At 44.7% G+C, this 72089-nt stretch overlaps 1 long non-coding RNA gene across 1 annotated transcript; it reads right to left on the minus strand.

Annotated features, from left to right (window-relative positions):
* Positions 1 to 19220: 19220 nt before the first annotated feature.
* On the minus strand, positions 19221 to 25232 carry LOC144824517 (uncharacterized). Its single transcript, XR_013608994.1, has 3 exons — positions 25105 to 25232; positions 24914 to 25006; positions 19221 to 19356 (listed from the first exon to the last, which is right to left on the minus strand). It is a non-coding gene; the product is annotated as an uncharacterized LOC144824517 (long non-coding RNA).
* Between the last annotated feature and the right edge of the window lie 46857 nt (positions 25233 to 72089).

Here is a 72089-nt window from a genome sequence, read left to right on the forward strand (position 1 = left end):
TGAAGTAAGGTTATCAGCCGTCCATGATGAGGGATGGAGTTGAAATGGGGATGAATCTTGGCTTCAAGTTAGGAAATGGGTATTTCTTTGATGTTTATGGTCAAGAGTTTCGGTTTGACAACACAAATAGGTTGGAGGCTGGCAAGTGTGTCGATCCTGAACAGAATGAGGTGGTGGTCGGTCCAGTCAATGGGAGTAATCTCTCTCAGGGAGATCAGATCGTTGTTGGTTATGATCGCATCTAGTGTTGCACATTTGATGTGAGTCGGTTTATTGCAGATTTGCTTGAGGTTATATATTTCCAGAAGGTTGGAAAGGTTCAGGACAGTGGAGTCTTCTGGGTCGTTTCAGTGGATATTGAGGTCTCCCAAGAACATGTCTTTAGTGTGTGTCAAGGAGAATCGTGTTATTAGGTCTATTAGTTATTCGAGGAAAAGGGTACGCTTTCCAGGAGGATGGTAGATGGTGTGGAATTTGATGGGTGGCGTGCCCTTGGTAGTGAGTTTGACGCCTACGTATTCAAACGATAGGTATTCTGCAGGTTTGAGTTTGGTAATCTGTATTCCATCTCTATGAATGATGGCTAGTCCCCCCCAGTTTTGTTCGGCCTGTCTTGTCTGATGATGTTGTACCCTGGAGGGGTGAGAATGTCAAGAATGGGGGTGGAGTGGTGAGGTGCGGGTCAGTGGCCTGTATGAGAATGGTTCCAGTTCTGTAGATGGAAATGGTGAGTTCCCCTTTGAAGGTCGGGGAGATGGTAGTGGAGATTTTTTCACCATAGGGAATTGTTACTGACTTTGCGACTTGAAGGTGAAGAGAGAAGGTGTTATTCCATTGACCTGGGCGATTAGTGTAGAAAATTAAGTTTGTTTTCGTGCTGCCGTTAGTCGCTGAGTGATAGTTATCTACAATGAGTGTTTCCGGGTGTTGTTTTAGAGTCCTGTGCTTGAAGTTCTTTTTTGCATTACTGGTCATTTTGTTAGGGTAATTAATGTACCAGGAGTTGGGTCCGTAACGCACGAGATTAGAGTTTCGGGTGGGGTTAGATGGGCGCATGATTGAATGTTAAGAATGTCGAGACGTAAATAAACTAAAATCACTTCAAATAGAAATTATGCCATCTAATTGTACAGTGGGGATTATCGGGTCTCCTTCAGCTGAATAGTTTGAGAGGGTTGTTGGTCAATTGCCCATTCCAAGATGGCCACTGCTGAGGTTCGGTCAGTCCTCTTTTTATTACTATGAGGCTCTTTGATCAGTCCTTTTTCAGTTTCTGTGTGGAGGGGTTTGTGAAGACATATTCTGTCTCTCAAGATTTTTTTATTTTTTTTCTTCAGTGCCAGTAGCTATAAAAATGTCTGAGAAGGGACAGACAAAGGAAAATGGGCGCCTATTTCGAAAGTTCTATCTCACATTCATTTATCTGCCTCAAAGAAAGTTCAGCCACACAAATTGCACAGTGTTCAAAGAGGTGTTCAACAAGGAGTCAGGCCAAAGCCCTCGGACCAGACTGCTAGCAGATTAGACGTCCGAAGGGGCAGGAACTGCAGGTGATACACAACCAAACTTTGTTCGCTAACAAGCAGTGTGGGCATAAAAATGAGGCATGTTGCACCAATTGTCATTCGGCTCATGATAGACGCCCTGTGGTGCGCACTGTGGGCGCTCTCTATCTGATCGTAACAACAATAAAAATAAAAAAGAAGAAAAAGAAGTGAGACTGGGGTGATTGGCACATCACTTACCCATCCCTCTGTGTCTCATAGCGCCATCGACGGGAGCCTTTTTGTCATGGAGGACAGCTGCTTCCATTGGAAGTGAGCAAATTATTGCCAGCGGGAGTCTCATTGGGAAAGGCTTTTGCATCCGGAACTAACGATAGGACCTGTGTAACTAGGCTTCCGAGGCTCTCGTATCTCACCACTGGCCCCAGTACGTCTCGCTTCCTATCTGGAGGGAAGGACTCATTGCCTGTTAGCAGGGGGCCCTCGACCCGAGGATCTCCTGTTTCTCGGCAACCACTGTTCTCTGACTCGTCTCCTTGAGGGGGCGACGGCTACAGCCCCAGCTAGCAGGGGGGCCTCGCCAGCTGTCAGACTGCATCGGACCAGTCAAAACAAAACTCCTCTGGGTAGACGATGGCAGGCAGAGGCTCTCGACTGCCCCACGGCCTCAGGGGCAAGAGAATCCATCATCGGCATACCGCTGATCCTCGCCTCACTGAGCTCTCCAGAGCCCAGCCCAGCCCAGGTCCTCCATCCGCTTGCTATGAGGCCCCTACTCAGCCCACCCAGGTCGAGCCGCCATGTTTCCTCCCTCCGGGCTGCAGCAGCGGGCTTGTCAATGATGTCGGACCTCAAGCGATGTTGCCCGATCCTCGAGGGAAAGGTATTTCAGGCTTGTTGAAGTTGCGGCAAAGTTGAGTGATTACAGAAAGGTGACAACTGGAAGTGGCAGTCTGTATTTTCAAAGAATATATCTGTATTTCAATGAATATATGAGCATATCGGTCAGTTTTCAATTAAACTGGGCAGCTTATTTATTTTTTAAATAATTTATTTGCAGGTTTTTAAAATCCACAGCGTGGTACATAGGAAAGTAAACAGAGGAAAATAGCAGAGAGTTTTAAACACCAGATCAAATAAAATGTAGCATAGGAACAGCCCTGCCAAGTGTCACACATCAGGCATTAAACTAACGCATTTTAGTGCGGGGATCCGCATCACCGCACTAAAATACAAAGTCACGCATCATAGCGCTGCCGCTTCTTCCTCATGATCACCGGGCTATAGTACATTATGTTAAAATAGCAGTCATTTGAGCAAGCAGCGTGAGTGCAGGACACGAGCTGGCCAGGGTGACGCATCTGTGGCAGAGCTGGCTCAAATAAAGCACTGGATAGACATGGGCTGAACTGTACCACTCTACACACTGCGCAGAAGTCATGATGCGCTGCCGAGTGTTAGCAGGCTGTTGGATTCACTACTGCGGTGGCTGCGTTTACGTGACATGGCGTCAGGACTGCAACAGTGTATCTATCTCTTGAGGGGGAGACAGGAAGTTAAGTTACTCCAGAGGCGGGAGGGGACGCAGTGCGAGCGGGCGGCAGTTATGAATTGTTTGTGTAGGATAAGTGGCAGCCACTGCTCGCGCAGCTGCCTGTGCCGAATTAGTCACGGTGCCTCATCATGCCGTCCTGCGACCGGACCTGTTCTGAGAAGTGAGGTCACAGACTGTCATCACGGAGAGGCGGCTGCGTGGCTCAATGAGGTATGTAAAACTAACAGCCCGACAAATTCCGAGCCTGTAGCTCTGCTCACTGCTCTCCAGGCTCAGGTTGGTGCCGCTGTGGGTTAGGGTCCATTCAGATGTCCCATGATTGATTTATTCACTGATTTAAGGCACTGACTGAGGGCCTCCAGTCCATGCGCAACCTCTCAGTGCTGCTCTGCAGGAGTTTGCGCTCACACTGGCACCAGGCAGGAGTGTTTTTAGGTCCTGCTGTGCCCCCTGCTGTCTCATCAGCTCTGGCCCCTAGGCAGAGATTACATCTTTGCGGGCCTTTGCTGTAAATAAAATAAATCATTCTTCATGTGTGTTGTGGGAATGGTGGGGTCCTTGTTTCCATCCAGATGAGATCTGTGCTGTATTATTTTCAAAAAGTTCTTATGCTATCTGTTGGCACAAAATGAGAAACGCCACTCCAAATACGCTGAACCAACTGCTGTGGCATGAAATCCAGCACAGGGATACTTGCCAAGCCAAGCAAGGAGATATCTGCAGACATCGCTGGAAAGTACCAAGCTGAAGGATCCCTGGAACACTCAACTTGGACATTAAGCTTTCAAGAAGTTGGCATGGAAATGTGTAAAACAAAGTGCGGTGGGAGAAGACAAGTTAACCTTTGCAGACAGAGCCCATGCCTGGATGACCTTGAACGCTTAAAATGACTTGCACTACAAAAGTACTTTAATCAGGGCTTCTCCAAAGAGATGAAAATGAAATTCTTAAAGCACGGGCTGGGTATCCTCCCGTGCATCCAGCATCTTCCGCCATGGCTGAGGGCCACAACCCAAAGCACGTGTAGGCTGTGCAACTCCACGCTAGGAGACATCTTACACCTAATCTGCCCCTGTAAGGATCTACATCAATGGTTACTGCTATTAAAAGATTGCCTTAAGCCGCTGGGTATCCGCACCAGGAGACAAGCGGTGTTGGCTTGCTTTAATCTGGGAAATACGCAGTTGAACTATAGACTAGTAAACTTCTTAAAACTAGCTGAACGAAAAACACTTAATATTGTAATACCCATATAAATAAGCCACACAAGTAAGAAGCCCTGGTGGTGCAACTAAGTTATAATCCGGGACTGGCTTCCCTCAAAGGATAGAGCATCAGCACTTTTCTAGATCAACAATTTTTGGGTACGAACAACAAGAACAATACATTGTGGCGGTACCGGCCCCGAACGAGAAGCCGGTGGCCATTCTCCACAATCAGCCCACGTACCACGCAGGGGTTTCCAGGCTCATGCGGCCCACAAAAAGACAGAGGCTGCTGATAACTAGTAGCAGTGCCAGGGCGCGTTTAGATCCCAGCCTCACAAGCTAGAGGGGGGGAGACGTGAGGGGAGGACTCACTCCAGCCTTAAAGACAGCTAGGAAAAGAGAACCGCGCGCTCAACGACTGCGCACAATCACATCAACGAGAGGACTCCAAGAACAGTGCACGCGCGCTCAACGACTGCGCACAGAGAAGGGGTTGGAGCCCAAGTCTGGCATGTGACACGTGTCACTCTGTCATGTGGCATATGCCACATCTGATGTGACATATGCCATAGATTTTCTACTTGGTCTTTCATTATTATCAGTGGAGCATTTCCAAAGGACTATGTTTGACTCTGCTAAAATAAATAAATTGTTTAAAAAAATAAAAATAATATTAAAAAGTAATTTCCCGAGGTGGGGTTTGAACCCTGGTCAAAACTCACTCAAAGCACCTCTGAACTAACAGTGAGCCATCTATTCTGCTGAAATTTACCCAGCCAAAGGCATGTATGTCATAGAATAATGATGTCGGTCCTTCCTCTATTTCTATTGTCTTTGGACTTTAGATACCAGAAATCTTCTCTCGATTTACATTCTTTAAATACAAATAGCCCTTCCTTTCATACAGTCTGCCACTAGCCCCATGCATTTATTATTGTTACACAATCATCCACAAATTCTCATTCCACTAAATAAGTCATTTCTTTCATAGCAAACCTGTCCCCCCTATCCACATGCCACCCAGCATGCCATCAATGCCTCACATGCACTATGACTAAGGAGGCCATAGTTCTCCCAGATACTGCTAGGGGGTGATTTACAAAGGCACAGCTTTCATTTGTGGAATTTAGAAATAAAATAAAAAAAATAAAAAAAATGATTTTCCCCTGCTGGAGTTTGAACCCTGGTCAAAACTCACTCAAAGCCCCTGTGAACTAACAGTGAGCCATCTATTCTGCTGGAATTTGCCTCCAGCCACAGGAGTATTACACATGGAAAAATGATGTTGGTCCCTCCTGTATTTCCATGGTGTTTGGACTTTAGCTGGTACAAACACTCGTTCTATTTATATGCCATTAAGGAGAGAGACGCGGGCGTATTGGCTACAAGGACGCGGTCCAGTCTACTATGTGTGTCGTGCGTCGGGGTGTAACAAGTAAAGAGCCTCTGAGTGGGATGGCTGTACGCCACACATCCACAGCTCCCAAATTATGCATCACTTCCCCTAGGCGTGCCGTCATACGTGGTTTCGTGCCAGAGCGAGGAGGATGCCGATCTAGATCCGGGTCCAACACACAATTAAAATCCCCAAACCAAACAAAGGGGGTGTCCAAGTCCGAGACAATAAGGTCCTGGAGATGGGAAAAGAAACCCGGATCATCAACGTTAGGTGCATAGGAATTTAAGAGCAGGAAATCCCTACCATCCAGCTTGATTCGCAGCAGCAAGTACCTGCCTTCGACATCTGCCTCAACATACTGAACGGCACAGGGAACCCCAGGTGCCACCCAGATTAGGACCCCCCTGGCATAGGTAGAATAGGAGGAATGAAACATCTGGCCCCGCCATTTTTTGGACAGCTTCTGGGCACCCTCTTCGTTCAAGTGGGTCTCCTGGAGGCACGCAATGGAGACACCATGGCGTCGGAGGAATGAAAGGACCCTGTTTTTTTTAGTGCAAGTGCCCAATCCACGCATGTTCCAAGTTAAGAATTTAAACCCCATGACAGGAGATCACACCCAACCTGGCCATATATTACAAACAGCGTGTTCCGCCACCCACGGGCCCAACCAGCATCCAGGCCTGGGGACCTAGCCCATCTGATCAGCCATTCAAAAACCAGAAACACAGTACTCTCGATGCCAGCAACAACTTCCCCTCCCAACCCCACCAACCCCCCAAACACCCCCAACCCCACAACCCCACAACCCCCCCATAACATCTACCCCCACCCCCACCCACGAGCAAGATGACAGCAACACCAAAACACGCTATCCTGCCCTTCCCCTGCTGGTGCCAGGATGTACACAGCCACCCTATTCGTCCCATCCAACACACACACACACACCCAACCAAACACCACCCACCTCCCTTCTAGCTACCCATGGGACCCAGACGTACAGGAATGAACCTGGGCTTGGCCGCCGGCATCAGTCCCGAAGCAGGGCCCTCCCCAGCCAAAATAAAGACAGACACCGCCACATAAGGTCGTTCCAACGGGATACAGGTCCTACGCTCCACTCCGTCATTCAAGCTCGAACAGCACGGCTCCCAGGTACCTCATACAAACTCAAGGCCCAGCACTAAAGCCCCCAAAGCAGAGCACAACACTCTTCACTCCAACAGTACCTTATGACAGAGCCGTCCCCGGCAGCAGTTCAGACATTCCAGTCTCTGGGATCACCGGAGCCGTAGAGTCTGTACCTGGCACAATGTCCTGCAGGGTATCTGGAACCAACACGTCCACAGGGGCGGATGCGCCCGAGGACTCTGGACCATCCCTCGCCAAGGAAGGTCCCAACGTCTCCGCCTTCCGCATCGTCGTCTCTGGGGATGGTTCCCCCAGGTCTCACGGGGCCCCCCTCGCTCTCCCGGGGGCATGTCGTCACCCCTGTATCTCCTGCCACTCCCACACCTCAGCGGGCTATTCGAAGAAATGCGCCCGGCCCTGAGATATCACCTTGACCTTGGCCGGATATAACAGCATATATTGTAGCTTCATCTCCCGGAGCTTCTGCTTGACTCCCAGGTAGGACTTCCGCTGCTCTTGTACCTGTTGGGTGTAATCAGGATAGATGCATATGCGGCTGTTCTCAATGGTGAGAGACTCCGTCTCCCTCGCCGCCTTCAGAATGCAATCCCGGACTTTATAGTTCAGGATCTTCGCAATCAATGCCCTCGGGGGCTCCCCCGGGCGCGGGGGGGGGGACCATGGCCCTATGCGCCTGTTCGATGACAAATACATTTGATAGCCCATGCGGGCACAGTTGAGTCCGAATCCAGTCCTCCAGGAAGCGCTCGGCATTCCCCGCCTCCAATCGCTCCGGCACACCCAGGACTCTAATGTTGCTGCGGCCGCCCTACCCTCCGCGTCCTCAGCTCTTCGTTCCAATGCGTGCGTCGTAGAGTTGAGTTGCGTGACTGTCTTCTGGAGGGAAGCCACCTGCCCTTGTAACTTGGTAATGTTACCCTCCGCATCCGATACCTTATCCGCCACTTTGCGAAGATCCGTTCGCAGGAGGTTGACATCAAGCGATACAGTCTCTATCTGCCGCTCCAGCGCAGAATGGGAGCCCTGTATGGCCTTCAGCAACTCCGCCCGGGAAGGCTCCACCGGCACATCCGCGCACTCCTCTAGACCTGTCTACCGCGTAATCCAATGCGACGGCAGACGCTGGGTTGTATACTGTGTGATACTATTAGGCTGAGTGGATTTCGACATCCTGTCCTTACGCAGAGCCAGCAGACCAGGCACTCAGCGACCACCGCAGGGGAGCACCAAGGATCGTATACGGGTACCTCCGCTCAGAAGCGCGCCTCCTGGTCGCTCTTCAGGTCACTGCCATTCCGCTGCCGATCTCCCATCCAGCAGGACCAGGCTGTAGCAATGGGGTGGCGCACACAAGGATCAAGCACTACCTCAGTACGTCCCCAGCGAAATTCAAGATTAACAATACTATGTCCACACCAGTTCCTGTAACACTTGGTGTCCCTCAAGGATCCTCCCTCTCCCCTACTCTGTTCAATCTACTCATGGAACCACTTACCACACTACTTCAAGCATCTAATGTTCAATTTCACATGTACGCAGACAATACCCAGCTCTACCTTAAAATACACACCCTTGATGACATCAAAATACTCAACACAACGCTTAGGAACATATAGACTTTGCTGGCAGAGAATCACCTCAAACTTAACGCTCAAAAAACGGAATTCCTCCTAATAGTGCCTCCCACCAAAGTCCCCCTCACTCAGTCCTGGCTTAACCATCTCATTGCACTCAACGTTCAACCTACTATTGTGGACTCAGCGAAATCTTTAGGCATAACCCTTGACTGCAATCTCAATATGCATCATCACATCAGCAATGCAACGAAGGGAGCTAATTTCCAAATCAACACACTGCGGAAATTGAACACTTTCCTTCCTCCCAATGACTTCAGAACTGCTGTCCAAGCCCTAGTCATCCCTCCAGTGGATTATGGAAGTGTTGCCCTCTGTGGTCTCCCCATATCGACAACCGCACAATTAAAAGCCTCTATTAATGCTGCAGCCAGACTAATCACGGGCTCAAAAAAACTTTCACACATTTCTCCTGATCTAAAATCTTTCAACTGGCTGCCTTACGAAGCTAGAATACATCTGAAAATCGCCTGCATGACCCACAAGGCTATACACCACAACTCCCCCAGCTACCTCGCTCAGAAACTGACAATCTCGGGTGGCTCAAGAGTGACAAGAAGTGCAGACAATCTTCTTTTGAAACCTCAGATATTTCACAAGAAAAAAACCTATAAACGCTCCTTCTCAGGGATGGCGCCCAGGATCTGCAATGCCCTCCCTCCAGAAATCAGACTTATCTCATCCTCGGCATCCTTCAAAAAAGAAGTAAAATCTCTCCTATTAGCTACATTTACCTGAACTTTGACTAATGTAATCTCGTAACTCAGTACTCTTCCTCCTATGACTATGTATATTGACCACCTATGCACCGTTGCTACCTTACCTTGTTTCTTTTTTTGTAACCATTTGCTCATCTTTGCACAAAATGTTTTCTTTAATTATTACTCCTTGCCTTTTTATCCCATTCTGTATGTAAAGAGCTATGATATCCGTAAGGATCTTGTTCGCGCTCTATAAAACTTTTAAAATAAATAAAAATAAATTAAATTCACTATCAGGACATGCCACACACACCAGCGCATGTCCTACCTTTCACATACAGTGCACCCTGCCCATGGGGTACATTGGACCTACCTCAGGGTCAACTTACATGTAGAAAAGGGAAGGTTTAGGGACTTGCAAGTGTGTGCACTTGCCAATTCGACATGGCAGCCCTAGGCTGTGGACAGGCTACGCAATGGCAGGCCAGAGTTACACTTTACAGGCTGTTTGCGTGGGTGGCACAATCCAGTGCTGCAGCCCACCAACAGCATTTGATTTATATGCCCTGGCACTCGCAGTGCACTTTACTAGGGACTGACACATGAATCAAATAGCCAATCATGAAAAAACCAATCCATAACACAGTTTACACAGAGAGCATATGCACTTTAGCACTGATTTGGAGTGGTTAAGTGCCCATAGTCCTAAAACCAATGCACACAGGTCAGGAAATAATAGGAAGAAAAATCAAAATATTTGGGGATAACCCTGCAAAAAGGGCCATTTCCAACAAGCAGTCACACACATGCAAGCACAAACTCCACTCAATAGCAGTCACACACATGCACACTCGACTCACGAGCAGTCGCACACACTCCACTCACAAGCAGTTACACAAATTCAAGCGCAAACTCCACTCACGAGCAGTCGCACACATGCACACTCCACTCACGAGCAGTCACACTTATGCATGTGCACACTCTACTCACAAGCAGTCGCACATAGGAGCACTCGAGCTCTTCCACTAATGTTATGTGAATGTGATGACATGCAAACAGCTCCTTCATTCTGCAGGCAGAATGCGTGGTGAGCACAGTGCGGGGGAGACACTCAGAGTGTTAAACTCTCTGATGGATCCTGTCTGGATTGATACTGAAGGGCTCAGGAAACAGAGGAAAACTATGAAACAATGAAAACAGCAGTGTGGGGACGCCATTTTTTATTCCATATATAAACACAAGCCTGCAAAGTTTCAAATGGTCCTGGATAGCTTAGTCGGTAGAGCATCAGGCTTTTGATCTGAGGGCCCAGGGTTCAAGTCCCTGTTCGGGCCGTTCGTTTATATAACTTTTTTTTAAATCTATGATTTCTATTTTTGTTCTGAAAGGCCAACGCTCCTAGTATAAATAATCTTTGCAAGCTCTTTAAGGTTGGAATTCGCTAATTGCTCTCCTTTTCGATATTCAATGTTGTCTCCGTAGCGCCACCTCCTGTCTGTCTGTCACGGTGCACCGGTTTCAACCAGTGATAATCGGAAGTGCAGTCTGTGTGCAGCCGGATCCCACTCGGGCTTCCGCTCGTTGACATCTCTGCTCATTATCAGATACTTCTGTTTTGCATCTTATAAATGTAACAAACTTACTATATTCTATTCACAAATTTGAAACAACCTCGTGCAAGGGAAATGAGTGTAATCCATTTTTTTTTACATTAATGTCTTCTTGTAAATCGTTTGAAATAAAAGGATGTGAACATTTTCTAAAAGAAGTCACTGTGTGTGCCTTAAACCATCTTCCCTCAACAAGGTCTAATTTTTGTCACTTCCAGTGCAATGTGCAGAACTGCTGCAAAAATATAGAGCACGAGCTCTACGTGTACCCACATGTAAACCCTATTGGTTAATAAACTTCTCAGTGGCATGTTGGTTTAGGGGTATGATTCTTGCTTTGGTTGCGAGAGGTCCCGGGTTCAAATCCTGGACGAGCCATCTTTTGATTTTAATATTTTTGTTTTAAAATAGGGGCACTGAAAAACACATCAGAAAGATAAAAAAAAAACCTTTTTCCTTATTTAAAACGCATTAAATAAAAATTAAAAAATTTGAATATGAGAAAAATAAGAAAGATAATGGGGCTCGTCCGGGACCTCTCGCACCCTAAGCAAGAATAATACCCCTAGACCAACAAGCCACGTTGTATGTTATTGCATCTTTCTCATATTTCAATTCTCAGTGCTCAGAGCTGCCACCAGAGCAGCATAGGGCTTTCAAGTAGACTTTTAAAGGGACCGCTCCATTAAAACCCACTCACTGAACAGCAGAGAAGGAATTAACAGCAGAACCAGAAGGACCCATAAGAACACTTCTTACCTCCCACGTCTGTGAGACTCACCAGCAATAGAGCAGGGGCCCCACATGCACAGAGAGCGCTGTATCAGGACGTGCGTTATTTATACTTTGATAAACCTATTTTGTGCAGTCATTTTAAGGGCCATTTTCATCTCTCAGTAATTCTGACCAATATACTCGAATATGCTTCTACGCCAGTGCATTAAATGGAACTATAGAAGTGAAGGTGCTCGCTATTTACAGTATCTGTTATTCTGCTTGCTCCTGAGAAGTGCACTGGCAGCACTGCGGAGAAGTGCACCTACTCACCCTTTCAAATGGAAGAAGTGCAGGTACTCAGTACCGGACAGAGTACTTGTCCATTTAAAGCAATGCCCAATGCCATAAATAGCAAATAAAACCATATATATGATGAAATTAGTGGACACACGTACAAGCTCCGTCATCAGATTTTCTCTACACCCCTACTCATCACTCCCACGTTCACCAGTAACTAGACGTAAAAGAATGAGTGAGTGAAAGTGTGTGAGGGTGTATTCTAGGTTGCACTCCCCCATCCCATGAACATAGAGTGGGATTATGCACCCACTACTTCTTTCTCCTGAGTACAAGAAGAGCAGTCCAGTCCTTCATGGCTCCTCTCAGGTCAAAGACAGCAGGTCCAGTCCTCTTCAGTTCGTCCTCAGGTCCAGAAAGTGTTCTGAAGTTGCTGCCTGGAGATCAGGGCATAGCTTCAAGGGGGTTGTTTGGGGGTGTGACACCCTCCCAAATTAATGCATTAATTACTTGGCATTTGGGCTCGGGGCCCTGTGTCGGGTCTGCTATCTATGTGTTTTTCTGATTTTGACCCGAGAATAAAAGACAAAAGATTAACCTTTTATGTGAATTGGCGCCAGAGATATGCAACTGGAGACTGAATTTCAAAATGTGAAACCAGATACACTTAAATCAATACCTGCTTCCCTGCTTCTTCAAATTGTGTGATCCTAAACAAATCTTTTATTTTGGAGCCATCTTTTTTCTTTATTATCCTACATAGGCACAATTCTAACTACTTCAAGTTGTGCGCTGTAAAACCACCTCTTATGCTTGATTTAATAATCTATAATGTTGTGCCTTCTATAATAAGAATCTAGGACACGTTTAGCATTTAAATGACTACTTTAACAATTGCGATACAAAAGGGGATGATGGACGGAGCGTTTGAGCGAATCAAACACTCACCCCCAGTCAACTGATCTGGGTTTAATCCATCACCATTCTTTAGCCCACTCTCCCAACCCAGTTCAGACATGGCCATATGCAAATCAGTCTGACCCTGTGCCTCATGGGAACAGTCCAGCCCGAACTGCCAAGCCAATGCCTTCCCTGGACCGGAAACAAACTTCCGAGGACCGGTTTCTGGCATTCCAGCCGTCTTCAGCCCGGCTTGCTTGAATCCAGTGGTAAAGTGAGCAAGGGACTCACGTCTGAGCATACCCTGCCACACTTATGGCGGCCAAAAGCGGTACAAAAGGGGGTGGTAATGGACGGAGCATCTGAACCAATCAAACACTCACACCCAGTCAAAAGATCTGGGTTTAATCCATCACCGTTCTTTAGCCCACTCTGCCACGTCCAGCTGTGTTGAGCTGACACCTTGAGCCGACACACGTACACGCAGGCGGCCTTCATCAGTGAGGTCAGCGCCCCCTCGGGTGTCCCGTGGACCGCTCTCCTCCAGTCTAAATAGCCTCATTTATCACGACAAGGCCCAGTTCTCTTCCAGAGTGAGCCAGTCCAGCACTTACAGTATTCACATCAATTTATACAACGTATGCTTGGCACACAGCGGGGAACCGCGGGAGCCATACCAGTCAAAGCATTTGCAATGCAATAGGTCTCACATTTACACGAGTTTAAGCTAGTGGCATTGTAAATGACAATGCATTTTATTTATGTTTTAAAAAAGAAAACATAAATAAAAGTCATTTATTTGCAATGTCAATTGCTTAAACTTGCGTAAATGCCAGACCTATTGAATTGCAAAGGCTTGTTTAAAATGCCATTGTACTCCAAAGTACGGGGCAATCCTGTCATGTGTACGTATACTTCTGGTGCCTCAAAGAATAGCATACGGGATTGGTACACCACCCTCAGCTTGGCTAGATACAGCAATGCATAGGGAAGTTTCTGCTCACCTAGTTGGGCCTTGTCTGCCATAAATTACTGTTGCTTCTGCTGGACTAGTCTTGTGTACTCATGACATTTGAGGATGCAAGTGTTTTTGAACATCAGGTGTTCTTTGTCTGGATTGCTTTCAAATCATGTCTCTGTTGTGCTTATTCAAAATCTTTGCAATGAAAGGACTTGGTCTGGCTTCCCGGGGCGACTTCTGCCTCATGGCCCTGTGTGCCCTTTCTACAACAAAATAATAGGACAACAACTATGGAAGTAGCCAGCCGGTGAGCCACTTAGTCAGGAACTCTTCCATGCTCCCCATTCATTTTGAATAAGCTTTATTCGATAGCAATTATCATAAAAGCATTTCACAGTCACATAAAAGTATATAAAATTAATATTTCATATAGTAAAAACAAGATTTAAAAACCTGGCTATACCGTCCACTCTAAATCTATGCTTAATATCTTAATTGGCATTTGCTCATTAGGTTTAAAATTACAGATTAGCTAAAACACATGTCCCATACAAAACAGTTAATCTTCAGTACTTTGCAAATAATTCCTATGTGTAAATTATCTCTCAGATCCACAGATTAGATGGTATTTATTTGCACATTACTCCTTAATTGTGCCCTTATACGGATAATCCACGCACACCCCAGGTACTTTGTAACACCACATAGTAGCGAGGACCTACTTGAGTCACTTCTCATGATTCGTAGAGCATCAAGGAGGTTTCTAGTGCCCAAATATAATACATATAGGCTTGATCCATTTGGCCCTTGCTTGCTTGTAGGCTGGGCAAGCAAAGACTACATGGTCTACAGTTTCTTGTTGTGCATCACAGCAGGGGCAGTTATATAGGTTGGAGGTTGTTGGGTCCCATTTTGCCAGTTTGGTATTTAGCCTTACTGACCCTAATGTAAACTGCATATATAGTGCCCTGTCTCTGTGTTTCCTTATACAATCTAGATAAGGTTCCAGGGATCAAACTGATTTATGCTGGATGAACTCTTCAAATAGTCAGACAAGCATTGGTTTATGTAAGACCTGGTGATTTACCCAGTTCCAGTAATTCTTTTTTAACTCTCTCTTAGTCGGAGTGACCTGCTTGGCCCAAGCTTTGGCTAAGCCCCGCTTGGTCAGTAATTCCTTTAGATTTTTAAGCCACTTAACACCTTTGTTGTTATCAAGGGTAATTAGCTCAGAAAGGACCGTCGCATAGCTATGGAGTTCTGGGGTGCGTCTTAGTCTTATCCAGTATAGAATAGGGCAAAGTATATCCACCTTGCTAAAAGTGTGTCTGCCCATGTCAGAGACTATGGGCTTGAGTGGTGTATTGGTAGGGACGGATACCAGATCTCTAAAGAATTTACTCTTTGATCGTCCAATCTCATTCGTTTTTTCGAAGCCCCAAAGTTCAGCGCCATAAATTCTTGACCTCACAGCTTTACCTTTATAGACTACTAGTGAAGGAGCTACCAGTCTAATTGACGTTAACCTTTGATCCCTACCAATGGCATCCACCACCCGCTTATGGTTCAGTAACATTTTGTTCATGTGAGTCCCCCATTGCATTTTATGCGATAACCTAATACCCAGATAATCAAAGGAATGGACTCTCTCTAAGGGGTAAACCATTGTTAGTGAGAGTGTTATTAAAATGTTTGCCCAGATTGAAAGCCATAAACTTAGTCTTTGTGATGTTTATCATTAGGCCCCTTTGTGTACAGAAAAAATTGAAAGCGGGTGAGGAGTTCCCGGAGGCCCATTGGGGTTTTCGATATTAAAATAGTGTCGTCGGCCAACAGTAGGGTATTTTCTTTTCTCCTTCAAAAATTGGAGCAATTTTTTTTTTTAAATTGGCTCAAAAAACTAACCACTCCATTTACATAAAGTGAAAAGAGGGTAGGAGCCATCACACAGCCCTGGCAAACCCCCTGTTGAACTGTATCTTGTCTTTACTTTGCCCATGAGCCCCCATCTAACTCGGGCATAGGTTTCATCATGGAGGCATATTAAAATATTTAAAAGGTATGAGGGTAAGCCCATTTCCTGGAGCACTGACCATAGCTTCTCTCGCGGCTCTCAATCATAATTGGTTTTAAGCTCAATGAACGCAAGTAAAGACTTCCCATGACAATTATGACTACTTTCCAATATAAAATAAGTAATGTAAACACTCCTGTACTGGCACCTTTACTAAAACCTGTTTGATAGGTGGAAAGATTATCTTCCTCCTCCATCCAATTTTGAATCCTATTTACAAGGGCTCTGCCAACCACTTTCTGCATGGTATCTATTAGGGTGATAGCCCTGTATTTGTTAGTGTCCTGGCCGTCTCATTTTTTATATATAGTTATGACCTCTGCTCCTTTCCTAGATATAGCGACTTCTGCTCCTTTCATTATATTGTTAATTAAAAGCAGGATATATTGGGCCCACTTCTGTAGTTCTAATTAGAGCAAGTCACCCAGTATACCATCTGGAGCTGCCGCCTTTGCAGGAATAGTACAGTTAATTGCATTCTCAATCTCTTTCATTTGGAAGAGATTGGTATCTTCAATTGTAAGTGGAACCTGAATTCTCTTCAACTGAGAGGTAGGTAGGGCCTCTAGTTCATCCGTGTGCAGTTGGGAAAAGTCATCCCACCAGGCCTCATCACCAATATGGTTCGTGATTGGAATGTTGTCCCTCCTATTTCTCATCTTGATTAGAGGCCAAAAGTAGGCGTAATCCCTCTTGGAACAGTAAACTTTCATGTCCTCCTAATGTACCTCTTCCCAATCACGTTTTGCTTGCTTTAGTGATATGTTGTACTCCATCCTCGCTATTTTTACTATTGTGTTTTTTTTCACCCTTTCCGCAGATATTAGTACTTGCGCCTTTTCTCCCTGCAAGACTCAGTGTACCATGAAATGGAGCTTTTTGTTCGGCTCCTAGTGGGGCCACTGCGTCGTCTTTCAAGGAAGTGTGCACCAATCTGAGCAATTGTCTCGTGGCGTATTATGTGGATCTTCCCCCCCCCCCGGACATTATCTCAAGCTGCCTTGAGTTCGGCTGTTTTTGACACTAATATTGAGGTAATGTTCTTTTGTTTTTTGTCCTCTCCTGCGACCTTGGGCCATCTTAGACGCCTACCACAATTAGATAGAATTAACTCCTTTGTGGATACGAGGTAATTCCCAATGGTATTAGAATTTTTGTTGGGAGGGGCCCATTGATTTTTTTCATTTTAATATTAGATTGTTGTGGTTACTGTCAATAGTTAGGTCCACTTCCATGTTCATGACATCGGGCCAGAGGCGTAAGTCGACCAAGATATAATCAATGCTGGAAGGGCAAGCAAGTTTATTGTAAGTATTTTTCCCCCTGATGTTGGATAGGGTTCTGCCATTTGTGTCTCTTATGCCATATTCTAGTATTATAGTATTACCTTGTATTACAATCTCAGACCATCTTTTAACCGGTGGTAAGACTAGGGGGGGGGGGGGCACTGACCATTTGCTATCCTCTTCAATTATCCCTAGGAGATCTTCACTGCTTAGTGGCTCGAATGTGCAGTTAAAGTCACCGGCCGCAATGATTTTATCAAACTAGGGGCACTTGTTTATTTGATTTTCTAGCTGTCTTTCGATGGTCGAGTAATTGCCATTTGCTTTCCCTCTTATATAGACTTTAAAGAGCTACAATACATCACCACCCTTCGGACATTTTATTTTAAGCCACATAATGTCGGGACTTCTGGTCTCATGTAGGAGGGATGAGCAGCCCAGATTTAATCTGATCCAAGCTGTTATTCCTCTAGAAGGCCTGCACTTTCCCGTAGACACTGCTGGGATATGCAATGTACTTTAGACAGATTTTTACAGTGCAGTTACACTCCAACCTCTTCTCGTCTTGTCTTCTTGGCTTCATGGAACAGAAGCACACAGGCTCACACACTCCCCTAAGCCAATCACAACTCTTCTGTCACCAGCAATACAGCAGTTTCGAGATTAGTCTGAGCGCCCTGTTTGGCTGCTCAGGCAGTGCATGGAAGCCTAGGACAGTTCTTCACCTGGCTGGCAGGCTAAACTGACATGTGCAGTAATGTTATACATATTTTCTCCTCCCACTGGCTCATATAGCCCAGCCCCGCACCACCCTAACCTGGCTCTGAGTTCACACTGAAAAATATCTGATAATAACATTGAGTTTTTAGTTATTTATTTTTTGCGCTGCTCAAACAGCAGTGTGGTCACTCTGTTTCACTCTGCTGGAGGAGCCGCTGCAGTCTCGACCTGCAAGTGACCTATTGTCACTAGTGGATTTTGCAATTGACTTCAATGCTATTTTGTCAATTTCTTTTTCAGCATGGATTTTTTATTCCTTTAAAAATCTATAACTCTTATTATAAATATGCTATTCTGTTATTTTTGGTCGCTACATTAAGATAACATTAACCTTACTGTATATAGATTGATGCTGGATTTCTTGGAAATTGTGTTAATTACATGTTCCTCTAGTTAAGCCTTATTTCTTCTAGCCACTCACTTCATAGGACCGAGAAAAATAAGTATTACTGTGAATTCAAGGACCATCTTTGGGATATAAATATAACATGATTTGGTAAGGCTCCCCAGCCATAATATTTTCTAATGCACTTTTCTACAGGTAGTCACACATTTTCTTTTTTATACCATAAGGTTAGTGGATGGGACACACGGTGCTGCAGTCCAACAGTGACATTTAACTTGAAGACCTTGTGTACAATTTGTGCACAACACAAGGGGCTTAGAAGTAAGGTTAAATATGCCAAAATAAAATCAATCAATTTCATCATATTGAAAATAGGAGCACAGGCTCATCTTAACTGTGAGGCATGTTTAACGTATAGAGTAGTACACCCAACAGTAACCGATATGGTAAGACTTTGGGTATATGTAAAGCAAAAGATGTAAAACTCCTGAAGATAAATCACAGGTTCTTTTTTTACACTGAACTGTTTATTTCCATAAAGTCCACTACATTTGTTGTTCTTTTTAATTTTGACAGACATTAGGTTTATTTGCCAGCTTTTTTGAACAAATATACACAGCAATTCAGTGCATTCTAGATTAATAGCATTTTCAATTAGTAATAACATGAAATTGTAGTTGATGTAGAATCCTAATGATAACATTGCACAATCTGGTATTCATTTTAATTTCTATGTTCATCAAATCAAAAATGTTGTACAACACAATTCTTATTGTTTATGATTACAAGTTCTTTGTTTCAATTGTTTATAAATATTCTATTTTGAAATGAAGCATAATCACAATAGGCATCACAGACAATATCTTCATAGTATTTTTATCTCATTACTAAAAAAAACTCAACTTTTTAAGCTTTTATTTATAATTGAACCTCAGTAAACAGTTATACATATTTTATTTTAGTAAATAAATATTTTTAAAAAAAAATTTTTATGAAAGTTACATGTAATACTTTACTCCATTTGACAAAAACATACAATTAAAATGTTCAATTTAATAAACAAGACAATCATTCAAAAAATGTATTTCAGTGCGCCCATTTTCAATTTTTTCAATGTCTCAACATCATCTACTTCATCCTCATTGGAGTCTAGGAAGTCCCCTCTCATCAGTACAAGTTCTGCTTCATATCTATTTAAATCTTCATGTTTTTGTAGAATTTTGATTGTCATCTGCAAAGAGAAAAAATTGACTTTTAAAGCAACATACTTTTAGCTTTAAAGCTTACATGGAAAGTAATCGTACCATATAAACATTCAATACAATAATTACATTCCTATTTTATTTTATTTTTTAGTACTATACATTTTTAAGATGTATTAATTAGCAGGTGTTAAGTGTGTACACTTATTTTCTCTTTTCAAAACTTTGATGCAAAATAAATGTTGTAAATTAGCTTTTTCTAATAAGATAAGCTTCTTAATTTTTATTCTTTTCTTGCAAACATTTTTATTTCATGTTATACGAAAAGACACATTTAAATGTACAACTATTTCAGATTTTAAATATTGCTTATCTTTTGTTGTCTTTCATCATTTCTATATTTAGTATTACCCTTCCTACCTAAAGTTTTGAACATGTTACAAGTTGTCTGATTACACCCAATTTAAACATACAAGGATATCTGTTTGCCTATTGTGTTTGTGAATGGAAAATGCCTGGTTATTTTAATTTTCAATGTTTTACCATCTTTGGCTAAATAGTCAAACCCTACATACTTTCAGGTTAATGTGCATACACTGTTAAATAGCACATTTTAATTTATATTATTTTATGCAATGATATATGTTTTAGATGAAATGTTATTTAGGTGACATGTAATGAATTATTGGCAGTTTTCATAATAATCACAAATTCTAAGGTATGTCTTGTAAAGAGAAGGGTTTACTAATTTGTGTCCATTTATGTTTTTGGAAACTTTCCCAATATCCTCATAAGTGTATAACCACATTTTCATGCACCACGTGCCCAAATATTCATTTTGGCCACTTGATCACAGAAGATGGCTAAACACCAACTCATAGTTTCATCCCTTTCAATAACAATGCATTATATTTCTTTTTTAATATGAACATCTTATAACGGTTAAACACACTCAAATTAAATAATGTTTTGGCATAAAAGTAAACTACATTTTTAATTCAAAAACATTTTTCAAGTATAACCCCTATTTGCCCGCTTGTGATTCTCATAATGCGAACTAATCTCATTAAAACTTTCTGCTTGGCCTGACCAGGTTTAGTTTTTCACATGCCAGATTTTTATTCAATAATGCTCAAGATGACTACTTTATTCAAGGAAGCCCACTGTTTTGTCAGGTACACAACTTTTCAATGGATGTCCATCATAATGATAAGATCCTTCACAACATGTCAGTCATAGACATTATTATTCCAAGAATAGTCATAAATATGATAGAAATGGCCACAGATATAGCATGATTACTAACAATGTGGCATTTAAAGCTTCCATTATCCAATAATTACTTTTGGGAAGCCTTTATTTAAGCTGTATTAAACTTTATTATGCCATTGTAAACATAATACCAACAAAAATGTCATTAATCACAAAAGGTCATGAAAGTCCGTTTTTTCTGCACTGTGGGAAGTTTTCACACTTTTTAAAGTCAAAGGAGTGGCTTGGCATTTGCCGTATAGCTAATGCAAATTAGTATCCCTGGGATTTAGGGTGGGAACAGGTAAGTTAACCTTATAAAAATTGGTTTAAATAAATATTTGCAAAATATTACATATCAATGTAACCTCTTTGCATCAATTTAGTACTAATTACCTGTCAATACAAATGAAAGTATATAATCTTTACTTTGACATTTTTCAGAAAGATGCTTGTGCCTTTTTAGTAGAGAAAAACTTTTTTGTACAAAATATATACAATAAAGAATGCCTTGGACTATAGACACAACTACTTTTTTGAACATACCAGTTTTCGGAAACTTAAGTATTTGTAGGTTATTGTGCTCAACCTGCAGGTGCAATGGTCTTACATACCTCGTTGGTTGTGAAAAGCTAATGATCTCCTTCCCTTACGCGCAAACTTAATTTGAGGAACATCCAGTAACAGGGCATCAGCAGATATTAAAGATCGGTTTGGATTTTATCTTAGTTAATGCTAGACAGTGTAAACTGTGGACTATGTCTGGGTGACCGTGTTGTGTCAATTTACAGCAAGTGGAATCTTAACTGCCCTTTTCTGAACATGTTGCAAACAGGGCCAAACATTTAAGAAAGAAGCCAAAAATATAGTGCATTGCATTACTTTACCCGAGAAAGAATGGTAGCACTATGTTTCATACCCAGGTTTGCAACCCAAAAAGAAAAAACAGGACACTAAATTTAAATTTACTTGCTTTTAGAAAGTCAACTAAAATTTAATGAAGAAAGACAGTGCTATATCAGATTAAGTGCCAGTGTACAAGCCCATTTCAAATTAGAAGCACATCAATTACTATTTTCAGTTATTGACAAAGGTTCTAAGTCAGAAGATGTGTTTTATCCCTCTTAAATTTCAAGGCATTTTTTCACAGCCCCATGCTCAATGACAGCATACATGCATAAAAAGTAATCTCAGATGTAGATTCACCTCTCAGATGTCTTGTCACCTCTCCTGTGGGCTGCTTAATGTCCGGTCCCTTTGTAAGCACCACACGGTGATCGCCTTCCTCATCGAGTCCGCGGGGCTCGATGTTCTGGTTCTAACTGAAACCTGGACGCGGGAGGACTGTGAGGCTGAACTGGGTTTTTGGCCTACCCTCCAGGGTTTAAAATCAACCATACCCCTCGTGTGAAGAACCGGGGTGGTGGGATTGGATTAATTTATAGAGACACGCTAGCTCTCTCCCAGTTTAAGATTAGAGAGGTGTCGGGCTTTGAATTGATGGGGTTTTCTCTTAAAAATCACGAGAAGACTTTTTGCTCGGGCGTTTTGTGCTACCGTCCGCCTGGCAATGTACCTTCCCTCCCTGACTTCATTGACCTGATTTACGACCTCTCTAACACCCACTCTAAGCTAGTGGTCTTAGGGGATTTTAACCTGTGGTCGGGTGGCCCGCTGGACAGTGCGCTTTCCACTCTGTGCCAAGCCTGCAATGACATCCAGCTGCAACAGCTGGTCCGGTCAGCCACACATCGGAAGGGCCACGTTCTGGACCTAGTTTTCGCAGACACCCAACTTGTGTCTGTGGATGACATCTTGTGTCAATACTGGACGGATCACTCGCTGGTTGGTTTCTCCCTCTATTTGGGGGATCACTCCTCGGTGGAGGCTGGATCTAGACAGGCTAAGTTGGGCAGACCTTTGTCTCGACTCCTAAAAGCCTCGCCTCTGCCCAGACTACTACCGGGCAACTTCAGTTTGAGTGACTCGGTGGAAGAGAGCTATACCACCTTGTGTCAGTCCATCTCAAACTCTTTGGGCAAGGTAGCGCCACTCCGTAGGTCAAGGGGCAGGCTGAATCGGGCGAGCCCCTGGTATACGGACGCCCTGCGGCAGTTAAACCTTAGCTGCAAATGCGCCGAAAGGGCGTGGAGGAAGCAGTATTCTGACTCGGCGAAGGCTATCTTTAGGCAGTCCCTGCAGGAATATAAGACACAGATTAAGGTGGCTAAGGCGTCCTATCTGGAAGCCACCTTGAATCAGGCTTCCAACAAGTCGCAGGCACTGTTTAAAATCGTTAGGGACCTGACTCATCCTTCATGCGCGGTCAATAATGTTCCTGCGTCGCAGGTCTTGTGCGACTCCCTGGCCTGTGCCTTCGAGGAGAAGATCGTTAAGATCTTGGAAGGTTTACAGAGCCCAGTACCTTCCTCCCCCGGTTCGGAGGCTCCAGACGGCTCGCCCAGTCGACCCCAGCTGTGTGGTCCTGCTCTCAGTTTGGGAGCTCCGGACTTGTCTCCCAGTCGACCCCAGCCGGGTAGCCCTGCCCTCAGTTTGGGAGCTCCGGACGTACCACCCAGTCGACCCCGGCTGAGTGGCCCTGCCCTCAGTTTGGGAGTTCCGGATGTGTCGTCCAGTCGACCCTAGCTGAGGGGTCTTGCTCTCAGCTTGGGAGCTCCGGACGTTGTGTCCAGTCGACCCCAGCTGAGCTGCTTTCCCATCCCCTCCTTTGAGGAGTTCTGTAGTCTGGCACAGACGGTGTCATCTGGCTTGATCCACTCCCTCCTAAATTTTGGAAGGTGTTTCAGGACGAACTTTTCCAGCCCTTGTACTCCATCTGTCTCCAGTCGTTTGATACTGCAACGGTCCCGGAGTGCTGGAAACTGGCAGTGGTATCACCTCTCCTTAAGAAATCCACCTTGGACCCCGCCTGCTTGTCTAATTACCGACCCATTTCCTTGCTTCCCTTCCCCATTAAGATCATGGAGAAGTTAGTGACCCGCTCCTTGTCTGGCTTCCTGGAAGAAAACATCTGGTTTGATGAGGCACAGTTTGGCTTTCGCCCAGCACATGGGACGGAATCCGCGCTGGTGACCGTGCTTGACAACTTGCGGTCGCGGGTCGACAGTGGTCGGGCAGCCTTTTTGGTGCTGCTCGACATGTCGTCCGCGTTCGACACGGTCAGCCATCCTACCCTTATCAGGAGGCTGGAGGAGTGTAGGGTCACGGCAAGTGCAAGGGACTGGTTGGTCTCTTACTTGGACAACCGGCAGCAGGTGGTGGCGTTACCACCTTTCAGCTTGGAGGTGCGGAGAGTGGGGCAGGGGGTGCCACAGGGCTCGGCCATCAGCCCTATACTCTTTAACCTTTACCTCCGCCCTCTGGTCCAACTAATTAAATCATTTGGTATCTCTGCATTTAATTATGTGATTGATATCCAGTTGGTCTTTTCGCTGGAAGGGAAGAACGCGGTCCCACTGGAGACTTTCCATCGATGCATGTCAGCCACAGCTGACTGGCTCAGTTCTAACTCGTTGCAGTTTAACAGTACCAAGACTGAGGTACTGTACTGCTCCTCGGACCGGGTTCCTCGTGTTCTCCCGGCGAACTTCTGGCCCCCGTTGTTCCCCGAGACTGTGTCAGCCGCCGAGTCGGCTCGCAACCTGGGGGTTATATTCGGCCCCAATTTGCAGCTGGACATGCACGTGAACAAGACCACGTCCACGTGCATGATGCTGCTTTGCATGTTGCGTAAAGTTCTGCCCCTTCTTCCCGAGCAGGCTAGGCCTTCCGCCACAATGCTAAAATTGAAGGGTGTGCCCGCCACTGTGGCGGGCACAATTGAAGGGTGTGCCCGCCACTGCGGCGGGCACATCCTAATTCCCCCAACTGGACCCCCGCCCTTATGGCGGGCGGTCCCGTTCTCCATTATATCATCTTCAGTCATTCATATCTTCTCGTTGTATTAATCTTACTTTCTTATGTAGATTTTATGACATTTCTGTCAGTAAATAAAAATATACACAATTTGAACAATGCTTATGAAGGTGCAATTCAATCCACATGTTAATGTGTTATTTAATTCACACGTCTGCATTTCATAAGGTGCTATAAAATCTAACGTTTCCCATCTTAAAATCAACTTCTTCACCTCAGATTTGTCATTTGTGTGGGCTAACAATGTAACTACTTTTTATTTGCATTTTAGATGCATTTAATGATATTTCCTATACTTAACAACAAATAAGTTTTAAACACAGTTTTAAATTATTTGTTTCTTTTATTAAAAACACAATTTAGAAAAGCAGTGATCATTTCATTACCGAAAACTCTCACCTCTGGTAATAACACATCAATCATGAGTGATGTTTTTCGGCTAATTAGTGAAAAATGTAGAACTTTCTTAATTTGTTCCGTTAGACTTCTTGCCTGCAATACAAAATAGTTATAGTATTGGTATTAGCGACGTCGTTTCATATAATAATTCAATTACAAAGTGTGGTTGATAAAGATAATATTTTACTCACATCATTTTCATTGAATATTGTCATCCTCCTATTTAATTCTTGTTTTAATTTCGGCATAAATGTAGGGTTTGAGAAAAGGAACATTCGATTTGATTTCTTTTTACCCTTTATAATATTGTTTGCATGTTCCTATTAACGATAAAACACAAATCAACAATTAGACAAATCAATGTTTCTCAAATTTGACCGTATTATCATTTGGCAAGTAGCTGCGAATGTCCAAAAGTTTTGTTGTCAGCTGTCTTTAACTAACCAACTATACATTATAAATACAGTCAGCTCTACTTCATTGTACTTATTGAAAAGACTTGTAAAGAATCAACTTTCTTTAATATGAGCACAAGCTCAAAAAATAAAGAACTAAGTTACTCTTGACTTTCACACACATGGAGTACGTTAGGAGTAAGACAACTTATACATGTAACTAAAGAGTAAACCAGGTATTTTGCAGAAACATTTTACATATAATCATATCAAAGGTTTTGTGTATCAGTCCTGATGAAAATGTATGCTTACTTTAACAGAGGGAGCTCCTCTTCCTCTACTAGGGAGGAGTAGTGTTGCCTTACTGCTTTCACACAGTTCTAGAAGCAGAAACATAAAATGGTAATAGCTTTGTTTTATTATCAATTTATGTTTTTTTGCCTGCGGGTGGGTGGGCGGAGCGGGCTCTGCAAAAGGAAGGGGAGGAGAGGTGTGCCTGAGCACTACTTAATGTGCAAAGACTGTTTTTTCAGCCCCCTGGGGCTACCCAAACTAGTCATGCACACTCTGTCCTGCTCCATGCATGCTGCAAGGCAGCATGTAGAACATGGCCTCCCCATAAGCCGCTGGCTTGGCGGCATCTGCAACAATCAAAATGCTGCTTGGAGTACTATGATTGCTTTATTGAAGGGACTCTGACTGCCTGCTTTTGGTTCATGTTACTGCCAGGGTCAGGAGCAGAGAATATGCTGGACCCGGACGGTGGAAATGTAAGTTTAATTTTACCCCACCCACTCCTCAGCCAAGGAGGTCGCAACTATATTCCAATTGTCTCCTTTATATTTTCTGTTAAGTAGGAGTCACTTTTATGTTTAATATATACATATTAAATTTGTTGTAACTCAATCTAAGTTAGTAACTGCTTATATAAGCTGTGTTGAAGGAATATCAATGAAATTTCACCAGGCACCCAGATACTAATTACAATTTAAAAATGTTGCTATTTGTAGACATCCTGCATGGTATGTTACTATATTAATGATTACATAACGTAATAGAATCATTTAGTAATATCTCAAATTTCTCATACATTTACACTGTATGACAGTTGATGCACCCTACAATTTCATATGTCCAACTTGTGGAATAAAATTCAAAATCAGTGGACCTACAAATGTTACATTTTTAACACTATTATTTTTGATTAAAAATGCATATTTTATTCAAAATTTCATTAATGTTCCGTTTACCATATAGTAATATCATAAACTTGCAGTACAAATTCACAAAATTAATGTAATATAAAAATTGTATTATAAACAAATAATCAAAGTCTTCTAGGAGAAATGTACACCAAAGATGTAAAGCTTTTAGCTAACCATCACCGATATGGATTAAGAATAGGCTCCTAATAATATTTTTTTGGGGTACACCAGCTTAGTTGAATTTATTTAATATCTTAAGTTACTTTTTTCCTAGCTACTGCTTTCCCCCCAGCTATTGCTTTCTAAAATTATGCATAAATTATCTTGTTGACCTCTTGTCCCAGTTTGAGTTTCTGAGTGAGTAACTTTCATTCTCATATCTTCTGACTAACCCTATTTCATGGGTCATACCTTCTTATTCTATCACTATACTGATGGCTTAACAAGTCTTATCAAAACTCTGCGGGTATTAACGACCAGTACTGAAATGTATTCATGATCATTCTCTTTTTTGTCTTACAAATGCTACCTACATAGTGCCTCAAATATGTTTAGGTCATTTATCCACCTCATTATCATATACTTATACATTGATCGGTTAGTATCTATCTTATTCCCTTATCTCTCATAATGATGATGGTGACTGCTCTGCTATCTGCTCTTTTAACAACTTCACCTAATGAGTATCATTTATACCCTGATTCAGCCATGGGCTCCACATTCCAAAACTGCCTATGCAATACTTACAAGGTAACATACTAGCTTGTGTCTGTTCTCAACATACCTGTCTCTCCCATCTTTGCTGAACGACTTTCAGCTTTATCTAGCCCTAGCCATATTATAACTTCTACCTTTGTTGTTTGCTCTTCCTTTCTAGGCTTACCCTAGTACCTGTCCTAGCTCCACCAACTATTTATTATGAGCTTTTAATTTCTGTTCCACTTGCTCCAAATATCTAATTCTAACATGTCTTGAATGGTTATACACATTTGCCACTGAAATAGTGGCTGCATTAATTACATTCAATTATATATAAGCTTAGAAAGAAATTTTTGTAACACACTAGTTAAATTATGACTTGCTTGACAAAAGGTTACAATTGCATCTCCTTTGCTTTTAAGCTTGTCTTTGTGCAGAGGTAAACAAGGTGTCTTCACATAAACCACCCATAAACCTATCCTGACGTATAAAGCAATAAATATTTATATAAGAAATCTGTTTAAATGTGGCACAAAAAGTCTATGTGTCTGTTATGGGTGGTTCACTTTATGTTAAGACTAACATCTCAATGTCAAGCCATCTGAGCTTAAGTACAGGTTAATTCAACAGTGTGTTATTGACTTACCTTGCTTATGAATGTGGTTACTCCATGTACATTTCACATACCATTACCATGCCATAAACCAACTTGTAAACCAACTTCTAAAATACACCAAATTAACTACTCCTAGAGAGCCATGTTCAATTCTCACATCAGATTTGACCATTAATATATCTCTATAATAATATTTTAATCATAAATATATTGAAATAATTGTATGGAAATTTAAATGAAAAAAAAATTCTCACCTAATGTTGAAGAATTTTTTTTGTGTTTTAATAGTTAGTAAAGAGAATGTATAGAATTAACATAATTAATTTAATTTGACTTTAATAATATTTACTGTCACATTAATTTGTACATGAAATTAAATAATACCATATTTTATAATTATATACGAAAGAACAATTTTTACATGACGAACTTCAAAATAAATCTAAATTATTTACATTTGCAACTGTTTATTGTAGTTTATCCTAATGCAAGTTATTTTTAAAGGTAGTTTAATCTATGTTCATTTCACCTTTCTTTTGTGTGAGAGGGAGTTGCATTATCCTTATCCTTGAACATGGGCGGTTCTAGGCTTATTTCATCTCTTATATTGACTGATTCTCTACTGTTTTGGAGTTTATTTTTGCCTTACTAACTACATAAATGATTATTTTAATAGAAATAGTCTTACTGTTTTGTGGGTTCCTAACCACATGACTCACATTCTTTAATCCCAGTAAATCAAGAATAATTCCCCAAACCCATTTACTTTAATCAAAAGTTTTCACTATTGTCCTGCCCCTACCCTCAAAATCCAACATATTTACTATAATTAACTTAAACCAATGTATGCAGATACTCCGCAGTTGGACAGAGACCTTCCCAGAGGAAAAAATAGGTTAGGTTACAGTCGACAATTATGTTTGTAAATAACATTTTATAGATTGTTATTAGTACGATAGTAATATTACTAAATATTGTTTTTAAATAGACGTGTAATTTGTGACCATGGGCTTGCATCAAACCTTTAAAACTCTGGGTCTTGTAGTACATTTTTTTTATTACTTCATGAGTCAAAAACATGCTCTTTTATGATATTCACCAAAGTACTTCACATTTTTTCCTTATTTAGTTACTAATTTTTTCTTCAATTATCTCAGGCCTCGATTTATTTTAATAATCAATTACATTGCTCTATACTTACCCTTATCCACATGTTCTGCTAATAATTATCGCCAGGGTCTCATTTTGAAGCCTGACCATGAGTTTTAGTATATTAAATTCAGAGAACACAGTCAACTAATTTAAAAATGCATATGACCAAACTATGTCATTAAGTAAACATTTTTTTTTTTTAAAGTTGCTATATCACTAGAAGGTACATAAATACTTAATAAAGTAAGTAATAAAAACATTTTTTTCAGAGAAGATAGAAATGAATAAAGATAAGTTTTTTCAACCTTTTTACAAATTTTCAAACAACATGCCACCTTCCTTTCTGTCATGGCTCTTGAACATAATACATTTAGTTGCTGAAGGTATTTCCCTTCAGTACATTGGTGTTAATGAATACATGTTTTCAACGCACAAAATGTAAAAATCATAGAAATACTCATTATTTTATACGAGCCTTTATCTCATCATCAGTAAGTAAATTCACGATGCTTCTGTCTTCCAAGGTTTTTTTAAGCCTACAAATTAATAATTTCATATTAATCGATTGTCTGACAATTTAACCTTTTATTTTGAAAAACATAACCATTGAATATAATTAATGTCTATGTATGAGTCTTTTTACAGTAATACTTATTCAGTATTATTTTTAAAACAATAATGCCTATCCCATAAAATCTTTTTTTAATATTTTCAATTATGACCATATTTTAAAAATTCAACATCATTACAATCAATGCCTTCAACAGATTCAGAATTTTTGAATTTCTTCTTGTGCATTTCTTAACCACAAATTCAATAATTATGTGACAAAATTTAAATATAATATTTTCTTGTGAATTACATAGTGCTCTGTTTTTTATAAAAGGAAAATAAATCATCTCATAAAGACTTGTTTATTGTGAAGTCTTGACTAACGTTTCTAAAAGCTAAGAAGATTTCTAAGAATACACAATACAAATGATGTCACTTATAGATTCATGTGAGTAATTCTCGAATGCTGCTGAATGTCAAATAATTTATGTGCAAACATTTAAGTTTGTTTAAATGTAGCAATTGTCCTACCTAACAGGTTTTAACCTCAACTTCTTGCATGTTTTACTTTTAGCAGAACATCGTACCTCTAAACCTCAACTATTAATCATAATGTTTCTTCTTTAACCTCAACTGGTGACTTCGATTGTACTTCAAATGTGGGAATTTCAAGTATCACTACTTACTTTTCCAAAGTTTCCATTGCTCATATTTTCCTTCAATGTATTGTTCAATTATATAGGAAGATATATCTACACCTAATCATTTATTATGGATTTCACCATGCAAAAATGGTAATAGGAACAGTAAAGATATCACTTGAATCATTCCTTAAATATAAATGTGTAGGTATGCAGTACAAACTACCTTTTCTATAATCCAAGTTTACTGTGACTTATAGTTTTGCACCTTCAATTTCAATAAGCAGGTTAAATAAATACATATATTCAATATTAAACTGTATATTTACCTGTCCAATGCGATTGGAAATTTTTTGTGGCATCCACAATAAAATGGAGTGTCAACAAACTGTTCTGTAATTGGCACATCTGCACAGTCTGAATGTAACCACTGTTTGCACTTTTCGCACTCTATCCATTCTAGTTTTTTTTCTTTGGGATATAGTGACCTGTTGATGCAAATATATTTTGAGAACACATTTACTACAGTGACTATAACATTTTTAAAATACAATATCCATCTTTTACATCACTTTTCCAAGCATTGAGGGGCATATTCACAAGCAATAGCGATAATTATCGCTATTGCTTGGTTAGAGACAAAAAATGTATCGCCGGGCGGCGGCGATTTTTATCGCAGATAAACCTTGGTATTCATGCATTACCGAGCTAATGCTCTTAGCCATGTTATCAAACTCCCATTGGATAACATGGCTAAGAACTGCTCCTGGGCAGGTGTTCGCTTTTGGAGATATTCCTTGCTTTGCGCTAATATCTCAAAAAGTTGGTAATAGGAGATAGCGATGTTAGCGACTGTTTCCAGTCGCTAACATCTTGGCACGCCCACTTTGCATGTCATTAGTGATAAATATCACTGACATGCAAAGCGGGGTCCAAGATGGTCGCTATCTCCTATTAGCTGTCGCTAACTGGTGTTAGGGAGATAATTTTATCTCCGCTTTCTTGGCTTTTTAAAGCCATAAAAGCGGAGATAAACCACCTTGTGAATATGGCCCCTGGTACTTATTAACATTATCTCCAAATCTCAAAACTCAGAACAACATAAACACAATGGAAATAAAAATTCGAAGCGTGCTTTAATTTTTTTTCCAGCTTAGGACGGAAGCTACATATTTATAACATAATTCAAGATCACTATAGATTCTGTTGCATACATTCCCCTGTAAAAAACTATTATTATTTTAGTTGCAGGTTTTGATTTGTGTACACATCCAAGTACTAGTCACTGTCACAAACTAACATTTATATAATATATAGCTATATTATTAACAGACGTTACTTAACTTACTTTTTTTTAAAATCAGCACTCTCTTGGTATAGGCGGACCATCTCTTTTGCTGCAATGCATTCTGTGCCATCGATTCCTCGAACTAGGCTCTTTCCTGTCTCTCTGTTTTGGACAACACTTTGCTCTGCTCCTGCAGTCTCTTCTTTTTGCAATAACTGTTCGGTTTTCAGACCACTCTCTTTGGAAAGTGGGACTACCTTCTCCTTCTTAATGCCCTATAAAAGATCAATATACTTTTAAATGTTTATGTTCGGTGCGGTTAGTGTATAGCTGTGAACGTGTAGGTTGGTTTTGGCGATGTTTGGGTCTTTGGTGAGGGAGAGGATCAGCTGTGTGTCGTCAGCGTAGAAGATGATGTTGAGGTTGTGTTGGCGTGCGATGGATGTGAGGGGGCTCATGTAGACGTTGAAGAGGGTGGGGCTGAGCGATGATCCTTGTGGTACGCCGCAGATGACTTCGGTGGCCTCTGACCTGAAAGGGGGGAGGCGGACTCTTTGGGTTCTTCCGGCGAGGAAAGAGATGATCCAATCCAATGCTTTTCCTTGTATCACAGCGTTACTGAGGCGTTGTACTAGGGTGCTATGACAGACCGTGTCAAACGCTGCGGAGAGGTCCAGGAGGATGAGGGCAGCTGTTTCCCCATTGTCGAGTAGTGTTCTGATGTCCTCTGTGGCTGCGATGAGGGCAGTCTCGGTGCTGTGTTTGGCTCGGAAGCCAGACTGAGAGGGGTCGAGGGAGCCGTTGGACTCGAGGAAGGCGGCGAGCTGACTGTTGACGGTCTTCTCTATGACTTTGGCAGGGAAAGAGAGGAGCGAGATGGGGCGGTAGTTCTTAAGTTCAGTGGGGTCTGCTGTAGGTTTCTTTAGTAGGGCACTGAGTTCGGCATGTTTCCAGCTTTCCTGGAAGGTGGCGGTGTTGAGGGAGTAGTTGATGATATCCCCGAGATGGGGTGCTATGATGGAGTCAGCCTTGTTGAAGATGTGGTGGGGGCATGGGTCGGTTGGTGATCCGGAGTGTATGGAGTTCATCAAGCGGATGGTGTCTTCGGTGCTGATCGGGTTCCAGGTGCAAAGGGTGGTGGTGGGGGGCTTCAGTTCGGTAGTAAGGGGGGTGGACTGGTCGCCGAAGATGTTATGTATGTCAGCGATTTTGCTGTGGAAGAATGATGCTTGTGAGTCGCATAGGTCTTGAGAGGGAGTGATGTCGTTGGAGACGGCGCTGGGATTGGTAAACTCTTTGACGATGCTGAAGAGTTCCTTGCTGTTGTGGGCGCTGTTGTCGATTCGATCCTTGAATGCTGATTTTTTGGAGGATCGGATCAGCTGGTGGTCTTTGCGGGTGGCGTCATTGAGGGCGGTCATGTTGTCTGTGGTTGGGTTTTTTCGCCACGTTTTCTCGAGGGTGCAGCAGTTCTTTTTGGAGTTCTTGAGGTTGTCATTGAACCAGGAGGCTTTTTTGCTACCTTTGTTGTTGTGATGGTTTTTCAGGGGTGCTAATTCGTCAGCGCAGTGGGTGATCCATTGTGCGAGATTGACGGCTGCTTGATTTGGGTCCGATGATTTGGCGGGAGGGTTTTGGTTTAGCGATGTGGTGAGTTGGTCGGTGGTAATTATGTTCCAGTTTCTGCGGGGGACTTGTTGTGGGTGGTGGTGGGTCGTGGTCTTTCTAAAGTTGAAGTGGACGCAGCTGTGGTCTGTCCAGTGGAGTCCTGTGGCGTGGTTGAAGGAAACGTGCTTGCTGCAGGAGACGATTGGGTCCAGCGTGTGTCCGGCGTGGTGGGTGGGGGTGTTTACCAGTTGTTTGAGTCCGAGATTAGCGAGGTTGTCCAGAAGGGTGGTGATGTTGCTGTCGTTGTTCTTCTACAGGTGGAAGTTGAGGTCCCCTAGGAGAATGTAGTCCTCGGAGGGGAGGGCGTGTGGGCTGATAAAGTCGGTGATGTCTTCGCTGAATTGTGTGCGGGGTCCTGGTGGTCTGTAGATGAGGGTGCCTCTGTGTGGTCTTGGGGTCGGTGTGTATCTGGAAGTGAAGGTGTTCGGAAGCTGTTCGGGCGTCGTCGGAGCTGGTCGTGATGCGGATGGTGTTCTTGTGGACGATGGCGATGCCTCCTCCTGTTTGGTTGATGCGGTCCTTTCGGATGATCTTGTATCCGTCCGGGATGGCTACGGCGATGTCGGGCGCTGATGAGGCATTCATCCAGGTTTCTGTAAGAAAGGCGACGTCCGGTGATGTGGTGTTGAGTAGGTTCCATAGTTCAATGGCGTGTTTGGGGACCGAGCGCGTGTTGAGCAGGATCCACTTTAGGTGGTTGTTGTTTGGGCTCTGTTTGGCGGTAGTGGTTTCAGTGTGGGTCCTGATGCAGCAGAACTTGCAGGATTGGCAGGTGAAGGGTCCATGGGTGCATCCTGGGGCGGCTTGGTGGCAGTCGGGGAGTCGGCCGGTGTTAAGTGCAGAGAGGGTTGCGACATCGTACGTTAGGCGGGTGGAGTGGTTTTTGCGGGGGCCAGGGGTTTTTCCGCTAGGCGCGGTCAAGGAGCGGATGGACGTAGACGGGCTTACCTTTGGCGCGCCCGCTGCGCGTGAACGCTGCGCGTAAATGCATCTGTCATAAGTAGATAGTGGCGGGGGCGGAGCGAGGGAGGAGCAGCTGGGAGGCGGGAGCGGGGTGGCGAGTGGGGAGGGGATCATACGGCGATGCTGTATATAATAAGCCAGGTGCTAATTTCGAGCTACATGCAATGGCAGCGGGGCCAGAGCCTTCAACGACTCCAGGATACTGACACAGTCTAAAGAGATATTTTTTGTTCAGAAACCCAGGTCTTCCTCCAGGCGGATAGCAGCACTCTCCGACCCGCTTCATTACACCACTACCCAATGCCAGCCATGAAGCTGTGGGGGACCAGCCGACCTCCACCTCATCGTAATGGATTGCTTAGTCAGGAGTAGAGGCAAGTCTATAAAGCAAAGTTGTTCTTTCTGCGCCTTATGGAGCCGCATCAATCCCAAAAGGAATACTGCATGAGTACGCGGAATGGGGACACCAACCGTAGCTGATATCAGTGATAACAATTCTAACCAGTAAGACATAATCACGGTGCATTGACATAACATACATAGCAGGTTAGCATCTTATATTTTACATCTAGGACAGCAGTGCTGTGTGGCTGGGAAGATATGCTGCAGTCGGTGCAGGGTGAGATATGCCATCTGCAAAAACATGTATTGAATGAAGTCGAATTTGGCATTCCGTGGGATTCTCAAAGGGTATGCCAAGGACCTGCTCCAGTCCCCATACATCATGTCTGTACCCAAGTCTTCGTTGCATTTGTTGCTTAAAACATTCTGTGAAATTATAGTTTGGTTAGTAATGCCTCTGTAAAGCCAGTTGGTGAGGTGTCGGCCTTTCACTATCAGGTAGGTTATGAAGACCATTTCATGGTGGGGAGGTTTCTCCCTGTGGGGGGACCAATGTTTCTTTACATATTGCAGAAGTGTGGCATGTAGTAAATCTAATGCATCCGTGACTCCTTTGCTCCAGACAAAATTGTCGTGTTCCATAAATGTGCTGTTGTGAAATAGGTCTCCCACTCTAGATAAACCGCCTTCCGCCCAGGGAAGCAGTCTCAGTTTAGTGAGGAGGCCATTTGGGGTCAGGATCCCAAGTAGTGGTATGGTGTAAGAGTAAGGGAGGCAGCCACGTGTGTAGTGTGTGGATTATTTCTAATAAATGAGAGCTGTGCGTAAAAGCAGCGAGCATCGGTCGGAATCTTAGCCTCTGGTAGGATCAGAGTATGAACCCGTCCGCGATCCACATCGGCAGGTGAATAATTTAATGTAATGTAAGTTACGCCCTGACAGCCAATCTGAGAGCCACTGTAACCTAGTCCCCTTTATCAGTGTCCAGTTGCAGCTTATTCAGTCCTACTCTGCGGTGGCCACTTCCCCAAATCAAAACGGAAAGAGTGATGCTCGTAGTTAAGCAGCAGGGTCGGGATCACAACCGGCAAATTGGTTAAGAAATACAGTAGCAAGGGGAGGGCTACCATTTTCGAAATTGCCACTCGGCCCATCTATGATAGCAGTTGGGAGGACCAGAAGGTTACATGTGAGTGTAGCGAGCGCATAGCCTTACCTAGGTTAACGTCAATGAGGTTTGGTGTTGAGCGATAAATCTGTATACCCAGATATTTTAAAGTATGTGCTGCGACTTTTAAAGAATGAGGGCCAAACTGAACCGTCTCTGGGCAATCCCCTTGCCGGAAAAAAAGGCATAATACATACTGACATTAATTCTGATGCCCGAAAGCAACACAAAAGCATAAAAAATGCCTGTGGCCAGTGATAGAGAGGTGAGGTCTTAAGCATACAGAATGATGTCATCCGTGTATGCGGAGATAATGTGTGTTGTTTGGCCGATACGTATGGCCGGTTGTACAGCCGATAACCGTACCCTAAGGGCTAAGGCTCCAGGGCGAGCACAAACAACAGAGGAGACAGTGGGCAACCCTGCCGTGTGCCTTTTCAAACCGGGTACTCCTCCGAGATATGTCGCCCTGTACAGGCCCTTGCCGTGGCGTCCTTGTACAGGAGCCTGACCCACATTAAATAACCCGGCGGGATGCCAAATAGTTCAAGTGCTGGGAATATGTAGTCCAATATGAGCATATCGAATGCCTGTCTCAGATCCAAGGTGATACAACCTGCGTGGACTCTCTCCTTGGGGGTTGCAGTCATAACATGGTAAAACCTGCTGATGTTAAGTGAAGTGCACTGCACTGGTACAAACCCACATTGATCTGGTTGGATTAGGTTGTGTAAATATGGAAGTAGGCAGCCAGCCAGTACTTTACTGAATAGATTGTAGTCTGTAGTGATTAGAGATAGTTGGGGGGAACTCTGAAAGATACATTGCCTGGCGTGCTGGTTTGGAGAGAGACATTAAGAGTGCCTGTCTCATGGTGGGTGGCAATGACCCCGAGAACAGCGCAGCATTACACAGTTTCTCTAGTTGTGGCACCAGAGTATCCGCAAACGTGGCATTGAATTCGGACGGGACGTCGTTCAGACATGGGTCCTTGTTTTGAGTGAGGCTCCTGATGGCTGCCTTGATTTCGGACCTTGTGATAGTGCCAGATAGAGCGTCCTGCGCTGTTTTTTCAAATTGTGGGAACTGTGCGCCTGTTCAAAATGGCATCAAGGGGTCTTCCACCAATGGGGGGGGGGACCTGGTACAAGTCTTGGCAATATTCACAAAATGCTGCATTTATATCCCATTGTGTATTCACGGTATCCCCAGCGCTAGTGGTTATCTCATGGATCGGGGGATGTGGGGGGTAATCTCTGAGAATACGTGCTAATAGCGGGCCAGCCTTATCAGCATCAGGCGGAGGACTGGCTGGAAACCTTCACCAATGTGGGGCCTCGGGACATGGCCACAACAAGGCTACCGAAACTGAAAGGCCCTTTTCGCAACTGGTGGAGAGAGCAACGGTATACGAGAATAAGGACACCGCCTTTGCCACTTGTGGGTCCACGCTCGGAGCTGATCCTGAGCGGACAGCAAGACACCATGCAGGCAGTTGCAGAGATCAGGGGTTCCCCGATGAAGAGAATGCATCTAAATCCAGCCAATGAGACATGTCGAGTGATGACGAACAGATATATGGCCTACAGAATTCGCAGGATTCAGTAGGAAAAGTGGATGTCAACCAGCAGACGGTGTACTTGATTGCATAAACGCTGCAAGCTCCTGTATTTGTATGGACTATGAATTGAGGTTTTGGGGTGTATGTGTGGGGGAATGCTGTTGCTAGACGCGTAGACACCTGGGATGCACGCTGTTACTAATCCACAGTATTTGCTCAATACTGTGTTGAACACTGAAATACATGAGGGAACCGGTACGACTGAAACGTATATTTTATTGCTGATTTGTGAAATATTCCTGAGTTAACATATGAAGTTTGCCCCAACTATATTGTATGTTGCCTGCGCATGGGGAGCACCTGAGATGCTAGAAACGAGGACTGTACTCTAAAGTATAGCAGTTTGCAGCGCACCACCCAGGATTGTTTTGACTGTTATCTCAGATTGGGAGTTTGGAGGATTGCTGGTTACATTATCGGATTTTTGGAATTATTAAAGCATATATCTTTTTGTGAGACGACAACTGTTAAGAGTAGATTCATACAGTGTACCATGCTGCGAGTCAGCGAGCAAAGAGGGGTATGTAATGATGAGCTGTGTTTAATTAACACAGCTGTTGGGCTGCCATGCACACAATTTCACCTGATGCGTTGGAGGGTTAATGTCTTCAGTTAAGATTGGTACATGGGGAAAAGCTTCGCGAGCATCCGAGATGGCGGCGTGAGCTAAGAGCTCCCGAGACCCTCGCTGCCTCCTACATATATACTGAAACGAATACGGATTATTCGGTTGGAATATTGAAGTGCAGACCCGGCAGAGGCACTAGCTGATTTCCAAAATCGATTTGGACATTGGGAACCTGAATTACACCGATCGCAACTTTCTGGCCCACAGGGGTGGAAGGGCATGGAGCTCAAGTGGCACCAATACCCAGGCAGTAGTTGAACAACAACGGCTAGCTGCAGTGGGATAGATGCCCCTGGTCAACTTTCGGTTTCGTTTTTGAGACCTCACTGGTGAGCGAGGGTGTTATCGACAGATTGATCATCGGCCTGCGCCGGGCGCTTCACTCTGCAGTGTATCTACCGCAAGTACTTGGTGCGGACCGGGAGAAACCCTTTCTCAACCTGAACATTTGAATTCTAGTGGGCTATGAAGTGCGGATATTGACAACAGGTCGCACAGGGCCCTCCGGGGCACAGAACCCAATATGGCGGGCAAGCAAGACGGAGACCGACGGAAGACCAAGTTCACCGGCAGGGGCAGTCTGACGCAGGTGGATAGTATCGAACGATTCACCCAGCCGAGGGGATCACCCGGTACCATCCCTAAAACTACCGGAGGGGCGAATGTGACTTTTGAAGACCCAGAGGAATTGACCCTCCAAGTCGTCATGGGCGCCATTGCTGGCATGAAAACTTCAATCGGACAACAATACGAGGCTCTGGCTTTAAAGTTGGATACCGTGGCTGTGGATGTCACCTTAATCAGGGCGGACCTCTACAAAACAAACGAGAAGGTCAAATCCCTAGATTTGAAGACAGCCAGTCTCACTACCGACGTTTCTGACTTGAAAAAAGGAGGTCCGTAATTTGCAAACTGCCAACGAACAGTTCGCCCACCGATTGGAGGATTCCGAAAGTCGTGCAAGGCGGAATAACATACGCATTATTGGTATTCCTGAAAAATCGGAAGAAACCGCAACGGATCTTTTTGTGGAAGATCTGCTCCTCAATCATCTCGCCCCCAAAGGCTTGAGTAAATTCTTAGCGGTGGAACGGGAGCACAGAGTGCCGGGCGGGAGGCCGAAGCCGGGTGCCCCACCAAGTCCTATTATCGCTAGGATTTTCAACTTCCGCGATAGAGACGCTATTTTGCAGGCCTCAAAAGTGGGTGGACCCGTCAAGTTTGAGAATACTACAGTGAGCTTCTACCCGGACGTCACTCAATCTGTCCAAAAACAACGATTGGGCTTTCAAGGAGTAAAAAGGCGGATGCGAGACATGGATTTGAAGTACGCTATGCTCTTCCCTGCACGGTTGCGGGTCGAATATGAGGACAAGGCCTTTTTCTTTGACCGCCCAGATGTGGTTAGTGACTGGCTTGACATTCTGCCCGTGAGAAGAGATCCGGCAGACCGCTCTGGGGGTACGGAAGACGGCGGATCGGCGCAAGAATAAGGAATATTGACTAGGTTCCCTGAACTATTGCATAGTGTACTGCTGGGGGTCGCATATCGTATGTATAAATGTGTTTTGCTGCTACTACGAGGTGGCGGGAGAGACAGGGACTCGTCCTCCTCTGGGGTTTCTTTTTGTAGACTAGTTAGTGAATGGGGCGACAGGCACACTGCAAGTTGGGGTGGCTGATGGGTCAGACGCAGGGGTGCAGGGAGGGGGGTAGATGCTTGGTTTTCTGGTTGGGGGCGGGGGTTGGGTGTTGGGGTTTGATTTGGTTTTACACAAGGTGCCGTATTGTTTGCTTATTGTCCGCTGGTGATGCGTCTTTCTCTGGGATGGGGTGGTGGTCACTATTGGGATGGGGGATAGGAGGTTGAGACTAATGTCATGGAACGTCAATGGTCTCGGGGACAGAATTAAAAGAGGGGTGGTTCTCCAACTACTCAAGAGAATGTCACCAGATGTGGTCCTGCTACAAGAGACACACCTTATAGAAAATTCCTGCTCAGCCATGAACAGACGAGGTTATCGTCTTGTCGCTCATTCGGCCTTCACCTCCGGGTCTCGGGGGTGAGGGTAATGATCAGAGCCTCCCTCCCCTTGGAAATTGACGAGGTGATTTATGATGACAGGGGACTTTATGCAGTAATAGTGGGCAGATGGGAGGGCAAGACCATACTTCTAATGTCTGTTTATGTCCCACCTGGTCTGCAATCGTCCACATTTGAAGATATCGGTAAAGTAATTCTGAATCTCCCGGAAGGATTCCTGATAGTGGGTGGTGACTTTAATTCGGTTGTTTGTGGGAGGGAAGATCGTTATCCACCTAGGGACCTGCCAGGATCAAAGGCTTGGCTGAGTAGGCTTATGGACACTTTGGGATTAGTAGATTGTTGGCGCTTGCTACACCCTGGGCAGACACAATACACCTTCCACTCCGGGGCACATGGCAGCCTCTCTAGGCTTGATTATGTACTGATGCCAGCGGCGCAGGCCATGATGGTTAAGGAGGTTAGACATCTGCCTCGTGGCATTTCAGATCACTACCCGCTACTCATGGTGTTGGATACTGGTGTTGGAGCAGAAGGGAGGTTAACTCCCATAAACCCATGGTACCTCCGCAACCCTAGGACCCGTGCAGCATTGGTTAAGTCTATAGAGCACTATTTACTTGAAAACTTGGGGTCAGTGTCCTCTGCTGTTTCACTTTGGGAGGCTTTCAAAACAGTTATCCGTGGGCAGGCTTTGTCGTTGATTTCCTGTGCCAAGAGGAGTAAACATGAAGAAGTAATCCGACTTGAATCCGAAATAGACGAGTTGGAAGAAGATTTGGAACATGATGTTACTCAGGAGAAATTTCATGCTCTTAGTCTCAAACAGAGTGATTATAAATCACTGGTCACTGACACTGCCAGATCCATGAGTAGAGAGCAGCAGGGGCGTTTGTATGATGTTGGGGATAAGGCAGGTAAATTGATTGCATGGCTGGACAAGAAGGAGAGAGCGAGTCGGGTGGTTCCGGTGATTGAAAGTCAGAGTGGTATGAGAGTTACTGACCCAGTGGAAATAGTGGAACGCTTCGCAGAATATTATCAGGGGGTTTATTCTCCCGTATCGGACAGACCCGAAGAGGACTGGCACTTGTTGTTGCGAGACATAGCTTTACCCCGCCTAGCTGACGAAGACAGGGAATTGATGGATGCTGTACTGACTGCTGATGAGATTGCGCTGGCGATCCGTTCAGTGCGTTCAGTCAAAGCGATGGGACCAAACGGCCTCCCCATTGAACTTTACAAACTAAGACCCGACAAGATAGCGCCATATCGCCGGGCTATGTTTCTTGAATCGCGTGATGCGGGCCTTCTCCCCCGTGATCAAAGGCTCGCAACCATTGTAGTTATCCACAAAGAGGGAAAGCCGCGAGAACATTGTACATCCAATAGGCCCATTTCACTTTTGAATGCCGAGCCTAAGATTCTGGCTAAGGTTCTGGCGAATCGCCTGATAACAGTCATTGGTTATTTAGTCCATCCTGATGAGTCCGGCTTTATTCCACATCGCAATACCACACTCAACATGCGGCGTCTCCATGGAGTCCTCGCGAGAGTGGCGTCCATACGTGAGCCGGCCATCTTGGCATCCCTGGATGCAACGATGGCCTTCGATACGGTGGAGTGGCCATACCTTTGGGCCGCGCTCGCAAAGTTTAGTTTCGGCCCGGGATTTATAAGATGGGTAAAACTGTTATACGAGGAGCCGCTGGCCCAGGGAGTGGTGAATGGCAAAGTCTCTGGCCCCTTTGTACTGGGGAGAGGCACGCGACAGGGATGCCCGTTGTCCCCTCTCCTCTTTGCTCTGGCCTTGGAACCGCTCGCTGCCTGGCTGCGTTGGCAGCCCTCGATGAGGGGTATCAGCTGGACCCCGGAGTTTGAGGATCGCATTTCGCTCTAAGCTGACGACATCCTTTTATATCTTTGTAAATCACCCCATAGCAGTGTCTGGGAGAACTATGGCCTCCTTAGTCATAGTGCATGTGAGGCATTGTTGGCATGCTGTGTGGCATGTGTAAGAGGGGGACAGGTTTGCTATGAAAGAAATGACTTATTTAGTGGAATGAGAATTTGTGGATGATTGTGTAAGAATTGGAAATGCATGGGGCTAGTGGCAGACTGTAAAATAGGAAGGGATATTTGTATTTAAAGCATATAAATAGAACGAGTGTTTGTACCAGCAATAGTCCGAAAACACCATAGAAATAGAGGAAGGACCGACATTATTATTCTATGACATATATGCCTTTGGCTGGGGTAATTTCAGCAGAGTAGATGGCTCACTGTTAGTTTGCAGGGGCTTTGAGTGAATTTTGACCAGGGTTCAAACTCCAGCTGGGGAAAATCGTTTTTTTGTTGTTTTTTTTTAATTTTATTTCTAAATTCCACAAATGAAAGCTGTGCCTTTGTAAATCACCCCCTAGCAGTATCTGGGAGAACTATGGCCTCCTTAGTCATAGTGCATGTGAGGCATTGATGGCATGCTGGGTGGCATGTGGATAGGGGGGACAGGTTTGCTATGAAAGAAATGACTTATTTAGTGGAATGAGAATTTGTGGATGATTGTGTAACAATAATAAATGCATGGGGCTAGTGGCAGACTGTATGAAAAGAAGGGCTATTTGTATTTAAAGAATGTAAATCGAGAGAAGATTTCTGGTATCTAAAGTCCAAAGACAATAGAAATAGAGGAAGGACCGACATCATTATTCTATGACATATATGCCTTTGGCTGGGGAAATTTCAGCAGAATAGATGGCTCACTGTTAGTTCACAGGGGCTTTGAGTGAGTTTTGACCAGGGTTCAAACCCCAGCTGAGGAAAATCTTTTTTATTTTTTTATTTCTAAATTCCACAAATGAAAGCTGTGCCTTTGTAAATGACCCCCTAGCAGTATCTGGGAGAACTATGGCCTCCTTAGTCATAGTGCATGTGAGGCATTGATAGCATGCTGGGTGGCATGTGGATAGGGGGGACAGGTTTGCTATGAAAGAAATCACTTATTTAGTAGAATGAAAATGTGGGGATGATTTGTAACAATAGTAAATGCATGGGGCTAGTGGCAGACTGTATGAAAGGAAGGGCTATTTGTATTTAAAGAATGTAAATCGAGAGAAGATTTCTGGTATCTAAAGTCCAAAGACAATAGAAATAGAGGAAGGACCGACATCATTATTCTATGACATACATGCCTTTGGCTGAGGAAATTTCAGCAGAATAGATGGCTCTCGGTTAGTTCACAGGGGCTTTGAGTGAGTTTTGACCAGGGTTCAAACCCCAGCTGGGGAAAATCGTTTTTTTTTGTTGTTTTTTTTTAAATTTTATTTCTAAATTCCACAAATGAAAGCTGTGCCTTTGTAAATGACCCCGTAGCAGTATCTGGGAGAACTATGGCCTCCTTAGTCATAGTGCATGTGAGGCATTGATGGCATGCTGGGTGGCATGTGGATAGGGGGGACAGGTTTGCTATGAAAGAAATGACTTATTTAGTGGAATGAGAATGTGGGGATGATTGTGTAACAATAGTAAATGCATGGGGCTAGTGGCAGACTGTATGAAAGGAAGGGCTATTTGTATTTAAAGAATGTAAATCGAGAGAAGATTTCTGGTATCTAAAGTCCAAAGACAATAGAAATAGAGGAAGGATCGACATCATTATTCTATGACATACATGCCTGTGGCTGAGGAACTTTCATCAGAGTAGATGGCTCACTGTTAGTTCACAGGGGCTTTGAGTGAGTTTTGACCAGGGTTCAAACCCCAGCTGGGGAAAATCTTTTTTTTTAATTTTTTTTATTTCTAAATTCCACAAATGAAAGCTGTGCCTTTGTAAATGACCCCCTAGCAGTATCTGGGAGAACTATGGCCTCCTTAGTCATAGTGCATGTGAGGCATTGATGGCATGCTGGGTGGCATGTGGATAGGGGGGACAGGTTTGCTATGAAAGAAATGACTTATTTAGTGGAATGAGAATGTGGGGATGATTGTGTAACAATAATAAATGCATGGGGCTAGTGGCAGACTGTATGAAAGGAAGGGCTATTTGTATTTAAAGAATGTAAATCGAGAGAAGATTTCTGGTATCTAAAGTCCAAAGACAATAGAAATAGAGGAAGGACCGACATCATTATTTTATGACATATATGCCTGTGGCAGGGAAAATTTCAGCAGAATAGATGGCTCACTGTTAGTTCACAGAGGCTTTGAGTGAGTTTTGACCAGGGTTCAAACCCCACCTCGGGAAATTATTATTTTAATTTTTTTAAACAATTTATTTATTTTAGCAGAGTCAAACATAGTCCTTTGGAAATGCTCCACTGATAATAATGAAAGACCAAGTAGAAAATCTATGGCATATGTCACATCAGATGTGGCATATGCCACATGACAGAGTGACACGTGTCACATGCCAGACTTGGGCTCCAACTCTTACTGTGCGCACAATCATATCAACGAAATGACTCCAAGAACAGTGCACAGCTTCGCACAATGCATGCCGGGCTCAAGTTGGGCCAGTGACAGCAAGGACGCCACACCTATTAAAACTCGTGTCGGGCCTCCCACTTGACGCAGCGAATAGGCGAGAGAGCAACACAAGTCAAAGGAAAGTGAAAGTTAAAAAAAGCACGCGGTCAGAGTATAGGAAAACACTTTTAATTAGTGATGCGTCTGGGAAGGAGACGTCCTCATTTTGCTTGGTTATCTGTCCAGCTATTAATGCACCATTCAGTCGTTATCTATCGTTTGCACAGGCCTGCCATGCAGCGCACACGTCACTAGGTGTCACCGTGCAGCCGCACAATAGCTGCTGCCTAATGGGATGAATTCCATTCCTAACTTTTACCAATCTTCTAGGTCTTCAACTGGGGGGTGACGGTTCCACCTCCACTCCACCCTCCGGCAGTGCTTCTGCTGACTCGATGGGAGCACTAGGTTTTTCACTGTCTCCTTAGGCAGGGGGGCAGGTTTAAGGCGATCCGGCCATATAGCCCCAGTAAACTTGGTCCTGCAAGTCGGCGTAGGTGGGCAATTACGTCACTTTTGGAAGTCCAGGGTTGACTTTCTCTCCTAGGATTTTCAACAAAACGGGCTGGACCTAAAGCCAGGTCCAAGTCTGAAAAGGGGTGTATCCCTGTGCTTACACCGGCTTGGTTGGGAGTGGAGTAGTCCCCACCCCCCTGCAGTAAAACAAACGAAAAGTAAATCACTTAAACTGTTCTGTATATAAATGATGGAAGGTCATCATAGTACCTAACCATGTCAATCCATTTCAGAGGCATCTGACCAAGGTTGCACTTTATACCTTTTTATTCCTATGAATGTTAGGGATAATTGTATTGTTCCTAGTATCCTAGGTGAGCTCCTCCAGTGAGCAAAAAGTGGCCCAGTAGCCTGTATGTGGGGTACCTGATATACTTAATCACAAATCTCCCTACCCCTCCCCTAGCAAAAGATCAAACGAGGGGAAGAATAACACATGGCCACTGAAAGATTCGCATTTGAGAGGCAAATACTGTTCCTAAATACCCAATTATGCTTACCTTCATTTATCTGCTAAGCTTCCCCTGCATGAAATTCTATTGATGTCAACGCTATCAAGTGCCACAACACGTGTCATAAATGTATTTTGATAACGCTAGCCTGCAGGTGATCACTGAACGTTCAACAGGATTCCATTTCCACGATCATTGCTCTTCAAACTACAACATTTAGGAAAAGAAAAACAAATTCTGCAGCACACTTGTAGGGAAAGTAAAGTTAAGGCGATGTCTCAATGGACATAAGATGCAAAGTTCAAGGGCGAAGAAGTTGTCCACCAAATTAAAGAATCTTCTTTTATTGTTCGTACATGGGCCAGCCCATGTCCATTGAGACATCGCCTTAACTTTACTTTCCCTACAAGTGTGCTGCAGAATTTGTTTTTCGTGTACTTGGTGTGTCCCAAAAACACATCGTGAGGGGTTACAGGGCTTTTCCTCTCTTCTGCATGCACCTTTTTGCCTTCAAACAACCAACTGTGCGCCATCCTAGCAGTGCGCCCTTTTAGTGCCTCACACCTGAAACCCTGCTTTTTTCTGTTTTACAACATTTAGGAAAAGAACTCTAACTCTATTCAGTCACCGTTAATTGGACATTAAATCGAAGACTAAACTCTTTCCCTGTACTGTGGTGGTTTAAAATATTGCATATTCCTGGTCAACAGAGTTCTGGTTATATTTTACCACCGACAGACAGCAGAAGCAGTCTGCGGCCTGAACCATATTGGCGAACCAAGCTGAAGCGCCCGGACTGCTAAACCATCTGCATGCCCAGTGGTAATAGTGAAAGTGTCACTCGCGGTCAAAGAACCGTGACGTTCTTGCACAAAATTAAGACCATGTCCCAGGTGCCACGAAGGGAGTGGAAATACTGCTGAGCCCCAGAGGCCCCCGGAGAGGAGAGCCCAGCTCTGTAACAGATGTGTAGGGCCCGGGGTTATTACTTTGCTACATTGTCTACATAAATTCAAGTTAAATGTGTGCTGGCAGACAAGTCTCTTCACACCCCAATGAGCCTCAGCAACCCCTGGGTGCGCAGCAGTGGTACGCCTGGCACCGGAGCGGCCATGCCACTGAACATTGGTCGCCAGTGCAGCCGCGGCTGCCGCAGGAGAGGGGCCGGGTCAGCCCCGGATTGGAAGGACGCCCAGGGCATCCTGCAGCCTAGCCCCATCACAAGCCGGCTGCGGGCCCTAGCTCCATCACAAGCCGGCTGCAGGCCCTAGACCCATGTCACCCTAGCCCCTATAACCTAAGACTCAATCGACACACCTTCTTGTCTGGGCATTCACCCTCTTCTTCCCTGTAGTAGTTGTAGCCAAACATGGCTGTGGCGTGCAGCAGCATGAAGCATGTGTGCATTGTGTTGCTTTGCATTCCGGGTGGTCGCCCCCTCCTCAGGCATCTGTGTTGTTGTCTGATCATTGCACCTATAGTGACACTCCCCAGTGATGGTTGCGGGTAAAGACGAGGCCTCTTGGGTGCCTGTCTCCAGAGATTTCAGAGGGGTATGGGGAGGGGGCAGGACCCTTGGAGGGGGGTGCAGGTCCCTTGGAGGGGGGGGGGGCAGGTCCCTTGGAGGGGGGGCAGGTTCCTCGGAGGGGGGGCAGATCCCTCACTGCTCTGCAGGGCACAAGTCGTAAAAAATGAAGTGGGGGGATGCTGTCACCGGAAGTGATGTCACGACAGGAAGCGACGTCACGAAAGGTGCCAAGCTCCTAGTCCCAGAGAGGCCAAAGAGTAAAGTCTCGCTGTTTGGCAGGGGGGACGGCATCCCCTGGTAAAATAAGTGGGGGGACGCTGTGTACCCTTGTGGTACCCGGACTCGAGCCCTGCTGATATGGTAATTTATTTATTTATTTATGCGTTTTTATATAGCGTGGACTTTACCCGAAGGCGTTAGAGCGCTTCACTAAAGGAACAGAACTGATACATGACAAGAGAACATTACAAGTGAACAAATTACAAAAGCAAACGATATGTTACATGAGGGAAAAGTGACAATTGTGAGCAAACAAAATACAAGAGGAGCAAACTGTGCATTACAGGAGGAAAAAGAGGCATGTGTGCAGGGTACAAGAGAAACAAAGTACAATTAGAGGTATAATACTGCAATAAATGGACGACACTCAAACACAAGAACAAACGTTACGTAGGCAATGGTGGCACTTGTGCGAGTATCGAAAGCAAACAAAATGTGAGTGGAGCAAACAGTGTGTTACAAGAGAAAAGTGACGTGTGTATGCTACAAAAGAGTATCAAACACAGGTAAAAGGGTAATACTGCAATGAATGGCAGAAGCCACTGGGAAGGCCCTTCCAAAGTCATGGAGAAAAGGATTCTTTATAATGGAAGGACTCCCTTCAGATAACAGAGAGGGCGTGAGTTAACTTTGGAAGTGGGATATGTCCCCCAGGCGCCACTAATGTCCTTCTGAATAGAAGGTTTCTCCAATTTAAAAAAGAGATTGAAACGTGTAACGATGAATGTCTTTGTTTTAATTCTGCTTCAACATCTCGTTATTTTCACAAGATTTTTTGACAGAATTAGCCTCACTGGCGCTTAGCAACGCGACCTAAATAACCCTTTATATTCACTTCCGATGTTAAAACAGCTTTACTCCCGGTCCGTCTACGGAGAATGGAAGCCCTGAACGTTGCGGTAAGCCCGCCCGGTCTACTTTATCAAAGTGCATGTAAACCTGTTCACCGGTATTATTTTTATATCCACTACCTCGTTTAAACCCCACAGCTCACTTGTGGTTAAGTTTTGCACGTCGTACAAACGCACTGAGCATTCCTAAAACCTCGTTTTAATATGCACTTTTAACTCACGTCCATTAGCTTCACATTTAACCTCATGAGTCACGTTAGCAAAAGGAACTTTAAATCATCCACTAGTAGTTATCCTGATTTTTCACGTTACTCCTCGTATTTTGTAAATGCATAATTTTCATCTAAATGCTGAGTGGTAATATACTTCATTTTTTTAGAACTATCCCTGGATGAAGGCAATATCTTTGCTGAAATGCATTGGGAATTAAAAATCGTAAAGCAATGATTTAGGATGAACCGCCACATATATTCAAATAAATCTTGTGAAAATAATGAGATGTTGATGCAGAATTAAACCAAAGACATTCATCGTTACAGGTTTCAATCTCTTTATTAAATTGGAGAAACCTTCTATTCAGAAGGACATTAGTGGCGCCTGGGGGACATATCCCCATCACATTGGAACGCAGCCAATGTTTGTTATTATTTATACACTCCCTATCGGAGAGTGATACCCCGGAGCACCGTACAACTTAGACAGCAGTCACCAAACACGCGTAGTGCGCCCCATCAACCCCCCATTTAACTTTGGAAGTGTCTTTGAAGGAGGAGAGCTTCATAGCTGCCAAGGTTTCAGATTGCCATGTGTGACATTTTCAAAATTTCAGTGTAATTATGAGTGACATTTCAACGACTATGAGTGACACTTTCTTGCGGGCAAAATTAAGCAATGAAGACAATCAACACATGTAAATATCAGAAATAACACCACAAAGAGCGTTCCAATCGAAACACGTCAGTCTTTTGAATAAACTTTTGAATAGACTACTACGGAAACTATTGTGTGTGACCACGATGCTCCCTCTCTATCCCACTCCTCTCTATCCTTTTATCCCTCTCACCTCTCTGTCTCTTTTTATCCCTCTCCTCTCTCACACGCTCGCTCTCTATCCCTTTCCTGTGATTATCCCTTTCCCCCTCTCGCACGCTCTATTATTTTATCCCTCTCCTCTCTATCCTTTTATCCCTCTCCTCTCTATCCTTTTATCCCTCTCCTCTCTATCCTTTTATCCCTCTCCTCTCAATCCTTTTATCCCTCTCCTTTGTCTCTTTTTATCCCTCTCCTCTCTGTCTCTTTTTATCCTTCTCCTCTCTCTCATGCGCTCGCTCTCTATCACTCCCCTCTGTCATTATCCCTCTCTCCCCCGCTCTCTCTCTATCCCTCTCCTCTCTATCCTTTTATCCCTCTGCTCTCTATCCTTTTACCCCTCTCTGTCTCTTTTTATCCCTCTCCTCTCTCACACACTCGCTCTCTAGCTCTCTCCTCTCTGTCATTATCCCTCTCCCCCTCTCGCACCAGGCTGCAATGTTTGTTTTGATCAGAAAACATTAATTTGGAGTCATTTGTTCTCGATAGAGGCCATACCCGTCATGAAAAATGAAAACATTTTTGGCAAACAGCTACGCATCTGCTCTCACTCAGCCTTACCTTGCACAGTCTGAGTTGCTGCGCCAAAAATCCCAGCAACACTCTGTACTAGCCGCTTCTCTTGGGCCTACCTTCCTTCCACAGAGGCACCTGCTTCGGTCTTTTTTTTACTGGTCATGACTTACTGCGCACTTTTAATTGTTGCGCTGCAAATGGGCAGGGCTGACATTAGTAGACCTGCTCTTTGCTTCTCTGAGGGTGTTGTCTCAACTTTACTCCATTTTTTTTAAGGCTCAGTCTGTATACATGACAAAAAAAAGGCCCATTACTGCAGAGACCTTACAGCTGCGATGAGAAGCAGCCTCACTCTGCCTGTACCTCCCGCTCTCGTCACAGTCAGACACAGGCTCAAGCACTCTCCCTCGATCTGCCCTCCGGCTCCGAAATAATTATTTACTGGCAGGGGGCAGCCATAGATATTTTAGCCCCACTGCAACAGGCGGCCCAGCAGAAGGTGGGATCCGATCTGTAGTGCTGTCAGCCAGCCGAGCACCATGATTCCGGTGCCCCTGCCGCCCGCAAACCAGTGACCTCTGCAGCCAGCCTAAGAGAGCGTCTGGAGTCGAATCCCCCGCCGAGCACTTGACTCTACTTCCTCTGGACGTGACGTCACGCAGCACTTTCGCGATTGGCATATCCGGATTAATCCCGGCCCCCTGTGCGCCACACATGACGGTGATTGACAGCTAGAGTATCCGACTCAGAGAGCAGCCCGGCCCCCGTGAAAATTAAGACTAGGACAGAGTCTGACTAGCCGCGCCGGCCGCCCTGATTTGCGCATTATGTCTCCAGGGCAACAGGAGCCTCTCAGTCGGACAGGCAGCTGCTGGCAGAAGATACATTGTAGCGCGCCGCGATCTCGGTTAACTGTTTAGGCACTCGGGCGGCTGGCAGCACCTCTCAGAACACAGAGAGAGCCCGGGCACAGGTCGAAAATGCGTGACAATGCATTTCAGTGCGGTGATGCGGAACACCGCACTGAAATCCGTGAGTGTCACACCTGTTGAGTGACGCTTGGCAGGACTCGAGCTTTGAGGTTTGTTTTGAAGGCCTGGGGGGAGGTGGTGGTCCGGAGCTGAGGCGGAAGTGAGTTCCAGATTCATCCAGGTCTAGGGGGGAGGGGGGGGGGCATCCCTGGCGGGGCTTCAGCAGACATGCCAACCCTCCTGATTCAGGCGTGATCTACCGATTTGAAAGCTAGTCTCCCGCCTCCCGATTCCTACAAGCAAAAACCCGATTCCTACTTTCAGCTGACAGGGCTTTGTAGGTATTGTGTAAAATGCTAATTCTTCCAGCAATAGTCAAGAGTAGCAGGCAGGGGCTCTAGAAGGACTGAAAAACCAACAACGCCTCATTAACAAGCGAATGGGCTTTAAAGACCTATGAAGTACTCGGGGCGGCTGTGTGTGTGCCGGGGAAGCTGTTAGGGCGGGGGTTGGGGAGAGGGAGGGGGTGGGTATACACTGCCAGTAACCTCCCAGACCAGTGTTCAACACTTGCATCACCCTCTCTCTGTCTGTCATTGCGCTCCATGCTTCTAAACAGCAGCACACTTCCAAAGCCTATACATGACGGTAACCCGATTAAAGGCCCCATTCTCCCGATTTAAAAAAAAAAAAATGTTTTAAATCTCCCACTTTGCTCTTCTGAAATGTTGGCATGTATGCTTCAGTCCCCGCTCGGTGTCTGCAGGGGTGACTTTTAATGAGCTCTGTCAGCTCTTCTTCCCTCTCTTCGGTTCATCCCTCTGCGCCGCTGATCTGTCTTCAGGATCTGCCAGTGGTGCTGCTCTGGGGGTGCCCCATCCCTGGGGGCTTCAGTCCCCACTCGGTGTCTGCAGTGGTGTCTTTTAATGTCTTCTCTCAGCTCTCTCCTCTCTTTAGTTTATAAACTCTCCACCGCTGCTCTGTCTTCAGGGGGGGGTGACTCTTTATAATCAATTCCTCTGCCATGTTCTTAACTTATCAGCAAAAATACTCATTCAGTTCAGTTCAAAACTTTTATTCGATTGACATTAAGTAAATCATAAAAAGTACATCGTAAAATTCCAATGAATTGTTTTAAACACAGTATTATAATACAGATAAAAACTAAATACAGTTTAAAAACATTTGATAAAACCAGTTTACAAGTTGGTTCAATTATACATAGATTCAAGGAGACGATATCCCAATTTTACAGCGTATTTTCAAACATGACTTTAAGAAAAGAGCTACACATTTGGCTACATGTTGTGAATCTAGCAACTGAAGAGCCAGATAAGCTGGCCAACAGGTTCTCAACCCCGTTGATCGAAGAAGTGGGACAATCCAGCGCTTACGAGGTTGCTCATAATAGCGACAGAACAGAGTTAGGTGGATGGTCGATTGAGAGGATACACCATCGCACGGACATTTAATCAGATCATATGACCAGTTTAGCTCTTTGGGGAAAGTGACAAGGCGGAAAAAAGAATTAAAACGAAACCTAGTTAGAACAAATTTTTCGTGGTTAGATAGGAAAAATTTTAAATAAGGCTGGATACCAGGGGAGGTTTGGACCATTAAGATCTGCACATTTGTTGGCTTGGAGACTTCATGAGCGAGGCGTAAATCTCTGAGGTGGTTTAGACAGAGGTTTTTCAACGCGCTTCTACTAATGTCAGATGTAGAGGAAGGTTCGGTGAAGTAAGATGTGCGGTTCAGATCCTTTAGAAAGTTGGAAACGTACAGTAACCAAGGTATTTTTTTCCAACTCACCAAGGATAAACAATCAGATATTAGAGAACGGGTTAAATGGCATTGTGGCTTGTTCCAAATACGGTGCCATAGAAGGATCGGCTGACATCTAATATTGTCCGTTAAATAATCGATACCTAGCTCGATATGGCAACCGTATATTGGCGCACTTTGGGGAAGTTCCAGTATGTATTTTGAAAACCCGTTTTGGACCTTTTGTAGATCATCTGCGGGAGCGTAGCCCCAAACGCCAGCGCCATAGGTTGCTACGCTGTGACATTTTGCGTGATATATTTTAAGCAATTCAGATGGGGCTGGTTTACCCAGTTTTCTTGAAAAGGAAACAAGAGCTGAAGTTGCTCTCTGATAGAGCAATTTTTTACTAGCCACTGCTTGTTTCCACGATATCTGATCGTCCATTAAAATGCCTAAGTAAGGGTATTCCCTGGCACGTTCTAGTCTAACTTGTTCTATGAAAACTGGTTTGGGGTTCTTTGCCTTGGGACCAGTGTACATGACAAAGGTTTTACTTTTGTTAACTTTTAACCCCAGAGAGAGCATAAACTGACAATATTTGTCTAGTTGTTTTTGCAGCTGAATTAGGGTCCTTGCTAAAATAACGGAGTCATCCGCATAAAGTAAAGCGGGAATGGGGCAATGATTGATGGAAGGGGGGTCCTGGCTCCTTTCTAGCATGGCCGATTCCAGCCCGTTGGTATAAAGGTTAAACAAGAAAGGAGCCAGGACACAGCCCTGTCTAACTCCCCTATTTACTGAGAATGAGGGCGATAATTCACCGCCAATCCCATATCTCACACACGCTGTAGCGTCAGAGTACAACTCACGAAGGAATTTAATAAGCGGAGGATCAACCCCCAGCTCGCTAAGAATGGACCATAGCCTGGAGTGTATCACGCAGTCGAACGCTGCGCTAAGGTCGACATACACTAAGTATAGATTACCTCCTTTAGCCCCAGCGTACTTGCCGATCAAGAGGGTTAAATTTAATGCCTGTTCAACAGTACCAAGTCCCTCCTTGAATCCATACTGGAGATCGGTCAAGACGTTATTCTCCGATGCCCAGTCTTGGAGACGTTTCAGTATCAATCGTCATGCAACTTTCCCCAGGGAGTCCAGGAGGGAGATGGGCCTGTAGCAGGCTGGATTGTTACGTTCCCCCTTTTTAAAGATAGGGAGCAAGATGGAAGAGGACCAGGAGTCTATTAGGCCAATTTTAGAGACTGCCGCCATCACCTGGGCGACGATAGGGGACCATAACTCTATGTTATTTACAAAGATATCGAGTGGAACTCCATCAGGACCAGGAGCCTTACCGGTTTTGGAGGACGTTAAGGCTTGTATGACCTCACATAGCTAAAGTGAAGTTCGATGGGATATACTTGAGCCTTGGTAGAATCATTTATCGGCTTGACCGTTTTTGTGGTATCGACTGAGGAGCCACCAAATATCCTTGAAAAGTGTGTCACCCACTCGTCAGCCGTCACGGCCACATCTAGGTGCTGGGGGGTTTTAGCATTAGCCAAAAAGGGAGATTTAACTGTGCGCCAAAACTGGGAGCTGTTTTTGCTTAAACAGCTCTCATGTAATTGGGCCCATACATTTTCCTTTATTTCCTTTTTACAATTTTGTTGGATAGAATCAACTGAGGTGAAGACTCCTCTGCCAGACAGTTATTTATCCAGGGAAGGGCTTTAGATATGACATTGCTAGTGATTACTACAGGATCAACTTTTGACCATTTCACGGAAAACCCGTTAATTTTATCCATAGCCAATGATTGCTGGGTTAATAGGCTAGTCCTAATAGGATGGAAAACATCAGTGTCGATGGACAAGGTAATGCTATTTGGAAAATGGTCACTTGAAATATCGGAGCCTGTATTAAACTGTTGAAGTTTGCCCTTTAATATTTGTGAGCATAAGATGTAATCAATAGTGCTGGACAAGCCCCTACCATGGAATGTGGGTTTAAAATCAACTGGTGGGTCCACAAGATCATTTGCATATTCCAATTCCAAAGAAAAAATACTATCATTCAAAGTATTGCCTAAGTGTGTGTGCGTGAAATGAGTCAGGGGGCAGTCATTTTCGTCTAAAAGACCACAAATGCCTTTCTTATGGTTGATACACAATGGAACATTGAAATCCCCCCCCCAAAATCACATAGCAAACAGATGAAGAGTGCTTATTTCGTTGTTCGTTTATATGAGAGCAGATTTCAGTTACAGTCTTAACACAATCAACGGGAAGAAGGTTGTTGTAAAAATTAATAAAAAGATGTAACATACGATTGCTAAATACAACCATTATAATTTGATAGTTCGTAGTAGTATATAGAACGGTTATTTTCTTTAAAGGTAGGTTGGTTGAGATATACACTACTAGACCTCCCTTGGATCTGCCGTGAGTGGTTGTGCTAGCTGGGGTATGAAATGTTTTGAAGCCCTGAATATGTATGGGCTCAATGGCCCAAGTTTCCTGTAAACAGACTATTTGGTGTGTGTTCACAGTGTCCAGCCATGATTTAAGATTTAGCTTTGAACGGAGACCCGCTACATTCCAGAACAGTACAGAAAGCGTCTGGATAGAAGCGGTTGAATTTCTGGTACTCAACAAAACATCAGTGGATGGGGTTACAGGACGAAAAGGTGTGTGAATTAATGGGGTGATAAGATGAATTACTTTCAGATCGTCTTTCTTGGGAAAAGGAGTTTGTGCTATTGTGGAAATTGGAGCGGGTACTTCCGCTATAACCAAAGTACCGTCCGTTGGGCTTAAGGTCGGGGAGCGATAAAGAGGTTTCGATGGTTTGAACCCAGGGGGAGAGGGGGCTATGCATTCCTGAGTACTGCCAGGTAATGGTCAGTCCACCATTTCCAAGCAGTCATATCTGTTTGACAATGGGGCACTTCTCCATCCAAAGATTGGAGCAGCATCTCTACCCCTGTGACCCAGCCAATCAGCCCAGTCACGTCTTCTATTCCAATTTCCAACCTGAGTCCAGTTCCATTCTGGACCGGTATTATAGTGATGTGCTGGAGGGTAGAAGTACGAGAGTCTTTTGGTGCCTATCCCGTCAGGTGTAAGTTGTGAACCCCAGGAGCAAATATGCTCCACAGTGTGGGGATCCTCGAAATTGACGATGATACAGTCACCCTGGATAGATTTTGGCTCTTTACCTATCCAGGGGACCCTGCGGACCATTGTGACTCTATTGTCGGAGTAGGGGGGAAGGGGCCTATTGGCAGATAGCCAGTGTAATACTTTATTTTTTAAAGACCAGCCCGGTTCCTCCGAATTTATATTTAACTCGGGAACCCCGGTCATGATGACGACATAAGGAGTGGCTTCTGGAGGTAGGTGGATGGAATGACCGCCCTTCCTCGTGGTCTTATAGGTGGACTTATAGGTGGAGTTTTGGATCCCTAGTGTCTTTGTTTGAATAGGGGCCTGAGTGGAAGGGGGGACTGGAGTTTTAGTTAAAGTAGGGCCTTTTTCACCGCTGTGGGTGTAGGTTTTTGTTGAGCAGCCACTGCTGTGGTAGTCGATTTTGTTGCTATCACCCCGTCTTTAGTGTTTTTCGGTTTGGGTTTTTGAGCCACGGTATGACCGGAAACAGATCCCTTATTAGCTTTTAGGGCTACGGTCAACTCTTCTATCTGTTTTTCAATTTTTGACAGAGTAAGTTCGAAGGGTTGCAGGTATGATTTAATTAATACCCCTAATCTGGACAATAATTGGTTATTTAGGCCGCGGGTTTCGCTCCCACTGCCCGCGTTGCTATTGACACTGAGGTTGGCCGTGGTGGTGGAGAGGTTATTATTTCTGCGGGTATGGGATTTTGCTTTTGCTGAGGAGGGGCAACTTGACTTGAAAACTGAGTAGTAGGTAGAGTTTGGTGATTAGAAAGAGTCATAGGTTCAGTCTGTTTGGAAGATTTTTTTTTTGTTGAGGTTTCTTTTTTTTCTTCGGTATCGCTCCCTCCCTTAAACCCCGATTTGTAGTTGTGGTAGAATCGTCCCTAATCGGACTAGTAAAAAGAGTTGGAGTTCTATCCAAAGACGAGGATAACTGTGGTGAGTGTGATGCTGAAAGCTCTAAGGATACTGATAAGTCCACGGTACCTGGAACAGTATGAGAGTCAGCGTGTACGTCCAATAGTGCGCCGGATTCTAATGTGCGCAAGGGAGTTTTGACTGCAGCTAATAAGCCCAGCGAAGAGCGTTTGGCCATAGTCAATTCCTGAGAAACCCTCCGTTCCAGTAGGAGTACACCTTGATTAATAGCATCGTTTGCTCTAGAAATAAACTGATCTATTGGGCCAGTTGTTAGAGCAGCACGTAGTGCCTTGTTGCTCCTAGTCCCTCTAGGAGACATACTCAAAATAATAGGACCAATATATGAGGATTAAGAAATAACTACGGATAAACAACGATGCTATGGAATTTAGAATGATACAAGTAAGCAAGTGTCAATAGGGTGGCTAGTCCAGTCTAAAACAGGCCCGGCGTCCCGCTCGCGTCCCGCGAGACGGGGCTGGTGATTCTTTTAAGCGCCTCCTGGCGCTCACAGGTGATGCGGCTCACCGCTAGGGCGTCTGGGAAAGGTAGTCCGCCCCTCGCCGGTCTCCACTCGGCGGCCCCGCTCCAGATGGAAAGAGAGCGGCAGGGCAGCGGGAGACAGGTGGGCGGGTCCGCGGCAAACAGCGAGGGTTAGCAGAGATTTCGTGGCGTCCGGCAGCAGCAAGAACAAAAGGTATTCCCCCTCACAGAGGGTCTGGAGACTCTTTTAAGCGCCTCCTGGCGCTCACAGGTGATGCGGCTCACCGCTAGGGCGTCTGGGAAAGGTAGTCCGCCCCTCGCCGGTCTCCACTCGGCGGCCCCACTCCAGATGGAAAGAGAGCGGCAGGGCAGCGGGAGACAGGCGGGCGGGTCCGCGGCAAACAGCGAGGGTTAGCAGAGATTTTGTGGCGTCCGGCAGCAGCAAGAACAAAAGGTATTCCCTCAATAATTCTAATAAAAGAGAGAGGGACCCCACAGCCAAAGGGATGGGGTACCAAAAAAGACTATTCAGTCAAGCGAGAAATTCCCTTTGGGGCACCTTATTAAAATGACAAACATTCAATACAAAATTAAAAACAAATACATATAATACTAAAAAATACTGTACTTATGAGGCAAAACACAAATGAAATTATGAAAAGATCTGGACAATGTATTACACAATGCAATGTTTAAAAACAGTAATTCAACAAGAATTAAAAAAAGGAGGGAAAGACATTCAAAGTAAGGAAACAATGAATTCCTATTATTCAAAAAGGAGGTAAGTACAGAAAATTAAATTCAGCAAAAGTGTCAGAATTATTTTCTAAATTGTTGAAACAAAATCCTCCTTTTTGTTAATGCGACGCGTTCCGGTGGATCACATGATTACACCACCTTCATCAGGGTTACATGACATGTCTTCCCAACAATTCTGAAATTAAAAAAAATGTTGCCTTTAAAAACAAGCAATCATGTACTTCGAGCCTATCAAATTAACATCACAAATAAAAAATATATTTAAAAATACAGTATAGACCATCTCATAATGACCCTGTTACATTGCTTCAATTCATATTTGACAGTATTACAACGACATCAAAAGACACAGCATAAACAATAATTACATTTAACATATAATCTATCACAATAAAACATTTTTAAACAGTTTCCACTACACCTATCTAAATACAGTTTTCAATGAGGACCATAAGATACGTTATTCAAAACCCCTAGTCATACCTACATAATAATAAGTATTGCTAAGCAGGAAAGAAAAATGAATTGCCTATACAGATAATGTCCTTGCTTATACGTTGGATAGGTATCAAATGTTCACCCACCTCCCTAGAGAACGTATCAGTTAGTCATATATATCCTGAAACGGGAGCAAATGGAGGGAGCAACAAAACCACCATGAGATAAACTCTATGCTGTTGAAACATACATATTTACATACCTCAGATGTTTCTATCGAAGCGTAAACACATGGGGTAGATACCTCCTATGCTAAAAGACACACACTCTCTCGTCCAGCGAGTTAATAAACTTCTCAGGAACTGCAATCTATATAGAAACATTAAATTAGAGTGTACATCTGCCAGAATCAAATTAAAGACTAAATTGCATAAAGCTACGCTTCTGCACTACTACACAGGAAGACTCAAGTAGCAGACCCACCTTGCTCTGTGCTCGGTGACACCAAATGCTAAGGTAAACCAGAACAGTCTCAACGATACAGCTGCTGGGCAACGAGATAAATATCCGATTAAACTAGAATTGAAAAACACAGAAAGCCATATAATGGCCAATACATTTTGGGATCACCTCATTTCAAATAAACCGATGGAGTCAGGGTTATAAAACCATCTACTTACATGACCGTCTGGACCCTGTCCATTGCGGACGCTCCCACACGCTTCCTGCTTTCAGAGCCCGAGCGTGACCCTCCTTCCAGCGCTGACTGAAACCGCAGTGTGGTATTGTTTTGCCTCGTATTGCTAGCGCTTTCAGCTGTATCTAGCATTGTTTTGCCTCATATTGCTAGCGCTTTCAACTGTATCTAGCGCCGACTCTCGCCCTCGGATTTGCGCATCTGTGTAATTCTGCAATTTAACTCCGAATAAGAGTAGCTGAATAGAAGGTGCTGCCTAGTATTGCTGGCTTTAAACAGCATTAGCGCTCTTTGTTTACTATCCCTCGAACTTCTGTGGCCTCTCTGCCCCGTTTCACGTTGCATTCCCATTCCCCATTGCTATTGGTGTATACTCCCCTGGCCCGCCTACCCTCCCCGATACCGCCTCCCAGCTGCCCCTCCCACGCTCCGCCCCCTCCACTCTCCATTTATGTCTGATGGTCCCACGCGCAGCGTCCACGCGCTACGGCCGCGCCGAAGGTGCGCCAAAGGTAAGCCCGTCTACGCCCGTCCGCGCCTGGACCGCGCCCAGCGCCAGAACCCCTGGTCCTCGTAATGTCCACCCCTCCCGTATTACTGACGATGCCACCACCCTCCTAGCCCTTAACCCCGGCCGTTCCCTCAACTGCGTCCAAGCCGCCCCTGGACACACCCATGGACCCTTTTCCTGCAACTCCTGCAAGTTCGACGGCACCAAGAACAACTCCTCATCTACGAACTCACAACAGATATCCGACCCCAACCACCTACAATGCATCCTGCTCAACACCCGCTCGGTCCACAGGCACGCCATTGACCTCTGGAATCTACTAGACACCACCTCTCCGGACGTCGCCTTCCTAACAGAAACATGGATGAACGCCTCTTCTGCCCCTGACATCACCATTGCCATCCCGGAAAGCTATAAGATCATTCGCAAGGACCGTACCGGACACACAGGAGGAGGCATCGCTATCGTCCATAAGAAATGCATCCGCATCTCAACCAGCTCAGACGTCAATCTCGCCAACTCTGAACACCTTCACTTCCAGATCCACATCGACCCCAAGACCACACTCAGAGGCACCCTCCTTTACAGGCCACCAGGACCACGCTCACAATTTAGTGAAGACATCACTGACTTCATCACTCCACACGCGCTCCCCTCCGAGGATTACATCCTTTTGGGAGACCTCAACTTTCACCTTGAAAAGAACAACGACCGCAACACAACCACCCTTTTGGACAACCTCGCCAACCTCGGACTTAAACAACTTGTCACCTCCCCCACCCACATCGCAGGTCACACACTCGACCCTATCTTCACCTCCAGCAAACATGTCTCCTTCAGCCACACCACAGCTCTCCTCTGGACTGACCACAGCTGCGTTCACTTTACCTACAACAAGCCCACATCCAACAACCACCCCCAACTCACTCTGCAAAGAAACTGGAACAAAATCACCATCGACCAGATCTCCTCATCGCTTCTTCAAAACCCCCCAGCCCACTACTCAAACCCAGACCAAGCAGCCACCAACCTCACCCAATGGTTATCCGACAGCGCCGACATCCTAGCACCACTGAAAAAACGACAAATCAAACTAGGCAGCAAGAAGGCCTCCTGGTTCAACGAGGATCTTAAGAAATCCAAGAAACTCTGTCGCTCCCTTGAGAAGGCCTGGAAAAAAGACCCAACCACCAGCACCAAGGACGCCTTCAAAAACGCCACCCGCACACACCACCAACTGATCCGGACTGCCAAGAAAGCCGCTTTCAAGGACCGACTAGATAACAACGCCCACAACAGCAAGGAATTATTCAACATCGTCAAGGAATTTACCAACCCCTCAGCCAACTCCAACAACATCACCCCCTCTCAAGCCCTCTGCGACTCCCTAGCCTCATTCTTCCACAACAAAATTGCAGACATCCACAACAGCTTCGACAACCGACCCAAAGACCAACCCACCCAACCCCCTGCAGGACCCTCACCCCCCCTGAATATCCTCAATGACTGGAAGCCAATCTCCACTGAGGACACCATCCGTCTGATGAACTCTATCCACTCAGGATCCCCCACAGACCCATGCCCTCACCATATCTTCAACAAAGCAGACTCCATATAGCACCACACCTTCGAGACGTCATCAACTGCTCCCTCAACTCCGCGACCTTCCCGGAAAGCTGGAAACACGCCGAACTAAGTGCCCTTCTGAAAAAACCCACAGCGGACCCCACCGAACTCAAAAACTACCGCCCTATCTCACTCCTTCCATTCCCGGCCAAAGTCATCGAGAAAGCGGTCAACAACCAGCTCGCCGCATTCCTCGAAACCAACAAATCCCTCGACTCCTCACAATCCGGCTTCCGAGCCAAGCACAGCACTGAAACCGCCCTCATCGCAGCAACAGACGACATTCGATCTCTACTGGACAATGGAGACACAGTCGCCCTCATCCTCCTGGACCTCTCCGCAGCCTTTGACACGGTCTGTCATAGCACCCTTTTACAACGCCTCAGAAATGTCGGAATCCAAGGAAAAGCACTGGAATGGATCACCTCGTTCCTCACCGGAAGAACCCAGAGAGTCCGCCTTCCACCATTCAAGTCCGAGGCCACCGAAGTCATCTGCGGCGTACCACAAGGATCTTCACTCAGCCCCACCCTCTTCAACGTATACATGAGCCCCCTCGCGGTCATCGCACGCCAACACAACCTCAACATCATCTCCTACGCCGACGATACTCAACTGATCCTATCACTCACCAGAGACCCTAACACTGCCAAAACCAACCTGCATGAAGGAATGAAAGAAGTAGCCGAATGGATGAAGCACAGCCGTCTGAAACTGAACTCAGACAAAACAGAAGTCCTCATCCTAGGCACCTCCCCCTCCGCCTGGGGTGACTCTTGGTGGCCAGAGGCCCTTGGAAAAGCACCCATCCCGACGGACCACGCACGAAACCTGGGCGTCATCCTGGATTCCTCACTCTCGATGAACAGACAAGTCAACGCCGTTTCTTCATCTTGCTTCAACATTCTTCGCATGCTCAAAAAAACATTTCGCTGGATCCCCACCGAAACTAGAAAAACAGTCACCCACGCTCTGGTCACGAGCCGACTGGACTACGGAAACACCCTCTACGCCGGTACCACCGCAAAACTCCAGAAAAAACTCCAACGCATCCAGAACGCTTCAGCCAGGCTCATTTTAGACATCCCGCGCAAAGAACACATCTCCGGTCACCTGAAAAGCCTCCACTGGCTCCCCGTCAATAAGAGGATTACTTTCCGGCTCCTAACCCACGCACACAAAGCACTCTACGAAATCGGACCCGAATGCCTCAACACACGACTGTCCTTCTACACCCCCCCCCGCCAGCTACGATCCTCCAACCAGGCCCTTGCCACTGTACCTCGCATCAACAAAACCACCATGGGAGGTAGATCCTTCTCATACCTGGCAGCTAAAACCTGGAACTCACTTCCCACTCACCTACGCCTTACTCAGAACCACCTAGCATTCAGAAAGCAACTTAAAACGTGGATATTTGACAAGTAAGTCCCCACCCTCCTTTAAGCGCCTTGAGACCCTCTGGGTATGTAGCGCGCTATATAAATTTATTGACTTGACTTGACTTGACTTGACATTTATGTGCTGTTGAAAGATCTTCAGAACGGCACACGGTAGACGTGAAACAATATATGTTAGCGCAGGAAACTGCTACTAAATCACGGTGGTTTCGTAAATAATGTGCTTCGGATACCATCTAAAAAGTAACAAAGAGAAGCAGAGTCTATAATGAAAACTGTGCTTCTCAAACCGAGCATCGAGAGGTTCCCCGTCCCTCTATTACACCTATAGGTAACATCAGCACTCACCAAATTATCAGCAAAATCGGCATTCCGTGTGTCGACATCCAGCCCAATGGCTTGAAACGCGGAAATTGCCACATCGGTCATTTAAATACTAAAAAAACGCGGGAGCCCGCTAATGACAAGCTTCTGTGCAAGCCTATTCACAGCCAATTTCCTGTCACCGATCCAAGTGCAATGGAAATTGCGAAAGGACTAATTACGACCCGAAGACGTCTTAGTTTACTAAACCATCCCAAAATGGCCGACATGTTTTCTAAATATATTGATTTATTATACGGCCAAGAAATGATAGGGACAGTCTACAATTATGAATATAGACTCTCCAACAGAAACCTTGTTAATATCAATATGGCAAATTTTGTTTTTTGGTAAAAGAGATCTTTACCGATTATAGTCGGTGAAATATTCCGAGTTGCAAAAGATAACCTTGAGTAAACTCAACGCGTAAATATACATAGATACTGCTATCCTGTACATTAGAGATGTCTAAGTGCTCACTAGGATATCTGCTTGCTGGTAATATCCAAGATGGCCGGTGTAAATGAATAGCCTATATATTTATACCTTCGCTATTAAATGATTTTGGCAATAATTGCGATAAAGAATAAAAAAATATATAATAATAAAAATAAACGATCCCATATGCTCTGATTTGTCAGCAGAATATTTAATACGGGATCTTTGTTATGCTAGTTTGGCGGTATATCAGTAAGCAGCATCAGAGCTCAAAAAGAATCCCTACTTCTAACCAATATATACACCAAGGACAACCAACTCCGCATGGTAAAAATAGGTGTCCATACTCTCATTAGGTAAGTATCCAAACGTACACCATAATGTAATTCCTCTTTGGTTTTCGTACTCATGTTCTAGCCAATGACACCTTGATCAAAGGTACTAAAATAAAGATCGTAGGCATTTAGAACTACTTACTACCCTAGGAACTAAAGTGATGGAAAGAGCGACAAGAAGTGCCGTTCATACAATGGGATTAAAGAGCACCAATAATCCTGTCCCACTCCTCCCTAGAATTCAGACCTTTCCTTACGGTATCAAAGAAAGAGATGTACCATTGTTCTCTCTGTTTTCGCATGGTGGTAATGTTGCCACCCCTTTTACCAATTTTCACCCTCTCCAGGATGAACCATCTGAAATCGCTCTCTCCATGGTTTTTCTCCAAAAAATGTGTTACAATGGGGGCTGTTATTTTCTTCGTTTTTATGGCAGATCTGTGTTCCTGGAAGCGAATACGTGCTTCTCTACCAGTTTCTCCAGTATAGCAGAGCCCACAGGGACATAGAAGAAGATAAATAATATTTTTACTTCTACAGTTATTGTGCGTTCTGCATTTGATGGTCTTTCCATTGTTGGAGAATTCTGAGGTAGCTATACATTGGGGGCATATATTACATGAGCCACATCTCGAGTTGCCAACCACTCTGGTGTTATCTAAAGTTCTTTGTGTGTCCATTACATTGTCCCTATATGTATGGACCAATAAATCACGTAGATTTTTGTTTTTCTTGAACGCATATAAGGGTTTCTCGAGGGTGACTTCCTCGTCATGATTCAAAATGTGTCAGAGAATTTACTCACGAACACAATTTTGTTCATGGGACTCTTTTATTTTTTTGTAGTATGGATAAGTGATTCCCGGTCATAAAACCTCGCTCTTTTCAATGAGTGTGACACAGTTTTCTTGGGTATCCTCGATCCTTGAATGTATTCTTTAGTACTTCTGCGTGTTTATAAAAATCATTAATATCAGAACAATTCCTTCGTAATCGAAGAAATTGGCTGAAAGGAATACTCTCCTTCTGGGACCTAGGATGAAAGCTTGAATAGTGAAGGAGAGTATTCTTCGCCATTGGTTTGGTGAATAATTCCACCGTTAAGATACCATCTGAGTTTACAATCGAGATATCCAAGAAATCAACCTTGTTGTTACTATATGTCGATGTAAATCTGAGGTTAGGATCTCCTAAATTAATCCAACTCAAAAATTCCTCGAGAAGTTCGGTGGTCCCTTCCCAAATAAAAAAGATATCGTCGATGTAGCGGTACCAGCCCGCTACATTTTCGAAAAACGGAGCCATCTCATTGTATATATGTTTAGCCTCAAAGTGTCCCACATAAAGACAAGCCAGACTAGGGGCACAGGTTGCCCCCATGCTGGTCCCTTTGAGCTGTTTGAAGTACTCCGTTTTGAACAAAAAAACATTATTAGTGAGAATAAGTCTCACACAATCAACGATAAAATCTTTATTTGCACCACCTAAATCAAGATCAGTCAGGAGCGTATCTATAACTTCAACAGTGGCAGATTGTGGTATGTTCGTGTAAAGAGACTCAATGTCCAGAGTCACTAGACACTGAGTCTCTTCACAGAACGGGATACCTTCAACCAATGAGATAATATGTGAAGAATCTCTCACATACGACTTAAGGTTGCACACAAGTGGTTTTAAGAAATGATCAACATATTTGCTGACTGGTTCTAATAGCGAGTCAATGCTGCTGACAATCGGCCTCATTGGTGGATTTAGTTTATGTTTGTGCACCTTTGGAAGGCCGTAAATTGCAGGGGTCATTGGTTCCAGATTATTCAGAAATTTGAATTCTTGCTCACATATATAACCTGCATCTTTTGCCTCAGTGAGAAGATCCGTACATTCTTTTGCTATGTCAGTAAGACAAGTAGCACTAACACGCATATAATGTTCCTCAACATTAAGTAATTCAAGCATTCTAGCCTCATAGTCTGTAGTGTCAAAAACAACAACACCACCGCCTTTGTCTGCAGGCTTAATTGTTAGCGAGGTGTCATTACTCAGTTTATTAAGGGCTGTTCTTTCATCCTTACACACGTTGAAGCTATAGGGTTTCCTTTTATTATCTAGAAGTTTGTGAATCCCACTTTCCACTGCTAGTTCGAATGCTTCCACATTCTTTCCCACCATCCCTAGGGAAGGTGTAAAAGTAGATTTCGGTTTCAAACCTGAAACATTCTCTTGATCCATACTCTCTCTGTTTTCAAAAAATCTGCGAAGTCTAATTTTCCTAAAGAAGGAACGCAGATCCTTCTCAAGTTGAAATTTATCAAGACTGGTGGATGGAACAAAACTAAAGCCTCTAATAAGAATTCCTAATTCTGTCTCACTCAAGTCTTTGGTGGACAGATTGATCACTGGTAGTCGGCTGGACGCCAGTATCGTTTGCTCCGGGTGCTGATGTATTCCTGCTGAGGAGGTGCACGGTTGTATTGCTGTTGATGGCCTCGATTGTATTGACCCCTCCCTCGGTTCATATTGAACCCTATGCCCCTCCTCGGGCGTGACTCTAAAAAAAGTTGTCCTTGGTCACGCATATTCCTACCCGAGTTCTCACTACTCTGTCCACCTTCATCTTCGCTTTTTTTCGAGGATGTTGTGACTTTATTTTCAAGCTGAATATTACTTACTCTCGTCTGGTGTATCATTTGAATTGAGTCGCATCCAGCTGTTTATAGCTGGCACAAGTGGGATGCAGCAGAAAGCACTGCAAGTTTCTCTCAGTGACACAGTATGGTCTTCAGTAGCAGAGAGGATGTGGCACTGTGGCCAGAGCTGTTGAATTTGGCACTTAACAATCATGGTTAAGCCTTCATGACCAGACCAGCCTCCAGAGGGAGCTCTATGCTAGACCTTAGAAGCCCTGCCGTCTTAGCACCAGCAGGTGGACCCTAGCAGTGGAATTGTGGGTTAACCTTCAAGGCCTGACCACTACAAGCCACATTGAAGTTCATCTCCACTCTTCCAGGTAATCCCCAGAAGCAGCACTCCCTAGCACAACAGTAACTATCGCTGAGGAACATTGAGGCCAGTCCGCCTCACCATTGGTACCTCCATTGGCCTTGTTTCAGCAGTAGCAGGGCAACTCACCAAGGATTGGCAATGCAGGATTTGCACACACACCAAACTAAGTTTTCAAGCTTCACGCTTCAAACACGACCACTCTTAACTAATTGATCAAGCAAAGAAGCTAGGAAGAAATTCTAGTTTTTCTGATTTGACATTGCTCATTCAGCCACTGGATGAGCATCTTGTGCTCTCTCATAGTTTACATCAAAGGTTAATCTTAATAATGTGTTTAATTTGTGGTGCTTTCGTTTACAGCGTGGGCGACAAGCAGAAGCCACATGGAAGCTTGGAGTATTTGTTCTCAAGGGGACCTCGTGCTGCACCAGAGCCAGGCATCTGGCTCGAGCCTCCAGTGGCTTGCACGATTTTTCGTTTAATCTCACACCACTTGCACTCGGTGGGAATGTGGATACTGACAAAGTGGTGGTTGGCTTTGCTGCTTGTGATGAAATGGGGAAAAGTAGGTCAGGAAACTGTGATGTATTCCTATAGGTTCTGTATCGATCCCCCTATTCCTGACCCTGTTCTGGTTAATAATTAACTAGCAGCCATCCCACGGTACAAAAAAAGTTATCTGATTAAGCCACACCACGGCACAGGAACGCGTTATCTGATTAGGTCATAACGCTTGCCATCTAATTAGGCAAGCACTATTCCTCCAGCCCCTGATAAGGCATACGGAGTTCTCAAAACAAATCAAACCTATGACAACCTGGGAAAATCCCTGCGGCCATTGTTTTGATTTCACCGAGAACTTCAGCAAAAGAATGTGCGAACGAGCCCGTTCATATGACATCCTTATTGACGTATCCATGTCCATCCTTACGTCAATCTCGGCACCTTACAGGTATAAATATTACTGACATTGCCTTAAGCAAACACACGCGGTGGTGACGAGATCGGAGCAGCGAGACTTGCCGAAGAGGCCAGCACAGAGCGGACCCCGCTGGCGCTGCCCCGCCTTCCTGACGCGCTGAGAACGAGACGCTGCTTTTCTCCTGCCGAGAAATCCAGCCCCGGCGCTTCCAAGCGGCCCTCGCAGGCAGCTGGAATATCAAGACCAGAGACGAGAGATACCAGCCCTCAACCATTCTAGATCCCAGGTACAGAACTGAATAACCCCTTGCAGAGAATTCTTGAGTCAGTCACTTGGCAAAACAAACTTAACTTAAACTGCTACTTATCTACTCCCGCCCACGTATTAGGCTTAGGTCAGGTACACTGGGGTAGGCGTGGTTAGAAGCACCAGTTGAGTACGATTAGTCAAATGTATATATGTATGTATCTATTTTATCAGTTTTAAATATCATATGGCTTAGAAACCATATCAATGCTTCTGCAGTATTATTTTATACTCCTGCTTTTATTGTATGCACTTTACTTAACCATAAGTATCACAATAATATTGATTCATTTCTCTTGTACGAGAAAAGAGACTGATCAATAAATAACATCTTTTATTGAACACGCCCGTCTCTTCCTTTTCACTACAATCTGGTGAAACTAAGAATGCACTGAACTGACTGAGTAAAATAAGTTGTCTTTTGTTTTCACACGACTCTAGAGATACACTCTTGATTAGGGGAGAGCAAAGTTGTCATGTTCTATGGTTGTCAGAAACTAAATCCCTTCTTGTCTATCCAGGGAGGTTAAACTCCTCCTTGCCTATTCAAGAAAGTTTCTAGTGAACTCTGAGCTAGCTGGCAAAACCAAAAACTTTAAGTCTAATATCGTCAGTAGAAGACCTAGTTAACCTCTGTCCTAGGTCTATACTATTGAAGGTATTATTCCAATGCGCAGAGCCTATTGGGATAATAGGAACTACACTACATGGCGCCCAACGTTTGGATAGGCGATAAAACTAACGCAAGACATTAGAGTAACTCAGTCGTGCTTTTTCACACAGAACCCCTTTTTTTCCCATAATACTCCAAAGACGTCTGGAGTGGGTGAAAGGTCATATCCGCCAAACCTCGCAGGAGGAGACTCCTATGTATGGTTCTTGGTTTAGTCAACGTTGAAGGATACACTGTTCCAAAATATTGTGCATCTAATCTTTGTTTCCATAGAAACTTGATCTGCAAACAAACAGAATAACCTTCCTGTCGGTAAAATGGTAGACAGTGATGAAGAAAGAGAGACAGTTAGACTAGCAGCTGAACTAATAGCAGCTGATAATACTCTGCTACAAAATGACCCGGATATAATACTCATCCCGGTCAACATAAGAAAATCTATAACTTTAAAACTTATAGAAAATGGACTGACATCGAGAGGTGGTACAGTCATATTCGTAATTGAGGCACACGAATATCGGCAGACAGAGGTATTCTATTCATGGATAAACTTTCCAGCAGCAAACGCTGTAACAAAAGAGTTCCACTATTATAAAATAGAGGAACCACCGGATACCTACACTCCTTTCGAGGAGGTGGAAGTACCACTCAAATTCCAAGAGCACCTGCTCTTGTTTAAAGGCGCCCTAAAACATAATAATCACATCACCAGGCTCGGTCCTCTAGGTAGACCAGGAGCAACGTGGCCGGTCCTAGCCGGATATACACCACATCCAGACATTGAAGAAATGTCTGCAGCAGAGCTTTTAATACAGCTAAAACAACTAATAAAAATACATAGACAATTAGTCCAATATGTAATGCGGACTTCAACAGTCCAACCAGCAAGTAGAATTCCACAGCTAACCCCTCATCAGGGTAACACAAATAAAATTACACCACAGAACATACAGTCCTGTCTGGGTAAAGTACCCGTAAAACGAGAACAAATACCCTTCTGGCTAGCACAAAAAATCACTCAAATAGAGGCGGTGTTTTCAGACACCACCCCGGTAGGAAAACACAGGATTCTGACCATCTGTCTTCCAATGGTAATCGCACCACATGTGGAGGACTGTCAAGTCAAGTCAAGTCATAAAATTTGTATAGCGCACTACATACCCAGAGGGTTTCAAGGCGCTTAGGAAGGGGAGGAGGATTATTTGTCAAATATCCACGTTTTAAGCTGCTTTCTGAACGCTAGGTGGTTCTGGGTGAGGCGAAGGTAAGCGGGGAGTGAGTTCCATGTTTTAGCAGCCAGGTATGAAAAGGATCTGCCTCCCATGGTGGTCTTGTTGATGTGAGGTACAGTGGCGAAGGCTAGGCTGGAAGAACGTAGTTGGCGGGAGGGGGTGTAGAAGGACAGTCGAGAGTTGAGGCAATCTGGTCCGATGTCGTAGAGTGATTTGTGTGCGTGGGTAAGCAGTCGGAAAGTGATCCTCTTATTGACGGGGAGCCAGTGAAGGTCTTTAAGGTGACCGGAGATGTGTTTGTTGCGTGGGATGTCTAATATGAGCCTGGCTGAGGCGTTTTGGATTCGTTGGAGTTTCTTCTGGAGTTTAGCGGTGGTACCTGCGTAGAGGGTGTTTCCGTAGTCCAGTCGGCTCGTGACTAGTGCGTGGGTGACTGTTTTCCTTGTTTCGGAGGGGATCCAGCGAAATGTTTTTCTGAGCATGCGAAGAATGTTGAAGCAGGAAGAGGATACGGCGCTGACTTGTCTGTTCATTGAGAGTGAGGAATCCAGGATGACGCCAAGGTTCCGTGCGTGGTCTGTCGGGATGGGTGCTTTTCCGAGGGCTTCCGGCCACCAGGAGTCGTCCCAAGCAGAGGGGGATGTGCCTAAGATGAGGACTTCTGTTTTATCTGAGTTCAGTTTCAGACGGCTTTGTTTCATCCATTCGGCGACTTCTTTCATTCCTTCGTGTAGGTTAGTTTTGGCGGTGCTGGGGTTCTTGGTGAGAGAAAGGATCAGTTGAGTGTCGTCCGCGTAAGAGATGATGTTGAGGTTGTGTTGGCGGGCGATGGCCGCGAGGGGGCTCATGTATACGTTGAAGAGGGTGGGGCTGAGTGATGATCCTTGAGGCACGCCGCAGATGACTTCAGAGGCCTCGGACTTGAATGGTGGTAGGCGGACTCTCTGGGTTCTTCCGGTGAGGAACGAGGTGATCCATTCAAGTGCTTTTCCTTGGATTCCGATGTTATTGAGGCGTTGTAGAAGGGTGCTGTGGCAGACTGTGTCGAATGCTGCAGAGAGGTCGAGGAGGATGAGGGCGACTGTGTCTCCATTGTCCAGTAGAGTTCGAATGTCGTCTGTTGCTGCGATGAGGGCGGTCTCAGTGCTGTGTTTTGCTCGGAAGCCAGATTGTGAGGGGTCGAGTGCTTTGTTGGCTTCGAGGAAGGCGGCGAGCTGGTTGTTGACGGCTTTCTCGATGACTTTGGCCGGGAATGGAAGAAGCGAGATGGGGCGGTAATTTTTGAGTTCGGTGGGGTCCGCTGTTGGTTTTTTCAGAAGGGCGGTGAGTTCAGCGTGTTTCCAGTCTACTGGGAAGGTCGCGGATATCAGGGAGCAGTTGATGACGTCTCGGAGGTGCGGTGCTATGACGGAGTCTGCTTTGTTGAAGATGTGGTGAGGGCATGGGTCTGTGGGGGATCCAGAGTGGATGGAATTCATCAGGCGGATGGTTTCCTCAGTGGAGATTGGGTTCCAGGCGTTAAGGGTGTTTACGGGGGGAGGATGGTCAACAGATGGTGGGGTGGGTTGGTTTCCGGGTTGGTTGTCAAAGCTGTTGTGGATGTCAGCAATCTTGTTGTGGAAAAAAGAGGCTAGGGAATCGCAGAGGGTTTGAGAGGGGGTGATGTCGTTGGAGTTGGCCGAGGGGTTGGAAAATTCCTTGACGATGTTGAAAAGTTCCTTGCTGTTGTGGGCGTTGTTGTCAAGTCGATCCTTGAATGCTGTTTTCTTGGCTTTTCGGATCAGTTGGTGGTGAGTGCGGGTGGCGCTTTTGAAGGCGTCCTTGGTGCTGGTGGATGGGTCTTTTTTCCAGGCTTTTTCGAGGGAGCGGCAGAGTTTCTTGGATTTCTTAAGATCCTCGTTGAACCAAGAGGCCTTCTTGCTGCCAGGTTTGCTTTGACGTTTTTTCAGTGGTGCTAGGATGTCGGCGGTGTTGGATAGCCATAGGGTGAGGCTGGCTGCGGCTTCGTTGGCGTTAGAAGAGAGGGCTGGGGAGTTTCGAAGGAGCGATGCGGAGATTTGTTCCGTGGTGATTTTCTTCCAGTTTCTTTGCAGGGTAGGTTGGGGGTGGTTGATGGGTTTCGGCTTGTTGTAGGTGAAGTGAACGCAGCTGTGGTCGGTCCATAGGAGGTCCGTAGTGTGGCTGAAGGAGACATGATTGCTGGAAGTGAAGATGGGGTCGAGTGTGTGGCCTGCGATGTGGGTGGGGGAAGTGACCAGTTGTTTAAGTCCAAGGTTGGCGAGGTTGTCCACGAGGGTGGCGGTGTTGTGGTCGTTTATCTTTTCGAGGTGAAAGTTGAGGTCTCCCAGAAGGATGTAGTCTTTGGAGGGGAGCGCGTGTGGAGAGATGAAGTCCGTGATGTCTTCACTGAATT

Source organism: Lissotriton helveticus, chromosome 3_1 (genome assembly GCF_964261635.1).
Source record: "Lissotriton helveticus chromosome 3_1, aLisHel1.1, whole genome shotgun sequence".
NCBI classification, from domain to species: domain Eukaryota; kingdom Metazoa; phylum Chordata; class Amphibia; order Caudata; family Salamandridae; genus Lissotriton; species Lissotriton helveticus.